This window comes from Opisthocomus hoazin, chromosome 12, assembly GCF_030867145.1.
Source record: "Opisthocomus hoazin isolate bOpiHoa1 chromosome 12, bOpiHoa1.hap1, whole genome shotgun sequence".
In the NCBI taxonomy this organism is placed as follows: domain Eukaryota; kingdom Metazoa; phylum Chordata; class Aves; order Opisthocomiformes; family Opisthocomidae; genus Opisthocomus; species Opisthocomus hoazin.
Window position 1 is genome coordinate 4,064,623 of NC_134425.1, and position 69,176 is coordinate 4,133,798.

Here is a 69,176-nt window from a genome sequence, read left to right on the forward strand (position 1 = left end):
GCGCTCCTGGCCGTCTCACCCCCTTGCAGCCCCTGCAGTGCTGCCCGGCTGTGGCAGTGTCTGCTGGGCACCCTGCAGCCCTGGCAAGACATCCCCGTGGTCCCTGACCTGCCATGGGGCACGAGCACGTGAGGAGAGGGGTGAGTCCAGCTCGCTGTGGGCTGCAGCAGTGCCAGCAGCCCCGGGATGGTGCCCAGGGTGTCAGCGGGGCTGTCGGGGGCTGCAGCCGTCCAGCTCTGCTCAGCTGGGTGGACTGGGCCGTGGCAGCCATGCCTGTCCTCTCTTTGGGCTGGCTGGGCTGCTCCATACGGGGCGTGGTGCTAAATCCTCGTCCCACACGTGGCTGGCAGGATGTCCCCTGCCCTCCCCTGGGCCCGCTGGTCACCCGCTGTTGGCACAGGCAGGGCTGTTGGGCAGGCATGCTGCCTAGCCCTGAGGGGACAGCTGGGGGGGCAGACGGCCAAGGGCGGGGGACTGGCGCAGCCTGGCCTGTGGCTGTTGTGCCCGGCAGCAGTACCTTGCCCTTCAACGTCCGGTACAGCTGCATCAGAAAGTCCAGGTCCCGGTACTTCTGCTCCACCCTACACTGCTGCTGCTGCTGCAGCTGGACCCGCAGCTGGCGGTTGATGCCCCTGCAGACGTCCAGGTCCCGCTGCAGTGCCTGTAGTGAGGCCAGCACCTGCGCTGGCTCCAGCTCCTGCTGCTGCATGTCCTGGTACGCTTGGGGCTCCCCGTGCCGTGGCTCCTGCACCGACGCTTGCGTTTGGCCCTGGAACACAGCACGAGCAGCCCCTGTCTGGCTCACTGCTGTGGCCAATCCATCTTGCAGCTCCTGCCAGGCCCTGGGGCTGGACGACAGCGCTGCCAGTCCAGGTTTTGGGCAGAGAGCAGCAATGGAGGGTGTTCCCAACTGGTGGGTGCAGACCTCCACCCCCCCGCCCCCCGGCAAGCTGCACCACGCCGTGTGTGTTCCAACAGTCCCGCCGGGCTCAGGAGCAGCCAAGCCCCGGACGCTGCCGGCAGCCGGCACTGCCAGCGTGAGCTGCGGCTGCTGTGGGACATGGTGGCAGTGAGACCAGTGCAGCCCCAGCAGGACGGGATGCCCCCGAGCCCTTGTGCTCTCCCCAGCCCTGGGGACGAGCTGTCTGCTGGCACTGGCGGGGTCTGGCCAGGCCCTCCTGTACCCGCCGGACCTCAGCCTGCGGCTACAAGCCCAGCGCCTGGGCTGGGAGCGGGGTTGGCACTGGGTTGGCACTGCTCACCTGGGGCTGCTGGGTCTCCATCCCCTGCTGACGCTGCTGGACGGAGCTGCTCAGCTCTGGTGCTCCTCCTCTGCCACGCTCGGTCCCTGCCACTTTATGACACTCTGCGCTGCCTGCAGCCCAGCCAGGCTGGTTCTGGGGACAATGGCCAGAACCAGAACGTGGTCACGGGGGACAATGGCCAGAACCAGAACCTGGTCACCGGGGAAACTCCTCCCGGATCAGGATGCCCCATGGCAAGCCCCATGCCAGGGCAGTGGTGCAGTCCCCATCCCCAGAGACATTCATAAAACGTGTAGATGTGGCACTTCGGGACATGGTTTAGCAGCCGTGGTGGTGTTGGGGTGGCGGTTAGACCTGATGATCTCACAGGTCTTTTCCAACCTTAACGATTCTATGATTCTGTGATCCCACGCCACTGGCACACCCAGCACCCGCGTATGCTGAGGCGTCCTCGTGCCATGTCTGCGCCTGGCCAGCCTCACACTGCCCTTTCACCCCTCTCTCTGTGTCCCTCTGTCACAGAATCACAGAATCACAGAACAGTAGGAGCTGGAAGGGAACTCTGTGGGTCATCCAGTCCAACCCTCCTGCTGAAGCAGGGTCACCTACAGCAGGCTGCACTGTCCCTGTGCTGTGCGTTGGCCCCAGGACACGCTGCAGGCCTGCAGCCTGAGGCGGGTGCCGCGGGACCCGCAGCGGTGCCACGCTCGGTGCCGCGGCCCTGGGCCAGCCCGGCACAGCTGCATCCCACGGCGCGGGCCTGCGGCTCCCCGGGCTGCCCCCAGCGCCGCACCGAGCTCTCACCCGAGCCGTTGGCCGCATCGACTGAGGCCGCTGCGCCGCGTTTCTCCCTGCCCAGAAGTGTAAAACTAACAGGAACAAGGTGTCGGAAAAGAAATTTCCATTACTCCACGCCCTTCTCTGTCCACGCGGCTGCCCAGCACAGATCAATAGTGTTTAGATAGCCGAGGAGATTTATTTTCCACTCTTAAAGCACCAGATCAAGAGTGGGAATAAAAAACGAAACCCCAAACAAACCCTCCGCCCGTGTGTGTGTGCTGTAGTAACTGTGACCAAACCCAAGTGGCGTGAGGGCAGCAACGGGGGTGGGTGGCTGCGCGGCGTGGCCCCTCTGCTCTGCGCCTCTGCGCACCATGCCCGGGGCATGGCTGGCGGGACCCCTGCAGGGACGCATCCTGGCACGGCCCGGGGGGGCTGAGCGGGCCCCGAAGCGTCCTGGGGCACGTGCAGCACCCACGGGTGAGGACAGGCCCCGGGGACGAGGCGAACATGGCCGGCAGCCCGGCTGCTGCGGGGCAGACGACAGCAACCCAGCGAAGCAGGCAGACGTGCAGCGCCGATCTGCTGGGAGCTGCTGGGAGTAAACGCTGCCTGGCCCCCTTCGCACAGACCCGGCGCCCGGCGAGCCACGGGCAGCTCTCGCTGGCGGAGGGGCTGTGGGTGGCCCCGCAGATGGTCGGGGCCCCCGCTCAGAGCCCACCAAAGCCGGCTGCCTCCGTGGCTGGGTGTGATTTCCTAGAGCCATCCTAAACGGCCAGTCTTCAGAAAGCAATGATCACGCTTTGCAAGTGAATGCATTGAGCTTGGCCTGGGGGCAAATGAGGAACAAGTTGAAAGCTTGTGGGTTAGAATTAAGGGACAGGCTCATAAGGGTGACATTACGGTGGGTGTGTACTACAGGCCACCTGACCAGGAGGAGGAGGTTGATGAGGCCTTCTACAGGCAGCTGCAAGCAGCCTCACAGTCACAGGCCCTGGTTCTCATGGGGGACTTCAACCACCCTGACATCAGCTGGGAAGACCATACAGCTAGGCAGGCGCAATCCAGGAGGTTCCTACAGAGCATCGATGATAACTTTCTGATGCAAGTGGTGGAGGAACCAACAAGGAAAGGCGCGCTGCTGGACCTTGTGTTAACAAACAAGGAGGGACTGGTGGAGGATGTGAAGGTTGAAGGTAGACTCGGCTGCAGTGACCATGAAATGGTCGAGTTCAAGATCCTGCGTGGAGGAAGCAGGGCGATAAGCAGGATCAAAACCCTAGACCTCAGGAGGGCTGACTTTGCCCTCTTCAAGGAGCTACTGGGAGGAATCCCGTGGGCCAGGGCTCTCGAAGGCAGGGGGGTCCATGAGTGCTGGTCGCTCTTTAAACAACACTTCTTCCATGCACAGGAGCAATGCATCCCCCTGAGAAAGAAATCTAGCAAAGGAGGCAGGAGACCTGCATGGTTAAACAAGGAGCTTCTAGCGGAGATCAGGCAGAAGAGAAAGGTCCATGGAATGTGGAAAGAGGGGCAGGCCACTTGGGAAGAGTACAGAAACGTGGTGAGAGCATGCAGGGATGTGACGAGGAAGGCCAAGGCTCACCTGGAATTGAAGCTGGCAAGGGATGTCAAAAACAACAAGAAGGGCTTCTTCAACTACATCAGCAGCAAAAGGAAGGCTAGGGACAACGTGGGGCCGCTGCTGAATGAGGCGGGTGTCCTGATGACGGAGGATGCGGAGAAGGCAGAGCTACTGAATGCCTTCTTTGCTTCAGTCTTCAGTGCTAAGACTGGCCCTCAGGAATCCCAGGCCCCGGAGGTAAGAGAAGAAGCCTACAAAGAGGACGACTTTCCCTTGGTCGAGGAGGACTGTGTGAGGGATCGCTTAAGTGATCTGGATGTCCACAAATCCATGGGCCCCGATGGAATGCACCCACGAGTGCTGAGGGAGCTGGCGGATGTCATTGCTGAGCCACTCTCCATCATCTTTGAGAGGTTCTGGAGGACAGGAGAGGTGCCCGAGGACTGGAGAAAGGCCAGTGTCACTCCAATCTTCAAAAAGGGCAAGAAGGAGGACCCAGGGAACTACAGGCCGGTCAGCCTCACCTCCATCCCGGGAAAGGTGATGGAGCAGCTTATCCTGGAGGCCATCATGAAGCAAGTGGAAGAAAAGAAGGTTATCAGGAGTAGTCAGCATGGATTCACCAAGGGGAAATCATGCCTGACCAATCTGATAGCTTTCTACAATGAAATGACTGGCTGGGTAGACGAAGGGAGAGCCGTGGATGTTGTCTACGTTGACTTCAGCAACGCTTTCGACACAGTCTCCCATGAGATCCTCCTAGGGAAGCTGAGGAAGTGTGGGCTGGATGAGTGGTTGGTGAAGTGGATAGAGAACTGGCTGAATGGCAGAACTCAGAGGGTTGTCATCAGCGGCGCTGAGTCTAGTTAGAGGCTGGTAACAAGTGGTGTCCCCCAGGGGTCAGTACTGGGCCCAGTCTTGTTCAACTTCTTCATCAACAACCTGGATGAAGAGTTAGAATGTACCCTCAGCAAGTTTGCTGATGACACCAAACTGGGAGGTGTGGTAGATACACCGGAAGGCTGTGCTGCCATTCAGCGTGACTTGGATAGGCTGGAAAGCTGGGCAGAGAGGAACCTGATGAGGTTCAACAAAGCCAAATGCAGGGTCCTGCACCTGGGGAGGAACAACCTCATGCACCAGTACAGGCTTGGGGTGGACCTGCTGGAGAGCAGCTGTGCGGAGAGGGACCTGGGCGTCCTGGTGGACGACAGGTTAACCATGAGCCAGCAGTGTGCCCTGGCTGCCAAGAAAGCCAATGGGTTCCTGGGGTGCATCAAGAAGAGTGTGGCCAGCAGGACGAGGGAGGTTCTCCTTCCCCTCTACACTGCCCTAGTGAGGCCTCATCTAGAGTACTGTGTCCAGTTCTGGGCTCCCCAGTTCAAGAAAGATGAAGAGCTACTGGAGAGAGTCCAGCGGAGGGCTACGAGGATGATGAGGGGACTGGAACATCTCCCCTACGAGGAGACGTTGAGGGAACTGGGCTTGTTCAGCCTGAAGAAGAGAAGGCTGCGAGGGGACCTTATAAATGCTTACAAATATCTGAAGGGTGGGTGTCAGGAGGATGGGGCCAAGCTCTTTCCAGTGGTGCCCAGTGACAGGACAAGGGGCCATGGGCACAAACTGAGGCACAGGAAGTTCCGTCTGAACATGAGGAAGAACTTCTTCCCTCTGAGGGTGACGGAGCACTGGAACAGGCTGCCCAGGGAGGCTGTGGAGTCTCCTTCTCTGGACATATTCAAGACCCGCCTGGACAAAGTCCTGTGCAGCCTGCTGTAGGTGACCCTGCTTCGGCGGGAGGGTTGGACTAGATGACCCACAGAGGTCCCTTCCAACCCCTACTATTCTGTGATTCTGTGAAACAGCAAAAACCCCCGGACCGGGCAGACTTTAAATCCTTGGTTTCTTGGCTTTCTTATCTCACCTTGTCTAGACGTGCCCGGTGCTCGTGTCCTGAGCTCCAACTCCACAATGCACCCGTGGGTTTTATTTGAAATTAAAAGGAGAACTCTCCAAGTATGAGAGCTGTTCGATAGCTCAGAAGTCTCCTCCTGCATTTTAGCCTGCCTTCTTCTGGCAGCCCCTTCTTCACGGGCCCCTCCACAGCATGGGGGGAATGCTGCCTTTTGCAGCCACTGTACGTCAGGTCAGTTAAATTCCAGTATTTCATGTGTATGCGAATAATATACACCCCCCCGGACTGGGTCAAGCCCACTGATGGAATGATTTTGGGATTTTTTCCGCCAGTACAGTATTTCTGCTGGAAACACCTTTTAAGACAAGGAACTTCCCACCAAATGCCAGCGCATCGATTTGTGCACACGCTTTCCCTCACCCCAGGCACCACCTCAGTCTCTCCGTGCGGGTTTCCTGGACTCCACGGTCTCTGTACCAGAGCCCAGTATCCTGCCATTACGCAAACGGAGAGGGAAAACCAGTTTGGAGCAAAACTCAGATGGGGTCACTTTCATATGCGCAAGCTCTTGGCGTGTGCAAAGAAGCACAGAGGATGGTGAACTCCGCCAGCAACTGCGGGGCACCTGTGCCAGAGCAGACAGTGGTATTTTCACCCAACAACTGGAAGAAAACAAAGAAATGACTGGTTAAATCACTAATGACAAACTTGTGCGTGCAGGGACGGGGGCACAGCGAAGGAGGCATCCCACCGCTGCAGATTCCGGACGCTGTTGTGCGCCAGGCGTGGGCAGAGGACATCAGGTCACTGCAAACTGTAAAATCCTGCTTTCCGGAGCAAAGCACCGACACTGCTCCAGCACTGCAGCGACCTGGCCTGGGAGCACGGGTGTCCTCTCCTGGCAGATCTACTAAAATCTACACCCCTGGGTGCAAGGAGCAGGGGGAGCGCCTGACACCACGACGCACCCCAGCCCGCTTTGGCCTCGAAGAAGGCAGTGCCCGTTGCTTCGAGGCTTGAAGATTTCCACCAGCGGCCAAGTCTTTGGAGAGTGCCCAGATCCCCTGGTCACTCTACTCCATGAGGTGCTCTACAGCGGACCGAGGAAGGCCATGGTGCTTGGCACTAATTTTGCTAGAGAACAGAAAGAATTTTATTTTCTTAAAAGTTGTCAGCCGAATCCTTGCTACGTTTTGCGCTGCTGCTTCTACCGGAGGCGAGTGCTGGGTGGAGGCAGGCATGCAGATTGATGGAGGGCTGGTACTGTCAGGTGGTTCCCCTGTAGAGCCCTGGACAAAGCACAGAATTACCCTGCCCTAGAGGATGAAGACGGTCTGTCCCAGCAGCTCTCCCAGCACCCGTGGCCTGGCTGGCGCCCAGCTGTCCCTGAGGGCTAGTTTAGGGAGAAGATGATGTTCAGCCCTGCCGCTGCCAGACCCACAGCCTCCTCCCTCGGTGGCCTGGGATCTGCAGCACACTGTCCCTGCCCTGTCCTCTCCACCTCTGCCCTGCCTCTGGGCCAGCATCTGTCGTTCCCTGGTGCTAGGGGGCCCGGCCGTGCTCCTGCCCTTGGGCTGTGGTGCTGCCTGTTCCTGTCCTGCACCTGGGCCCTGGCCCTGCTGAGCTCTTCCCTGAGGAAAGCCAGATCCACCTTGCAACCAACCAGCTCCTCTTCTCGCACAGCCAGAGCTCGCTCTCTGTCCCGCTGTAGCTGCTGCCAGTGCTGGTCTCGGCTGATCAGCTCCTGCAGCCTGTCCTGGATGGCCTGGACCTGCCAGTGGCACAGAGAGGCGATGGGAGAGAGAGCACCCGAGCACAGCTCCGGTGCGCTGTGGGAAGGCTGGGGACACGCTTACCCGCTGCTCGCTCTGCTCCTGGGACCCCTGCAGCTTCCTCAGCTCCCAGTAAATCTGCTGCCTCTGCTCCTCATAGGCTGCAACCTTCTCGTGCTGCTTGGCTTGCTCTTGCTGGGCTTGGGCCAGCTCTGCCTGCAGGGCTGCCATGTCCTGCGCCTGCATGCGAAGCTGTGGGGCAGGGAGGGTGGCTGGCTGAGCCGGGGGCAGGCTGGGGCTCTGGCAGCTGGGAAGGGCTCTCTGCAGCACTCTGCTGCTCTGGCAGTGAGGGCTGCGTGGTGGCTGGCTGCGTCTTGGGGCTGTCCCGTCCCTGCCCTCACCTGCTGCCGCGCCTCTGCCAGGTGCTTTCTGTTGGAGGCCATTTCTCGCTGCAGGTCTCGGATGGTCTTGTTGGCTCCGCTGAGCTGCTGCAGCCATCGCTGCTCCTGGGTCCGGCTGGCTCCCAGCTCCTCCTGCAGCTGAGCCAGGCTGTGCTGCAGGCCCTGGCTCCACTCCTGCCGTGCCCGCATCTGCAGAGAAGGAGATGCGTTAGTGGGGGCTGCATGGCTGTGCTGGTGCCGGTTCCTGGCAGAGCGCGGTCCGTGCCCTCTGTCCTGCTGCTGAGCCCAGCTCGCTGCCCGCTGCTGCAGCACAGGCTTTGCTGCAGGGCTCTGTTCTCTCTCTTGAGGGTGCTCATCCGCTCCTCCTTCGCCTGCTGCAGCGCTTGCTAGAGCTTTTCCTTCCCGTCTCGCTGGCAGCACAGCTCCTCTTGCAGCTCCCAGGGCGTGGTAGTCTGCTCCTGGCACTGGGCAGGCCCTGGGTTATCCATGGGGGGGGGCCAGGAAGGCTGGGACTGGGCTGATGGAGGTTTTGCCGGCTCCCTACCTGCTCACTCAGGGGTTGGAGCTGCTCTTGGCTCCTCTGCAGCTTCTCTTTGGCACGGGCCGCAGCGTGCATGTGTTCCAGCGCCTGCTCGAGGGTCAGCTGCTGTTTCCACTGCCAGTGGCTCAGCTCTGCCCGGAGCCATGCTATCAGCTCCCTGCGGGCAAGGGCACAGTCTGAGCCCCTGAGGGAGCGGGTGCAGGCACAGCTGTGGGACAGCCAGCCCCGCGCCCTGCCCACCTGCTCTCTGCCCGCTCAGCCTCGCCACTGGCTGCTGGCATCCGCGGTGCTCGCAGCTCGGCCGCCTCCTCGCAGCTGGCTTCGTGCTGCGTGCCCCTCCTCGAGCATAGGCACGGCTGCTCCTCTCTGCGCTGCGAGATGCTGGAGGCTGGCAGCTGCCATGCCGGTGCCCGGGCTGCTTCAGACAGTGGGGCCAGGCTGGCCGTGCCTCCCTCCACCCCGTCCCGGGGCTGCTGTGGGAAGCGGAGCAGGGCTCAGCCTGGCAGCGGGCTTTTGGGACACTTGCTCTTGGGGCTTCTGTGCCCCCCGTGGCTGCTTTCCCTCAGGCTCGGGCTGCTGCCTCTCCACCTTCCCAGAACTGCCCAGGGAAACGCTGTCTGCCCTCTAACTCTGCAGCCAGCGATGCCCCAAACGCACGGGGAGCGCCTTGCCCTTTCCCCGTTGTTGCCCCGGGACAGGCTGAGTGCTGCTGCAGCGCGTGGCCGTGCAGTAACTGATGGGGAGGCAGTGCCTGGTGCCTCCTGGGGTGCTTTCCTGCCTCATCCTCCCGCCGTGCCTGCACTGACCCTTACGGGTGTCAGATGCCTCCTTGCTACTTGCTGCTCTGCGCTGTTGGGCCAAGCCATGGGCTCCAGCTCTGGCTGGGCCAGGGCTCCCCGCTGGAGCCCCCGAGAGCGTGGAACCCCAGGGTGCTGGCTGCAGGCTCCAGCCCTCGCGCGTCCCAGCCCTGTGGCCCTTGGATGCCCCTCTCCTGGCCCACCCCACCTTCCCCAGCGCTGCTTCTCTTGGCCGCCCTCCCCAGCGGCGTGTCCTGTGCCTGGTACCGGTGCTGCTCAGCTGCCCGCTGCTGCCTGCGGTCATCCCTGCGTCTGCCACCGCCTGTGTCAGCCGCACGGCTCCCGCCTGGCCCCATGCACCGGTGCTGTGGCTGCTGGCACTGACCTGCTCGGGCAGCTCCGTGCGCTCCTCCTTCAGGGTGCTGTCCCTGCTGTCAGAGTGGCTGCGGGTGGCCACAAAGGAGGTGACCTCCGTCTGCACCGCCTCATCCTTCTGGTTCTGTGGGAAGGTAGGCAGCAGCCTGTGGTACCCAGCCGGGTGCAGGACCTGCTGGATCGCCCCGGCCCCTGCTGCGGAGGTGCTGGGGCCGGAGAAGCTGCTGGTCTGGGGCAAGCCGTGGGCAATGGGCTGCTGGGGGGAGCCTGCAGCAGAGGGCTGTGGCCTGCAGCGGGTGGGAGGCAGGACGGCTGCGCTCCTGGCCGTCTCACCCCCTTGCAGCCCCTGCAGTGCTGCCCGGCTGTGGCAGTGTCTGCTGGGCACCCTGCAGCCCTGGCAAGACATCCCCGTGGTCCCTGACCTGCCATGGGGCACGAGCACGTGAGGAGAGGGGTGAGTCCAGCTCGCTGTGGGCTGCAGCAGTGCCAGCAGCCCCGGGATGGTGCCCAGGGTGTCAGCGGGGCTGTCGGGGGCTGCAGCCGTCCAGCTCTGCTCAGCTGGGTGGACTGGGCCGTGGCAGCCATGCCTGTCCTCTCTTTGGGCTGGCTGGGCTGCTCCGTACGGGGCGTGGTGCTAAATCCTCGTCCCACACGTGGCTGGCAGGATGTCCCCTGCCCTCCCCTGGGCCCGCTGGTCACCCGCTGTTGGCACAGGCAGGGCTGTTGGGCAGGCATGCTGCCTAGCCCTGAGGGGACAGCTGGGGGGGCACACGGCCAAGGGCGGGGGACTGGCGCAGCCTGGCCTGTGGCTGTTGTGCCCGGCAGCAGTACCTTGCCCTTCAACGTCCGGTACAGCTGCATCAGAAAGTCCAGGTCCCGGTACTTCTGCTCCACCCTACACTGCTGCTGCTGCTGCAGCTGGACCCGCAGCTGGCGGTTGATGCCCCTGCAGACGTCCAGGTCCCGCTGCAGTGCCTGTAGTGAGGCCAGCACCTGCGCTGGCTCCAGCTCCTGCTGCTGCATGTCCTGGTACGCTTGGGGCTCCCCGTGCCGTGGCTCCTGCACCGACGCTTGCGTTTGGCCCTGGAACACAGCACGAGCAGCCCCTGTCTGGCTCACTGCTGTGGCCAATCCATCTTGCAGCTCCTGCCAGGCCCTGGGGCTGGACGACAGCGCTGCCAGTCCAGGTTTTGGGCAGAGAGCAGCAATGGAGGGTGTTCCCAACTGGTGGGTGCAGACCTCCACCCCCCCGCCCCCCGGCAAGCTGCACCACGCCGTGTGTGTTCCAACAGTCCCGCCGGGCTCAGGAGCAGCCAAGCCCCGGACGCTGCCGGCAGCCGGCACTGCCAGCGTGAGCTGCGGCTGCTGTGGGACATGGTGGCAGTGAGACCAGTGCAGCCCCAGCAGGACGGGATGCCCCCGAGCCCTTGTGCTCTCCCCAGCCCCGGGGACGAGCTGTCTGCTGGCACTGGCGGGGTCTGGCCAGGCCCTCCTGTACCCGCCGGACCTCAGCCTGCGGCTACAAGCCCAGCGCCTGGGCTGGGAGCGGGGTTGGCACTGGGTTGGCACTGCTCACCTGGGGCTGCTGGGTCTCCATCCCCTGCTGACGCTGCTGGACGGAGCTGCTCAGCTCTGGTGCTCCTCCTCTGCCACGCTCGGTCCCTGCCACGTTATGACACTCTGCCCTGCCTGCAGCCCAGCCAGGCTGGTTCTGGGGACAATGGCCAGAACCAGAACGTGGTCACGGGGGACAATGGCCAGAACCAGAACCTGGTCACCGGGGAAACTCCTCCCGGATCAGGATGCCCCATGGCAAGCCCCATGCCAGGGCAGTGGTGCAGTCCCCATCCCCAGAGACATTCATAAAACGTGTAGATGTGGCACTTCGGGACATGGTTTAGCAGCCGTGGTGGTGTTGGGGTGGCGGTTAGACCTGATGATCTCACAGGTCTTTTCCAACCTTAACGATTCTATGATTCTGTGATCCCACGCCACTGGCACACCCAGCACCCGCGTATGCTGAGGCGTCCTCGTGCCATGTCTGCGCCTGGCCAGCCTCACACTGCCCTTTCACCCCTCTCTCTGTGTCCCTCTGTCACAGAATCACAGAATCACAGAACAGTAGGAGCTGGAAGGGACCTCTGTGGGTCATCCAGTCCAACCCTCCTGCTGAAGCAGGGTCACCTACAGCAGGCTGCACTGTCCCTGTGCTGTGCGTTGGCCCCAGGACACGCTGCAGGCCTGCAGCCTGAGGCGGGTGCCGCGGGACCCGCAGCGGTGCCACGCTCGGTGCCGCGGCCCTGGGCCAGCCCGGCACAGCTGCATCCCACGGCGCGGGCCTGCGGCTCCCCGGGCTGCCCCCAGCGCCGCACCGAGCTCTCACCCGAGCCGTTGGCCGCATCGACTGAGGCCGCTGCGCCGCGTTTCTCCCTGCCCAGAAGTGTAAAACTAACAGGAACAAGGTGTCAGAAAAGAAATTTCCATTACTCCACGCCCTTCTCTGTCCACGCGGCTGCCCAGCACAGATCAATAGTGTTTAGATAGCCGAGGAGATTTATTTTCCACTCTTAAAGCACCAGATCAAGAGTGGGAATAAAAAACGAAACCCCAAACAAACCCTCCGCCCGTGTGTGTGTGCTGTAGTAACTGTGACCAAACCCAAGTGGCGTGAGGGCAGCAACGGGGGTGGGTGGCTGCGCGGCGTGGCCCCTCTGCTCTGCGCCTCTGCGCACCATGCCCGGGGCATGGCTGGCGGGACCCCTGCAGGGACGCATCCTGGCACGGCCCGGGGGGGATGAGCGGGCCCCGAAGCGTCCTGGGGCACGTGCAGCACCCACGGGTGAGGACAGGCCCCGGGGACGAGGCGAACATGGCCGGCAGCCCGGCTGCTGCGGGGCAGACGACAGCAACCCAGCGAAGCAGGCAGACGTGCAGCGCCGATCTGCTGGGAGCTGCTGGGAGTAAACGCTGCCTGGCCCCCTTCGCACAGACCCGGCGCCCGGCGAGCCACGGGCAGCTCTCGCTGGCGGAGGGGCTGTGGGTGGCCCCGCAGATGGTCGGGGCCCCCGCTCAGAGCCCACCAAAGCCGGCTGCCTCCGTGGCTGGGTGTGATTTCCTAGAGCCATCCTAAACGGCCAGTCTTCAGAAAGCAATGATCACGCTTTGCAAGTGAATGCATTGAGCTTGGCCTGGGGGCAAATGAGGAACAAGTTGAAAGCTTGTGGGTTAGAATTAAGGGACAGGCTCATAAGGGTGACATTACGGTGGGTGTGTACTACAGGCCACCTGACCAGGAGGAGGAGGTTGATGAGGCCTTCTACAGGCAGCTGCAAGCAGCCTCACAGTCACAGGCCCTGGTTCTCATGGGGGACTTCAACCACCCTGACATCAGCTGGGAAGACCATACAGCTAGGCAGGCGCAATCCAGGAGGTTCCTACAGAGCATCGATGATAACTTTCTGATGCAAGTGGTGGAGGAACCAACAAGGAAAGGCGCGCTGCTGGACCTTGTGTTAACAAACAAGGAGGGACTGGTGGAGGATGTGAAGGTTGAAGGTAGACTCGGCTGCAGTGACCATGAAATGGTCGAGTTCAAGATCCTGCGTGGAGGAAGCAGGGCGATAAGCAGGATCAAAACCCTAGACCTCAGGAGGGCTGACTTTGCCCTCTTCAAGGAGCTACTGGGAGGAATCCCGTGGGCCAGGGCTCTCGAAGGCAGGGGGGTCCATGAGTGCTGGTCGCTCTTTAAACAACACTTCTTCCATGCACAGGAGCAATGCATCCCCCTGAGAAAGAAATCTAGCAAAGGAGGCAGGAGACCTGCATGGTTAAACAAGGAGCTTCTAGCGGAGATCAGGCAGAAGAGAAAGGTCCATGGAATGTGGAAAGAGGGGCAGGCCACTTGGGAAGAGTACAGAAACGTGGTGAGAGCATGCAGGGATGTGACGAGGAAGGCCAAGGCTCACCTGGAATTGAAGCTGGCAAGGGATGTCAAAAACAACAAGAAGGGCTTCTTCAACTACATCAGCAGCAAAAGGAAGGCTAGGGACAACGTGGGGCCGCTGCTGAATGAGGCGGGTGTCCTGATGACGGAGGATGCGGAGAAGGCAGAGCTACTGAATGCCTTCTTTGCTTCAGTCTTCAGTGCTAAGACTGGCCCTCAGGAATCCCAGGCCCCGGAGGTAAGAGAAGAAGCCTACAAAGAGGACGACTTTCCCTTGGTCGAGGAGGACTGTGTGAGGGATCGCTTAAGTGATCTGGATGTCCACAAATCCATGGGCCCCGATGGAATGCACCCACGAGTGCTGAGGGAGCTGGCGGATGTCATTGCTGAGCCACTCTCCATCATCTTTGAGAGGTTCTGGAGGACAGGAGAGGTGCCCGAGGACTGGAGAAAGGCCAGTGTCACTCCAATCTTCAAAAAGGGCAAGAAGGAGGACCCAGGGAACTACAGGCCGGTCAGCCTCACCTCCATCCCGGGAAAGGTGATGGAGCAGCTTATCCTGGAGGCCATCATGAAGCAAGTGGAAGAAAAGAAGGTTATCAGGAGTAGTCAGCATGGATTCACCAAGGGGAAATCATGCCTGACCAATCTGATAGCTTTCTACAATGAAATGACTGGCTGGGTAGACGAAGGGAGAGCCGTGGATGTTGTCTACGTTGACTTCAGCAACGCTTTCGACACAGTCTCCCATGAGATCCTCCTAGGGAAGCTGAGGAAGTGTGGGCTGGATGAGTGGTTGGTGAAGTGGATAGAGAACTGGCTGAATGGCAGAACTCAGAGGGTTGTCATCAGCGGCGCTGAGTCTAGTTAGAGGCTGGTAACAAGTGGTGTCCCCCAGGGGTCAGTACTGGGCCCAGTCTTGTTCAACTTCTTCATCAACAACCTGGATGAAGAGTTAGAATGTACCCTCAGCAAGTTTGCTGATGACACCAAACTGGGAGGTGTGGTAGATACACCGGAAGGCTGTGCTGCCATTCAGCGTGACTTGGATAGGCTGGAAAGCTGGGCAGAGAGGAACCTGATGAGGTTCAACAAAGCCAAATGCAGGGTCCTGCACCTGGGGAGGAACAACCTCATGCACCAGTACAGGCTTGGGGTGGACCTGCTGGAGAGCAGCTGTGCGGAGAGGGACCTGGGCGTCCTGGTGGACGACAGGTTAACCATGAGCCAGCAGTGTGCCCTGGCTGCCAAGAAAGCCAATGGGTTCCTGGGGTGCATCAAGAAGAGTGTGGCCAGCAGGACGAGGGAGGTTCTCCTTCCCCTCTACACTGCCCTAGTGAGGCCTCATCTAGAGTACTGTGTCCAGTTCTGGGCTCCCCAGTTCAAGAAAGATGAAGAGCTACTGGAGAGAGTCCAGCGGAGGGCTACGAGGATGATGAGGGGACTGGAACATCTCCCCTACGAGGAGACGTTGAGGGAACTGGGCTTGTTCAGCCTGAAGAAGAGAAGGCTGCGAGGGGACCTTATAAATGCTTACAAATATCTGAAGGGTGGGTGTCAGGAGGATGGGGCCAAGCTCTTTCCAGTGGTGCCCAGTGACAGGACAAGGGGCCATGGGCACAAACTGAGGCACAGGAAGTTCCGTCTGAACATGAGGAAGAACTTCTTCCCTCTGAGGGTGACGGAGCACTGGAACAGGCTGCCCAGGGAGGCTGTGGAGTCTCCTTCTCTGGACATATTCAAGACCCGCCTGGACAAAGTCCTGTGCAGCCTGCTGTAGGTGACCCTGCTTCGGCGGGAGGGTTGGACTAGATGACCCACAGAGGTCCCTTCCAACCCCTACTATTCTGTGATTCTGTGAAACAGCAAAAACCCCCGGACCGGGCAGACTTTAAATCCTTGGTTTCTTGGCTTTCTTATCTCACCTTGTCTAGACGTGCCCGGTGCTCGTGTCCTGAGCTCCAACTCCACAATGCACCCGTGGGTTTTATTTGAAATTAAAAGGAGAACTCTCCAAGTATGAGAGCTGTTCGATAGCTCAGAAGTCTCCTCCTGCATTTTAGCCTGCCTTCTTCTGGCAGCCCCTTCTTCACGGGCCCCTCCACAGCATGGGGGGAATGCTGCCTTTTGCAGCCACTGTACGTCAGGTCAGTTAAATTCCAGTATTTCATGTGTATGCGAATAATATACACCCCCCCGGACTGGGTCAAGCCCACTGATGGAATGATTTTGGGATTTTTTCCGCCAGTGCAGTATTTCTGCTGGAAACACCTTTTAAGACAAGGAACTTCCCACCAAATGCCAGCGCATCGATTTGTGCACACGCTTTCCCTCACCCCAGGCACCACCTCAGTCTCTCCGTGCGGGTTTCCTGGACTCCACGGTCTCTGTACCAGAGCCCAGTATCCTGCCATTACGCAAACGGAGAGGGAAAACCAGTTTGGAGCAAAACTCAGATGGGGTCACTTTCATATGCGCAAGCTCTTGGCGTGTGCAAAGAAGCACAGAGGATGGTGAACTCCGCCAGCAACTGCGGGGCACCTGTGCCAGAGCAGACAGTGGTATTTTCACCCAACAACTGGAAGAAAACAAAGAAATGACTGGTTAAATCACTAATGACAAACTTGTGCGTGCAGGGACGGGGGCACAGCGAAGGAGGCATCCCACCGCTGCAGATTCCGGACGCTGTTGTGCGCCAGGCGTGGGCAGAGGACATCAGGTCACTGCAAACTGTAAAATCCTGCTTTCCGGAGCAAAGCACCGACACTGCTCCAGCACTGCAGCGACCTGGCCTGGGAGCACGGGTGTCCTCTCCTGGCAGATCTACTAAAATCTACACCCCTGGGTGCAAGGAGCAGGGGGAGCGCCTGACACCACGACGCACCCCAGCCCGCTTTGGCCTCGAAGAAGGCAGTGCCCGTTGCTTCGAGGCTTGAAGATTTCCACCAGCGGCCAAGTCTTTGGAGAGTGCCCAGATCCCCTGGTCACTCTACTCCATGAGGTGCTCTACAGCGGACCGAGGAAGGCCATGGTGCTTGGCACTAATTTTGCTAGAGAACAGAAAGAATTTTATTTTCTTAAAAGTTGTCAGCCGAATCCTTGCTACGTTTTGCGCTGCTGCTTCTACCGGAGGCGAGTGCTGGGTGGAGGCAGGCATGCAGATTGATGGAGGGCTGGTACTGTCAGGTGGTTCCCCTGTAGAGCCCTGGACAAAGCACAGAATTACCCTGCCCTAGAGGATGAAGACGGTCTGTCCCAGCAGCTCTCCCAGCACCCGTGGCCTGGCTGGCGCCCAGCTGTCCCTGAGGGCTAGTTTAGGGAGAAGATGATGTTCAGCCCTGCCGCTGCCAGACCCACAGCCTCCTCCCTCGGTGGCCTGGGATCTGCAGCACACTGTCCCTGCCCTGTCCTCTCCACCTCTGCCCTGCCTCTGGGCCAGCATCTGTCGTTCCCGGCCGTGCTCCTGCCCTTGGGCTGTGGTGCTGCCTGTTCCTGTCCTGCACCTGGGCCGTGGCCCTGCTGAGCTCTTCCCTGAGGAAAGCCAGATCCACCTTGCAACCAACCGGCTCCTCTTCTCGCACAGCCAGAGCTCGCTCTCTGTCCCGCTGTAGCTGCTGCCAGTGCTGGTCTCGGCTGATCAGCTCCTGCAGCCTGTCCTGGATGGCCTGGACCTGCCAGTGGCACAGAGAGGCGATGGGAGAGAGAGCACCCGAGCACAGCTCCGGTGCGCTGTGGGAAGGCTGGGGACACGCTTACCCGCTGCTCGCTCTGCTCCTGGGACCCCTGCAGCTTCCTCAGCTCCCAGTAAATCTGCTGCCTCTGCTCCTCATAGGCTGCAACCTTCTCGTGCTGCTTGGCTTGCTCTTGCTGGGCTTGGGCCAGCTCTGCCTGCAGGGCTGCCATGTCCTGCGCCTGCATGCGAAGCTGTGGGGCAGGGAGGGTGGCTGGCTGAGCCGGGGGCAGGCTGGGGCTCTGGCAGCTGGGAAGGGCTCTCTGCAGCACTCTGCTGCTCTGGCAGTGAGGGCTGCGTGGTGGCTGGCTGCGTCTTGGGGCTGTCCTGTCCCTGCCCTCACCTGCTGCCGCGCCTCTGCCAGGTGCTTTCTGTTGGAGGCCATTTCTCGCTGCAGGTCTCGGATGGTCTTGTTGGCTCCGCTGAGCTGCTGCAGCCATCGCTGCTCCTGGGTCCGGCTGGCTCCCAGCTCCTCCTGCAGCTGAGCCAGGCTGTGCTGCAGGCCCTGGCTCCACTCCTGCCGTGCCCGCATCTGCAGAGAAGGAGATGCGTTAGTGGGGGCTGCATGGCTGTGCTGGTGCCGGTTCCTGGCAGAGCGCGGTCCGTGCCCTCTGTCCTGCTGCTGAGCCCAGCTCGCTGCCCGCTGCTGCAGCACAGGCTTTGCTGCAGGGCTCTGTTCTCTCTCTTGAGGGTGCTCATCCGCTCCTCCTTCGCCTGCTGCAGCGCTTGCTAGAGCTTTTCCTTCCCGTCTCGCTGGCAGCACAGCTCCTCTTGCAGCTCCCAGGGCGTGGTAGTCTGCTCCTGGCACTGGGCAGGCCCTGGGTTATCCATGGGGGGGGGCCAGGAAGGCTGGGACTGGGCTGATGGAGGTTTTGCCGGCTCCCTACCTGCTCACTCAGGGGTTGGAGCTGCTCTTGGCTCCTCTGCAGCTTCTCTTTGGCACGGGCCGCAGCGTGCATGTGTTCCAGCGCCTGCTCGAGGGTCAGCTGCTGTTTCCACTGCCAGTGGCTCAGCTCTGCCCGGAGCCATGCTATCAGCTCCCTGCGGGCAAGGGCACAGTCTGAGCCCCTGAGGGAGCGGGTGCAGGCACAGCTGTGGGACAGCCAGCCCCGCGCCCTGCCCACCTGCTCTCTGCCCGCTCAGCCTCGCCGCTGGCTGCTGGCATCCGCGGTGCTCGCAGCTCGGCCGCCTCCTCGCAGCTGGCTTCGTGCTGCGTGCCCCTCCTCGAGCATAGGCACGGCTGCTCCTCTCTGCGCTGCGAGATGCTGGAGGCTGGCAGCTGCCATGCCGGTGCCCGGGCTGCTTCAGACAGTGGGGCCAGGCTGGCCGTGCCTCCCTCCACCCCGTCCCGGGGCTGCTGTGGGAAGCGGAGCAGGGCTCAGCCTGGCAGCGGGCTTTTGGGACACTTGCTCTTGGGGCTTCTGTGCCCCCCGTGGCTGCTTTCCCTCAGGCTCGGGCTGCTGCCTCTCCACCTTCCCAGAACTGCCCAGGGAAACGCTGTCTGCCCTCTAACTCTGCAGCCAGCGATGCCCCAAACGCACGGGGAGCGCCTTGCCCTTTCCCCGTTGTTGCCCCGGGACAGGCTGAGTGCTGCTGCAGCGCGTGGCCGTGCAGTAACTGATGGGGAGGCAGTGCCTGGTGCCTCCTGGGGTGCTTTCCTGCCTCATCCTCCCGCCGTGCCTGCACTGACCCTTACGGGTGTCAGATGCCTCCTTGCTACTTGCTGCTCTGCGCTGTTGGGCCAAGCCATGGGCTCCAGCTCTGGCTGGGCCAGGGCTCCCCGCTGGAGCCCCCGAGAGCGTGGAACCCCAGGGTGCTGGCTGCAGGCTCCAGCCCTCGCGCGTCCCAGCCCTGTGGCCCTTGGATGCCCCTCTCCTGGCCCACCCCACCTTCCCCAGCGCTGCTTCTCTTGGCCGCCCTCCCCAGCGGCGTGTCCTGTGCCTGGTACCGGTGCTGCTCAGCTGCCCGCTGCTGCCTGCGGTCATCCCTGCGTCTGCCACCGCCTGTGTCAGCCGCACGGCTCCCGCCTGGCCCCATGCACCGGTGCTGTGGCTGCTGGCACTGACCTGCTCGGGCAGCTCCGTGCGCTCCTCCTTCAGGGTGCTGTCCCTGCTGTCAGAGTGGCTGCGGGTGGCCACAAAGGAGGTGACCTCCGTCTGCACCGCCTCATCCTTCTGGTTCTGTGGGAAGGTGGGCAGCAGCCTGTGGTACCCAGCCGGGTGCAGGACCTGCTGGATCGCCCCGGCCCCTGCTGCGGAGGTGCTGGGGCCGGAGAAGCTGCTGGTCTGGGGCAAGCCGTGGGCAATGGGCTGCTGGGGGGAGCCTGCAGCAGAGGGCTGTGGCCTGCAGCGGGTGGGAGGCAGGACGGCTGCGCTCCTGGCCGTCTCACCCCCTTGCAGCCCCTGCAGTGCTGCCCGGCTGTGGCAGTGTCTGCTGGGCACCCTGCAGCCCTGGCAAGACATCCCCGTGGTCCCTGACCTGCCATGGGGCACGAGCACGTGAGGAGAGGGGTGAGTCCAGCTCGCTGTGGGCTGCAGCAGTGCCAGCAGCCCCGGGATGGTGCCCAGGGTGTCAGCGGGGCTGTCGGGGGCTGCAGCCGTCCAGCTCTGCTCAGCTGGGTGGACTGGGCCGTGGCAGCCATGCCTGTCCTCTCTTTGGGCTGGCTGGGCTGCTCCATACGGGGCGTGGTGCTAAATCCTCGTCCCACACGTGGCTGGCAGGATGTCCCCTGCCCTCCCCTGGGCCCGCTGGTCACCCGCTGTTGGCACAGGCAGGGCTGTTGGGCAGGCATGCTGCCTAACCCTGAGGGGACAGCTGGGGGGGCAGACGGCCAAGGGCGGGGGACTGGCGCAGCCTGGCCTGTGGCTGTTGTGCCCGGCAGCAGTACCTTGCCCTTCAACGTCCGGTACAGCTGCATCAGAAAGTCCAGGTCCCGGTACTTCTGCTCCACCCTACACTGCTGCTGCTGCTGCAGCTGGACCCGCAGCTGGCGGTTGATGCCCCTGCAGACGTCCAGGTCCCGCTGCAGTGCCTGTAGTGAGGCCAGCACCTGCGCTGGCTCCAGCTCCTGCTGCTGCATGTCCTGGTACGCTTGGGGCTCCCCGTGCCGTGGCTCCTGCACCGACGCTTGCGTTTGGCCCTGGAACACAGCACGAGCAGCCCCTGTCTGGCTCACTGCTGTGGCCAATCCATCTTGCAGCTCCTGCCAGGCCCTGGGGCTGGACGACAGCGCTGCCAGTCCAGGTTTTGGGCAGAGAGCAGCAATGGAGGGTGTTCCCAACTGGTGGGTGCAGACCTCCACCCCCCCGCCCCCCGGCAAGCTGCACCACGCCGTGTGTGTTCCAACAGTCCCGCCGGGCTCAGGAGCAGCCAAGCCCCGGACGCTGCCGGCAGCCGGCACTGCCAGCGTGAGCTGCGGCTGCTGTGGGACATGGTGGCAGTGAGACCAGTGCAGCCCCAGCAGGACGGGATGCCCCCGAGCCCTTGTGCTCTCCCCAGCCCTGGGGACGAGCTGTCTGCTGGCACTGGCGGGGTCTGGCCAGGCCCTCCTGTACCCGCCGGACCTCAGCCTGCGGCTACAAGCCCAGCGCCTGGGCTGGGAGCGGGGTTGGCACTGGGTTGGCACTGCTCACCTGGGGCTGCTGGGTCTCCATCCCCTGCTGACGCTGCTGGACGGAGCTGCTCAGCTCTGGTGCTCCTCCTCTGCCACGCTCGGTCCCTGCCACTTTATGACACTCTGCGCTGCCTGCAGCCCAGCCAGGCTGGTTCTGGGGACAATGGCCAGAACCAGAACGTGGTCACGGGGGACAATGGCCAGAACCAGAACCTGGTCACCGGGGAAACTCCTCCCGGATCAGGATGCCCCATGGCAAGCCCCATGCCAGGGCAGTGGTGCAGTCCCCATCCCCAGAGACATTCATAAAACGTGTAGATGTGGCACTTCGGGACATGGTTTAGCAGCCGTGGTGGTGTTGGGGTGGCGGTTAGACCTGATGATCTCACAGGTCTTTTCCAACCTTAACGATTCTATGATTCTGTGATCCCACGCCGCTGGCACACCCAGCACCCGCGTATGCTGAGGCGTCCTCGTGCCATGTCTGCGCCTGGCCAGCCTCACACTGCCCTTTCACCCCTCTCTCTGTGTCCCTCTGTCACAGAATCACAGAATCACAGAACAGTAGGAGCTGGAAGGGACCTCTGTGGGTCATCCAGTCCAACCCTCCTGCTGAAGCAGGGTCACCTACAGCAGGCTGCACTGTCCCTGTGCTGTGCGTTGGCCCCAGGACACGCTGCAGGCCTGCAGCCTGAGGCGGGTGCCGCGGGACCCGCAGCGGTGCCACGCTCGGTGCCGCGGCCCTGGGCCAGCCCGGCACAGCTGCATCCCACGGCGCGGGCCTGCGGCTCCCCGGGCTGCCCCCAGCGCCGCACCGAGCTCTCACCCGAGCCGTTGGCCGCATCGACTGAGGCCGCTGCGCCGCGTTTCTCCCTGCCCAGAAGTGTAAAACTAACAGGAACAAGGTGTCGGAAAAGAAATTTCCATTACTCCACGCCCTTCTCTGTCCACGCGGCTGCCCAGCACAGATCAATAGTGTTTAGACAGCCGAGGAGATTTATTTTCCACTCTTAAAGCACCAGATCAAGAGTGGGAATAAAAAACGAAACCCCAAACAAACCCTCCGCCCGTGTGTGTGTGCTGTAGTAACTGTGACCAAACCCAGGCGGCGTGAGGGCAGCAACGGGGATGGGTGGCTGCGCGGCGTGGCCCCTCTGCTCTGTGCCTCTGCCCACCATGCCCGGCGCACGGCTGGCGGGACCCCTGCAGGGACGCATCCTGGCACGGCCCGGGGGGGCTGAGCGGGCCCCGAAGCGTCCTGGGGCACGTGCAGCACCCACGGGTGAGGACAGGCCCCGGGGACGAGGCGAGCATGGCCGGCAGCCCAGCTGCTGCGGGGCAGATGACAGCAACCCAGCGAAGCAGGCAGACGTGCAGCGCCGATCTGCTGGGAGCTGCCGGGAGTAAACGCTGCCTGGCCCCCTTCGCACAGACCCGGCGCCCGGCGAGCCACGGGCAGCTCTCGCTGGCGGAGGGGCTGTGGGTGGCCCCGCAGATGGTCGGGGCCCCCGCTCAGAGCCCACCAAAGCCGGCTGCCTCCGTGGCTGGGTGTGATTTCCTAGAGCCATCCTAAATGGCCAGTCTTCAGAAAGCAATGATCACGCTTTGCACGTGGGAAACAGCAAAACCCCCCGGACCGGGCAGACTTTAAATCCTTGGTTTCTTGGCTTTCTTATCTCACCTTGTCTAGACGTGCCCGGTGCTCGTGTCCTGAGCTCCAACTCCACAATGCACCCGTGGGTTTTATTTGAAATTAAAAGGAGAACTCTCCAAGTATGAGAGCTGTTCAATAGCTCAGAAGTCTCCTCCTGCATTTTAGCCTGCCTTCTTCTGGCAGCCCCTTCTTCACGGGCCCCTCCACAGCATGGGGGGAATGCTGCCTTTTGCAGCCACTGTACGTCAGGTCAGTTAAATTCCAGTATTTCATGTGTATGCGAATAATATACACCCCCCCGGACTGGGTCAAGCCCACTGATGGAATGATTTTGGGATTTTTTCCGCCAGTGCAGTATTTCTGCTGGAAACACCTTTTAAGACAAGGAACTTCCCACCAAATGCCAGCGCATCGATTTGTGCACACGCTTTCCCTCACCCCAGGCACCACCTCAGTCTCTCCATGCGGGTTTCCTGGACTCCACGGTCTCTGTACCAGAGCCCAGTATCCTGCCATTACGCAAACGGAGAGGGAAAACCAGTTTGGAGCAAAACTCAGATGGGGTCACTTTCATATGCGCAAGCTCTTGGCGTGTGCAAAGAAGCACGGAGGATGGTGAACTCCGCCAGCAACTGCGGGGCACCTGTGCCAGAGTAGACAGTGGTATTTTCACCCAACAACTGGAAGAAAACAAAGAAATGACTGGTTAAATCACTAATGACAAACTTGTGCATGCAGGGACGGGGGCACAGCGAAGGAGGCATCCCACCGCTGCAGATTCCGGACGCTGTTGTGCGCCAGGCGTGGGCAGAGGACATCAGGTCACTGCAAACTGTAAAATCCTGCTTTCCGGAGCAAAGCACCGACACTGCTCCAGCACTGCAGCGACCCGGCCTGGGAGCACGGGTGTCCTCTCCTGGCAGATCTACTAAAATCTACACCCCTGGGTGCAAGGAGCAGGGGGAGCGCCTGACACCACGACGCACCCCAGCCCGCTTTGGCCTCGAAGAAGGCAGTGCCCGTTGCTTCGAGGCTTGAAGACTTCCACCAGAGGCCGAGTCTTCGGAGAGTGCCCAGCTCCCCTGGTCACTCTACTCCATGAGGTGCTCTACAGCGGACCCAGGAAGGCCATGGTGCTTGGCACTAATTTTGCTACAAAACAGAAAGAATTTTATTTGTTTAAAAGTTGTCAGCCGAATCCTTGCTACGTTTTGCGCTGCTGCTTGTCCTGGAGGCGAGTGCTGGGTGGAGGCAGGCGTGCAGATTGATGCAGGGCTGGTACTGTCAGGTTGTTCCCCTGTAGAGCCCGGGACAAAGCACAGAATTACCCTGCCCTAGAGGATGAAGACGGTCTGTCCCAGCAGCTCTCCCAGCACCCGTGGCCTGGCTGGCGCCCAGCTGTCCCTGAGGGCTAGTTTAGGGAGAAGATGATGTTCAGCCCTGCCGCTGCCAGACCCACAGCCTCCTCCCTCGGTGGCCTGGGATCTGCAGCACACTGTCCCTGCCCTGTCCTCTCCACCTCTGCCCTGCCTCTGGGCCAGCATCTGTCGTTCCCTGGTGCTAGGGGGCCCGGCCGTGCTCCTGCCCTTGGGCTGTGGTGCTGCCTGTTCCTGTCCTGCACCTGGGCCGTGGCCCTGCTGAGCTCTTCCCTGAGGAAAGCCAGATCCACCTTGCAACCAACCGGCTCCTCTTCTCGCACAGCCAGAGCTCGCTCTCTGTCCCGCTGTAGCTGCTGCCAGTGCTGGTCTCGGCTGATCAGCTCCTGCAGCCTGTCCTGGATGGCCTGGACCTGCCAGTGGCACAGAGAGGCGATGGGAGAGAGAGCACCCGAGCACAGCTCCGGTGCGCTGTGGGAAGGCTGGGGACACGCTTACCCGCTGCTCGCTCTGCTCCTGGGACCCCTGCAGCTTCCTCAGCTCCCAGTAAATCTGCTGCCTCTGCTCCTCATAGGCTGCAACCTTCTCGTGCTGCTTGGCTTGCTCTTGCTGGGCTTGGGCCAGCTCTGCCTGCAGGGCTGCCATGTCCTGCGCCTGCATGCGAAGCTGTGGGGCAGGGAGGGTGGCTGGCTGAGCCGGGGGCAGGCTGGGGCTCTGGCAGCTGGGAAGGGCTCTCTGCAGCACTCTGCTGCTCTGGCAGTGAGGGCTGCGTGGTGGCTGGCTGCGTCTTGGGGCTGTCCTGTCCCTGCCCTCACCTGCTGCCGCGCCTCTGCCAGGTGCTTTCTGTTGGAGGCCATTTCTCGCTGCAGGTCTCGGATGGTCTTGTTGGCTCCGCTGAGCTGCTGCAGCCATCGCTGCTCCTGGGTCCGGCTGGCTCCCAGCTCCTCCTGCAGCTGAGCCAGGCTGTGCTGCAGGCCCTGGCTCCACTCCTGCCGTGCCCGCATCTGCAGAGAAGGAGATGCGTTAGTGGGGGCTGCATGGCTGTGCTGGTGCCGGTTCCTGGCAGAGCGCGGTCCGTGCCCTCTGTCCTGCTGCTGAGCCCAGCTCGCTGCCCGCTGCTGCAGCACAGGCTTTGCTGCAGGGCTCTGTTCTCTCTCTTGAGGGTGCTCATCCGCTCCTCCTTCGCCTGCTGCAGCGCTTGCTAGAGCTTTTCCTTCCCGTCTCGCTGGCAGCACAGCTCCTCTTGCAGCTCCCAGGGCGTGGTAGTCTGCTCCTGGCACTGGGCAGGCCCTGGGTTATCCATGGGGGGGGGCCAGGAAGGCTGGGACTGGGCTGATGGAGGTTTTGCCGGCTCCCTACCTGCTCACTCAGGGGTTGGAGCTGCTCTTGGCTCCTCTGCAGCTTCTCTTTGGCACGGGCCGCAGCGTGCATGTGTTCCAGCGCCTGCTCGAGGGTCAGCTGCTGTTTCCACTGCCAGTGGCTCAGCTCTGCCCGGAGCCATGCTATCAGCTCCCTGCGGGCAAGGGCACAGTCTGAGCCCCTGAGGGAGCGGGTGCAGGCACAGCTGTGGGACAGCCAGCCCCGCGCCCTGCCCACCTGCTCTCTGCCCGCTCAGCCTCGCCGCTGGCTGCTGGCATCCGCGGTGCTCGCAGCTCGGCCGCCTCCTCGCAGCTGGCTTCGTGCTGCGTGCCCCTCCTCGAGCATAGGCACGGCTGCTCCTCTCTGCGCTGCGAGATGCTGGAGGCTGGCAGCTGCCATGCCGGTGCCCGGGCTGCTTCAGACAGTGGGGCCAGGCTGGCCGTGCCTCCCTCCACCCCGTCCCGGGGCTGCTGTGGGAAGCGGAGCAGGGCTCAGCCTGGCAGCGGGCTTTTGGGACACTTGCTCTTGGGGCTTCTGTGCCCCCCGTGGCTGCTTTCCCTCAGGCTCGGGCTGCTGCCTCTCCACCTTCCCAGAACTGCCCAGGGAAACGCTGTCTGCCCTCTAACTCTGCAGCCAGCGATGCCCCAAACGCACGGGGAGCGCCTTGCCCTTTCCCCGTTGTTGCCCCGGGACAGGCTGAGTGCTGCTGCAGCGCGTGGCCGTGCAGTAACTGATGGGGAGGCAGTGCCTGGTGCCTCCTGGGGTGCTTTCCTGCCTCATCCTCCCGCCGTGCCTGCACTGACCCTTACGGGTGTCAGATGCCTCCTTGCTACTTGCTGCTCTGCGCTGTTGGGCCAAGCCATGGGCTCCAGCTCTGGCTGGGCCAGGGCTCCCCGCTGGAGCCCCCGAGAGCGTGGAACCCCAGGGTGCTGGCTGCAGGCTCCAGCCCTCGCGCGTCCCAGCCCTGTGGCCCTTGGATGCCCCTCTCCTGGCCCACCCCACCTTCCCCAGCGCTGCTTCTCTTGGCCGCCCTCCCCAGCGGCGTGTCCTGTGCCTGGTACCGGTGCTGCTCAGCTGCCCGCTGCTGCCTGCGGTCATCCCTGCGTCTGCCACCGCCTGTGTCAGCCGCACGGCTCCCGCCTGGCCCCATGCACCGGTGCTGTGGCTGCTGGCACTGACCTGCTCGGGCAGCTCCGTGCGCTCCTCCTTCAGGGTGCTGTCCCTGCTGTCAGAGTGGCTGCGGGTGGCCACAAAGGAGGTGACCTCCGTCTGCACCGCCTCATCCTTCTGGTTCTGTGGGAAGGTGGGCAGCAGCCTGTGGTACCCAGCCGGGTGCAGGACCTGCTGGATCGCCCCGGCCCCTGCTGCGGAGGTGCTGGGGCCGGAGAAGCTGCTGGTCTGGGGCAAGCCGTGGGCAATGGGCTGCTGGGGGGAGCCTGCAGCAGAGGGCTGTGGCCTGCAGCGGGTGGGAGGCAGGACGGCTGCGCTCCTGGCCGTCTCACCCCCTTGCAGCCCCTGCAGTGCTGCCCGGCTGTGGCAGTGTCTGCTGGGCACCCTGCAGCCCTGGCAAGACATCCCCGTGGTCCCTGACCTGCCATGGGGCACGAGCACGTGAGGAGAGGGGTGAGTCCAGCTCGCTGTGGGCTGCAGCAGTGCCAGCAGCCCCGGGATGGTGCCCAGGGTGTCAGCGGGGCTGTCGGGGGCTGCAGCCGTCCAGCTCTGCTCAGCTGGGTGGACTGGGCCGTGGCAGCCATGCCTGTCCTCTCTTTGGGCTGGCTGGGCTGCTCCGTACGGGGCGTGGTGCTAAATCCTCGTCCCACACGTGGCTGGCAGGATGTCCCCTGCCCTCCCCTGGGCCCGCTGGTCACCCGCTGTTGGCACAGGCAGGGCTGTTGGGCAGGCATGCTGCCTAACCCTGAGGGGACAGCTGGGGGGGCAGACGGCCAAGGGCGGGGGACTGGCGCAGCCTGGCCTGTGGCTGTTGTGCCCGGCAGCAGTACCTTGCCCTTCAACGTCCGGTACAGCTGCATCAGAAAGTCCAGGTCCCGGTACTTCTGCTCCACCCTACACTGCTGCTGCTGCTGCAGCTGGACCCGCAGCTGGCGGTTGATGCCCCTGCAGACGTCCAGGTCCCGCTGCAGTGCCTGTAGCGAGGCCAGCACCTGCGCTGGCTCCAGCTCCTGCTGCTGCATGTCCTGGTACGCTTGGGGCTCCCCGTGCCGTGGCTCCTGCACCGACGCTTGCGTTTGGCCCTGGAACACAGCACGAGCAGCCCCTGTCTGGCTCACTGCTGTGGCCAATCCATCTTGCAGCTCCTGCCAGGCCCTGGGGCTGGACGACAGCGCTGCCAGTCCAGGTTTTGGGCAGAGAGCAGCAATGGAGGGTGTTCCCAACTGGTGGGTGCAGACCTCCACCCCCCCGCCCCCCGGCAAGCTGCACCACGCCGTGTGTGTTCCAACAGTCCCGCCGGGCTCAGGAGCAGCCAAGCCCCGGACGCTGCCGGCAGCCGGCACTGCCAGCGTGAGCTGCGGCTGCTGTGGGACATGGTGGCAGTGAGACCAGTGCAGCCCCAGCAGGACGGGATGCCCCCGAGCCCTTGTGCTCTCCCCAGCCCTGGGGACGAGCTGTCTGCTGGCACTGGCGGGGTCTGGCCAGGCCCTCCTGTACCCGCCGGACCTCAGCCTGCGGCTACAAGCCCAGCGCCTGGGCTGGGAGCAGGGTTGGCACTGGGTTGGCACTGCTCACCTGGGGCTGCTGGGTCTCCATCCCCTGCTGACGCTGCTGGACGGAGCTGCTCAGCTCTGGTGCTCCTCCTCTGCCACGCTCGGTCCCTGCCACTTTATGACACTCTGCGCTGCCTGCAGCCCAGCCAGGCTGGTTCTGGGGACAATGGCCAGAACCAGAACGTGGTCACGGGGGACAATGGCCAGAACCAGAACCTGGTCACCGGGGAAACTCCTCCCGGATCAGGATGCCCCATGGCAAGCCCCATGCCAGGGCAGTGGTGCAGTCCCCATCCCCAGAGACATTCATAAAACGTGTAGATGTGGCACTTCGGGACATGGTTTAGCAGCCGTGGTGGTGTTGGGGTGGCGGTTAGACCTGATGATCTCACAGGTCTTTTCCAACCTTAACGATTCTATGATTCTGTGATCCCACGCCGCTGGCACACCCAGCACCCGCGTATGCTGAGGCGTCCTCGTGCCATGTCTGCGCCTGGCCAGCCTCACACTGCCCTTTCACCCCTCTCTCTGTGTCCCTCTGTCACAGAATCACAGAATCACAGAACAGTAGGAGCTGGAAGGGACCTCTGTGGGTCATCCAGTCCAACCCTCCTGCTGAAGCAGGGTCACCTACAGCAGGCTGCACTGTCCCTGTGCTGTGCGTTGGCCCCAGGACACGCTGCAGGCCTGCAGCCTGAGGCGGGTGCCACGGGACCCGCAGCGGTGCCACGCTCGGTGCCGCGGCCCTGGGCCAGCCCGGCACAGCTGCATCCCACGGCGCGGGCCTGCGGCTCCCCGGGCTGCCCCCAGCGCCGCACCGAGCTCTCACCCGAGCCGTTGGCCGCATCGACTGAGGCCGCTGCGCCGCGTTTCTCCCTGCCCAGAAGTGTAAAACTAACAGGAACAAGGTGTCGGAAAAGAAATTTCCATTACTCCACGCCCTTCTCTGTCCACGCGGCTGCCCAGCACAGATCAATAGTGTTTAGACAGCCGAGGAGATTTATTTTCCACTCTTAAAGCACCAGATCAAGAGTGGGAATAAAAAACGAAACCCCAAACAAACCCTCCGCCCGTGTGTGTGTGCTGTAGTAACTGTGACCAAACCCAGGCGGCGTGAGGGCAGCAACGGGGATGGGTGGCTGCGCGGCGTGGCCCCTCTGCTCTGTGCCTCTGCCCACCATGCCCGGCGCACGGCTGGCGGGACCCCTGCAGGGACGCATCCTGGCACGGCCCGGGGGGGCTGAGCGGGCCCCGAAGCGTCCTGGGGCACGTGCAGCACCCACGGGTGAGGACAGGCCCCGGGGACGAGGCGAGCATGGCCGGCAGCCCAGCTGCTGCGGGGCAGATGACAGCAACCCAGCGAAGCAGGCAGACGTGCAGCGCCGATCTGCTGGGAGCTGCCGGGAGTAAACGCTGCCTGGCCCCCTTCGCACAGACCCGGCGCCCGGCGAGCCACGGGCAGCTCTCGCTGGCGGAGGGGCTGTGGGTGGCCCCGCAGATGGTCGGGGCCCCCGCTCAGAGCCCACCAAAGCCGGCTGCCTCCGTGGCTGGGTGTGATTTCCTAGAGCCATCCTAAATGGCCAGTCTTCAGAAAGCAATGATCACGCTTTGCACGTGGGAAACAGCAAAACCCCCCGGACCGGGCAGACTTTAAATCCTTGGTTTCTTGGCTTTCTTATCTCACCTTGTCTAGACGTGCCCGGTGCTCGTGTCCTGAGCTCCAACTCCACAATGCACCCGTGGGTTTTATTTGAAATTAAAAGGAGAACTCTCCAAGTATGAGAGCTGTTCAATAGCTCAGAAGTCTCCTCCTGCATTTTAGCCTGCCTTCTTCTGGCAGCCCCTTCTTCACGGGCCCCTCCACAGCATGGGGGGAATGCTGCCTTTTGCAGCCACTGTACGTCAGGTCAGTTAAATTCCAGTATTTCATGTGTATGCGAATAATATACACCCCCCCGGACTGGGTCAAGCCCACTGATGGAATGATTTTGGGATTTTTTCCGCCAGTGCAGTATTTCTGCTGGAAACACCTTTTAAGACAAGGAACTTCCCACCAAATGCCAGCGCATCGATTTGTGCACACGCTTTCCCTCACCCCAGGCACCACCTCAGTCTCTCCATGCGGGTTTCCTGGACTCCACGGTCTCTGTACCAGAGCCCAGTATCCTGCCATTACGCAAACGGAGAGGGAAAACCAGTTTGGAGCAAAACTCAGATGGGGTCACTTTCATATGCGCAAGCTCTTGGCGTGTGCAAAGAAGCACGGAGGATGGTGAACTCCGCCAGCAACTGCGGGGCACCTGTGCCAGAGTAGACAGTGGTATTTTCACCCAACAACTGGAAGAAAACAAAGAAATGACTGGTTAAATCACTAATGACAAACTTGTGCATGCAGGGACGGGGGCACAGCGAAGGAGGCATCCCACCGCTGCAGATTCCGGACGCTGTTGTGCGCCAGGCGTGGGCAGAGGACATCAGGTCACTGCAAACTGTAAAATCCTGCTTTCCGGAGCAAAGCACCGACACTGCTCCAGCACTGCAGCGACCCGGCCTGGGAGCACGGGTGTCCTCTCCTGGCAGATCTACTAAAATCTACACCCCTGGGTGCAAGGAGCAGGGGGAGCGCCTGACACCACGACGCACCCCAGCCCGCTTTGGCCTCGAAGAAGGCAGTGCCCGTTGCTTCGAGGCTTGAAGACTTCCACCAGAGGCCGAGTCTTCGGAGAGTGCCCAGCTCCCCTGGTCACTCTACTCCATGAGGTGCTCTATAGCGGACCCAGGAAGGCCATGGTGCTTGGCACTAATTTTGCTACAAAACAGAAAGAATTTTATTTGTTTAAAAGTTGTCAGCCGAATCCTTGCTACGTTTTGCGCTGCTGCTTGTCCTGGAGGCGAGTGCTGGGTGGAGGCAGGCGTGCAGATTGATGCAGGGCTGGTACTGTCAGGTTGTTCCCCTGTAGAGCCCGGGACAAAGCACAGAATTACCCTGCCCTAGAGGATGAAGACGGTCTGTCCCAGCAGCTCTCCCAGCACCCGTGGCCTGGCTGGCGCCCAGCTGTCCCTGAGGGCTAGTTTAGGGAGAAGATGATGTTCAGCCCTGCCGCTGCCAGACCCACAGCCTCCTCCCTCGGTGGCCTGGGATCTGCAGCACACTGTCCCTGCCCTGTCCTCTCCACCTCTGCCCTGCCTCTGGGCCAGCATCTGTCGTTCCCTGGTGCTAGGGGGCCCGGCCGTGCTCCTGCCCTTGGGCTGTGGTGCTGCCTGTTCCTGTCCTGCACCTGGGCCGTGGCCCTGCTGAGCTCTTCCCTGAGGAAAGCCAGATCCACCTTGCAACCAACCGGCTCCTCTTCTCGCACAGCCAGAGCTCGCTCTCTGTCCTGCTGTAGCTGCTGCCAGTGCTGGTCTCGGCTGATCAGCTCCTGCAGCCTGTCCTGGATGGCCTGGACCTGCCAGTGGCACAGAGAGGCGATGGGAGAGAGAGCACCCGAGCACAGCTCCGGTGCGCTGTGGGAAGGCTGGGGACACGCTTACCCGCTGCTCGCTCTGCTCCTGGGACCCCTGCAGCTTCCTCAGCTCCCAGTAAATCTGCTGCCTCTGCTCCTCATAGGCTGCAACCTTCTCCTGCTGCTTGGCTTGCTCTTGCTGGGCTTGGGCCAGCTCTGCCTGCAGGGCTGCCATGTCCTGCGCCTGCATGCGAAGCTGTGGGGCAGGGAGGGTGGCTGGCTGAGCCGGGGGCAGGCTGGGGCTCTGGCAGCTGGGAAGGGCTCTCTGCAGCGCTCTGCTGCTCTGGCACTGAGGGCTGCGTGGTGGCTGGCTGCGTCTTGGGGCTGTCCCGTCCCTGCCCTCACCTGCTGCCGCGCCTCTGCCAGGTGCTTTCTGTTGGAGGCCATTTCTCGCTGCAGGTCTCGGATGGTCTTGTTGGCTCCGCTGAGCTGCTGCAGCCATCGCTGCTCCCGGGCCCGGCTGGCTCCCAGCTCCTCCTGCAGCTGAGCCAGGCTGTGCTGCAGGCCCTGGCTCCACTCCTGCCGTGCCCGCATCTGCAGAGAAGGAGATGCGTTAGCAGGGGCTGCATGGCTGTGCTGGTGCCGGTTCCTGGCAGAGCGCGGTCCGTGCCCTCTGTCCTGCTGCTGAGCCCAGCTCGCTGCCCGCTGCTGCAGCACAGGCTTTGCTGCAGGGCTCTGTTCTCTCTCTTGAGGGTGCTCATCCGCTCCTCCTTCGCCTGCTGCAGCGCTTGCTAGAGCTTTTCCTTCCCGTCTCGCTGGCAGCACAGCTCCTCTTGCAGCTCCCAGGGCGTGGTAGTCTGCTCCTGGCACTGGGCAGGCCCTGGGTTATCCATGGGGGGGGGCCAGGAAGGCTGGGACTGGGCTGATGGAGGTTTTGCCGGCTCCCTACCTGCTCACTCAGGGGTTGGAGCTGCTCTTGGCTCCTCTGCAGCTTCTCTTTGGCACGGGCCGCAGCGTGCATGTGTTCCAGCGCCTGCTCGAGGGTCAGCTGCTGTTTCCACTGCCAGTGGCTCAGCTCTGCCCGGAGCCATGCTATCAGCTCCCTGCGGGCAAGGGCACAGTCTGAGCCCCTGAGGGAGCGGGTGCAGGCACAGCTGTGGGACAGCCAGCCCCGCGCCCTGCCCACCTGCTCTCTGCCCGCTCAGCCTCGCCGCTGGCTGCTGGCATCCGCGGTGCTCGCAGCTCGGCCGCCTCCTCGCAGCTGGCTTCGTGCTGCGTGCCCCTCCTCGAGCATAGGCACGGCTGCTCCTCTCTGCGCTGCGAGATGCTGGAGGCTGGCAGCTGCCATGCCGGTGCCCGGGCTGCTTCAGACAGTGGGGCCAGGCTGGCCGTGCCTCCCTCCACCCCGTCCCGGGGCTGCTGTGGGAAGCGGAGCAGGGCTCAGCCTGGCAGCGGGCTTTTGGGACACTTGCTCTTGGGGCTTCTGTGCCCCCCGTGGCTGCTTTCCCTCAGGCTCGGGCTGCTGCCTCTCCACCTTCCCAGAACTGCCCAGGGAAACGCTGTCTGCCCTCTAACTCTGCAGCCAGCGATGCCCCAAACGCACGGGGAGCGCCTTGCCCTTTCCCCGTTGTTGCCCCGGGACAGGCTGAGTGCTGCTGCAGCGCGTGGCCGTGCAGTAACTGATGGGGAGGCAGTGCCTGGTGCCTCCTGGGGTGCTTTCCTGCCTCATCCTCCCGCCGTGCCTGCACTGACCCTTACGGGTGTCAGATGCCTCCTTGCTACTTGCTGCTCTGCGCTGTTGGGCCAAGCCATGGGCTCCAGCTCTGGCTGGGCCAGGGCTCCCCGCTGGAGCCCCCGAGAGCGTGGAACCCCAGGGTGCTGGCTGCAGGCTCCAGCCCTCGCGCGTCCCAGCCCTGTGGCCCTTGGATGCCCCTCTCCTGGCCCACCCCACCTTCCCCAGCGCTGCTTCTCTTGGCCGCCCTCCCCAGCGGCGTGTCCTGTGCCTGGTACCGGTGCTGCTCAGCTGCCCGCTGCTGCCTGCGGTCATCCCTGCGTCTGCCACCGCCTGTGTCAGCCGCACGGCTCCCGCCTGGCCCCATGCACCGGTGCTGTGGCTGCTGGCACTGACCTGCTCGGGCAGCTCCGTGCGCTCCTCCTTCAGGGTGCTGTCCCTGCTGTCAGAGTGGCTGCGGGTGGCCACAAAGGAGGTGACCTCCGTCTGCACCGCCTCATCCTTCTGGTTCTGTGGGAAGGTGGGCAGCAGCCTGTGGTACCCAGCCGGGTGCAGGACCTGCTGGATCGCCCCGGCCCCTGCTGCGGAGGTGCTGGGGCCGGAGAAGCTGCTGGTCTGGGGCAAGCCGTGGGCAATGGGCTGCTGGGGGGAGCCTGCAGCAGAGGGCTGTGGCCTGCAGCGGGTGGGAGGCAGGACGGCTGCGCTCCTGGCCGTCTCACCCCCTTGCAGCCCCTGCAGTGCTGCCCGGCTGTGGCAGTGTCTGCTGGGCACCCTGCAGCCCTGGCAAGACATCCCCGTGGTCCCTGACCTGCCATGGGGCACGAGCACGTGAGGAGAGGGGTGAGTCCAGCTCGCTGTGGGCTGCAGCAGTGCCAGCAGCCCCGGGATGGTGCCCAGGGTGTCAGCGGGGCTGTCGGGGGCTGCAGCCGTCCAGCTCTGCTCAGCTGGGTGGACTGGGCCGTGGCAGCCATGCCTGTCCTCTCTTTGGGCTGGCTGGGCTGCTCCGTACGGGGCGTGGTGCTAAATCCTCGTCCCACACGTGGCTGGCAGGATGTCCCCTGCCCTCCCCTGGGCCCGCTGGTCACCCGCTGTTGGCACAGGCAGGGCTGTTGGGCAGGCATGCTGCCTAACCCTGAGGGGACAGCTGGGGGGGCAGACGGCCAAGGGCGGGGGACTGGCGCAGCCTGGCCTGTGGCTGTTGTGCCCGGCAGCAGTACCTTGCCCTTCAACGTCCGGTACAGCTGCATCAGAAAGTCCAGGTCCCGGTACTTCTGCTCCACCCTACACTGCTGCTGCTGCTGCAGCTGGACCCGCAGCTGGCGGTTGATGCCCCTGCAGACGTCCAGGTCCCGCTGCAGTGCCTGTAGCGAGGCCAGCACCTGCGCTGGCTCCAGCTCCTGCTGCTGCATGTCCTGGTACGCTTGGGGCTCCCCGTGCCGTGGCTCCTGCACCGACGCTTGCGTTTGGCCCTGGAACACAGCACGAGCAGCCCCTGTCTGGCTCACTGCTGTGGCCAATCCATCTTGCAGCTCCTGCCAGGCCCTGGGGCTGGACGACAGCGCTGCCAGTCCAGGTTTTGGGCAGAGAGCAGCAATGGAGGGTGTTCCCAACTGGTGGGTGCAGACCTCCACCCCCCCGCCCCCCGGCAAGCTGCACCACGCCGTGTGTGTTCCAACAGTCCCGCCGGGCTCAGGAGCAGCCAAGCCCCGGACGCTGCCGGCAGCCGGCACTGCCAGCGTGAGCTGCGGCTGCTGTGGGACATGGTGGCAGTGAGACCAGTGCAGCCCCAGCAGGACGGGATGCCCCCGAGCCCTTGTGCTCTCCCCAGCCCTGGGGACGAGCTGTCGGCTGGCACTGGCGGGGTCTGGCCAGGCCCTCCTGTACCCGCCGGACCTCAGCCTGCGGCTACAAGCCCAGCGCCTGGGCTGGGAGCGGGGTTGGCACTGGGTTGGCACTGCTCACCTGGGGCTGCTGGGTCTCCATCCCCTGCTGACGCTGCTGGACGGAGCTGCTCAGCTCTGGTGCTCCTCCTCTGCCACGCTCGGTCCCTGCCACTTTATGACACTCTGCGCTGCCTGCAGCCCAGCCAGGCTGGTTCTGGGGACAATGGCCAGAACCAGAACGTGGTCACGGGGGACAATGGCCAGAACCAGAACCTGGTCACCGGGGAAACTCCTCCCGGATCAGGATGCCCCATGGCAAGCCCCATGCCAGGGCAGTGGTGCAGTCCCCATCCCCAGAGACATTCATAAAACGTGTAGATGTGGCACTTCGGGACATGGTTTAGCAGCCGTGGTGGTGTTGGGGTGGCGGTTAGACCTGATGATCTCACAGGTCTTTTCCAACCTTAACGATTCTATGATTCTGTGATCCCACGCCGCTGGCACACCCAGCACCCGCGTATGCTGAGGCGTCCTCGTGCCATGTCTGCGCCTGGCCAGCCTCACACTGCCCTTTCACCCCTCTCTCTGTGTCCCTCTGTCACAGAATCACAGAATCACAGAACAGTAGGAGCTGGAAGGGACCTCTGTGGGTCATCCAGTCCAACCCTCCTGCTGAAGCAGGGTCACCTACAGCAGGCTGCACTGTCCCTGTGCTGTGCGTTGGCCCCAGGACACGCTGCAGGCCTGCAGCCTGAGGCGGGTGCCACGGGACCCGCAGCGGTGCCACGCTCGGTGCCGCGGCCCTGGGCCAGCCCGGCACAGCTGCATCCCACGGCGCGGGCCTGCGGCTCCCCGGGCTGCCCCCAGCGCCGCACCGAGCTCTCACCCGAGCCGTTGGCCACATCGACTGAGGCCGCTGCGCCGCGTTTCTCCCTGCCCAGAAGTGTAAAACTAACAGGAACAAGGTGTCGGAAAAGAAATTTCCATTACTCCACGCCCTTCTCTGTCCACGCGGCTGCCCAGCACAGATCAATAGTGTTTAGACAGCCGAGGAGATTTATTTTCCACTCTTAAAGCACCAGATCAAGAGTGGGAATAAAAAACGAAACCCCAAACAAACCCTCCGCCCGTGTGTGTGTGCTGTAGTAACTGTGACCAAACCCAGGCGGCGTGAGGGCAGCAACGGGGATGGGTGGCTGCGCGGCGTGGCCCCTCTGCTCTGTGCCTCTGCCCACCATGCCCGGCGCACGGCTGGCGGGACCCCTGCAGGGACGCATCCTGGCACGGCCCGGGGGGGCTGAGCGGGCCCCGAAGCGTCCTGGGGCACGTGCAGCACCCACGGGTGAGGACAGGCCCCGGGGACGAGGCGAGCATGGCCGGCAGCCCAGCTGCTGCGGGGCAGATGACAGCAACCCAGCGAAGCAGGCAGACGTGCAGCGCCGATCTGCTGGGAGCTGCCGGGAGTAAACGCTGCCTGGCCCCCTTCGCACAGACCCGGCGCCCGGCGAGCCACGGGCAGCTCTCGCTGGCGGAGGGGCTGTGGGTGGCCCCGCAGATGGTCGGGGCCCCCGCTCAGAGCCCACCAAAGCCGGCTGCCTCCGTGGCTGGGTGTGATTTCCTAGAGCCATCCTAAATGGCCAGTCTTCAGAAAGCAATGATCACGCTTTGCACGTGGGAAACAGCAAAACCCCCCGGACCGGGCAGACTTTAAATCCTTGGTTTCTTGGCTTTCTTATCTCACCTTGTCTAGACGTGCCCGGTGCTCGTGTCCTGAGCTCCAACTCCACAATGCACCCGTGGGTTTTATTTGAAATTAAAAGGAGAACTCTCCAAGTATGAGAGCTGTTCAATAGCTCAGAAGTCTCCTCCTGCATTTTAGCCTGCCTTCTTCTGGCAGCCCCTTCTTCACGGGCCCCTCCACAGCATGGGGGGAATGCTGCCTTTTGCAGCCACTGTACGTCAGGTCAGTTAAATTCCAGTATTTCATGTGTATGCGAATAATATACACCCCCCCGGACTGGGTCAAGCCCACTGATGGAATGATTTTGGGATTTTTTCCGCCAGTGCAGTATTTCTGCTGGAAACACCTTTTAAGACAAGGAACTTCCCACCAAATGCCAGCGCATCGATTTGTGCACACGCTTTCCCTCACCCCAGGCACCACCTCAGTCTCTCCATGCGGGTTTCCTGGACTCCACGGTCTCTGTACCAGAGCCCAGTATCCTGCCATTACGCAAACGGAGAGGGAAAACCAGTTTGGAGCAAAACTCAGATGGGGTCACTTTCATATGCGCAAGCTCTTGGCGTGTGCAAAGAAGCACGGAGGATGGTGAACTCCGCCAGCAACTGCGGGGCACCTGTGCCAGAGTAGACAGTGGTATTTTCACCCAACAACTGGAAGAAAACAAAGAAATGACTGGTTAAATCACTAATGACAAACTTGTGCATGCAGGGACGGGGGCACAGCGAAGGAGGCATCCCACCGCTGCAGATTCCGGACGCTGTTGTGCGCCAGGCGTGGGCAGAGGACATCAGGTCACTGCAAACTGTAAAATCCTGCTTTCCGGAGCAAAGCACCGACACTGCTCCAGCACTGCAGCGACCCGGCCTGGGAGCACGGGTGTCCTCTCCTGGCAGATCTACTAAAATCTACACCCCTGGGTGCAAGGAGCAGGGGGAGCGCCTGACACCACGACGCACCCCAGCCCGCTTTGGCCTCTAAGAAGGCAGTGCCCGTTGCTTCGAGGCTTGAAGACTTCCACCAGAGGCCGAGTCTTCGGAGAGTGCCCAGCTCCCCTGGTCACTCTACTCCATGAGGTGCTCTATAGCGGACCCAGGAAGGCCATGGTGCTTGGCACTAATTTTGCTACAAAACAGAAAGAATTTTATTTGTTTAAAAGTTGTCAGCCGAATCCTTGCTACGTTTTGCGCTGCTGCTTGTCCTGGAGGCGAGTGCTGGGTGGAGGCAGGCGTGCAGATTGATGCAGGGCTGGTACTGTCAGGTTGTTCCCCTGTAGAGCCCGGGACAAAGCACAGAATTACCCTGCCCTAGAGGATGAAGACGGTCTGTCCCAGCAGCTCTCCCAGCACCCGTGGCCTGGCTGGCGCCCAGCTGTCCCTGAGGGCTAGTTTAGGGAGAAGATGATGTTCAGCCCTGCCGCTGCCAGACCCACAGCCTCCTCCCTCGGTGGCCTGGGATCTGCAGCACACTGTCCCTGCCCTGTCCTCTCCACCTCTGCCCTGCCTCTGGGCCAGCATCTGTCGTTCCCTGGTGCTAGGGGGCCCGGCCGTGCTCCTGCCCTTGGGCTGTGGTGCTGCCTGTTCCTGTCCTGCACCTGGGCCGTGGCCCTGCTGAGCTCTTCCCTGAGGAAAGCCAGATCCACCTTGCAACCAACCGGCTCCTCTTCTCGCACAGCCAGAGCTCGCTCTCTGTCCTGCTGTAGCTGCTGCCAGTGCTGGTCTCGGCTGATCAGCTCCTGCAGCCTGTCCTGGATGGCCTGGACCTGCCAGTGGCACAGAGAGGCGATGGGAGAGAGAGCACCCGAGCACAGCTCCGGTGCGCTGTGGGAAGGCTGGGGACACGCTTACCCGCTGCTCGCTCTGCTCCTGGGACCCCTGCAGCTTCCTCAGCTCCCAGTAAATCTGCTGCCTCTGCTCCTCATAGGCTGCAACCTTCTCCTGCTGCTTGGCTTGCTCTTGCTGGGCTTGGGCCAGCTCTGCCTGCAGGGCTGCCATGTCCTGCGCCTGCATGCGAAGCTGTGGGGCAGGGAGGGTGGCTGGCTGAGCCGGGGGCAGGCTGGGGCTCTGGCAGCTGGGAAGGGCTCTCTGCAGCGCTCTGCTGCTCTGGCACTGAGGGCTGCGTGGTGGCTGGCTGCGTCTTGGGGCTGTCCCGTCCCTGCCCTCACCTGCTGCCGCGCCTCTGCCAGGTGCTTTCTGTTGGAGGCCATTTCTCGCTGCAGGTCTCGGATGGTCTTGTTGGCTCCGCTGAGCTGCTGCAGCCATCGCTGCTCCCGGGCCCGGCTGGCTCCCAGCTCCTCCTGCAGCTGAGCCAGGCTGTGCTGCAGGCCCTGGCTCCACTCCTGCCGTGCCCGCATCTGCAGAGAAGGAGATGCGTTAGCAGGGGCTGCATGGCTGTGCTGGTGCCGGTTCCTGGCAGAGCGCGGTCCGTGCCCTCTGTCCTGCTGCTGAGCCCAGCTCGCTGCCCGCTGCTGCAGCACAGGCTTTGCTGCAGGGCTCTGTTCTCTCTCTTGAGGGTGCTCATCCGCTCCTCCTTCGCCTGCTGCAGCGCTTGCTAGAGCTTTTCCTTCCCGTCTCGCTGGCAGCACAGCTCCTCTTGCAGCTCCCAGGGCGTGGTAGTCTGCTCCTGGCACTGGGCAGGCCCTGGGTTATCCATGGGGGGGGGCCAGGAAGGCTGGGACTGGGCTGATGGAGGTTTTGCCGGCTCCCTACCTGCTCACTCAGGGGTTGGAGCTGCTCTTGGCTCCTCTGCAGCTTCTCTTTGGCACGGGCCGCAGCGTGCATGTGTTCCAGCGCCTGCTCGAGGGTCAGCTGCTGTTTCCACTGCCAGTGGCTCAGCTCTGCCCGGAGCCATGCTATCAGCTCCCTGCGGGCAAGGGCACAGTCTGAGCCCCTGAGGGAGCGGGCGCAGGCACAGCCCTGGGACAGCCAGCCCCGCGCCCTGCCCACCTGCTCTCTGCCCGCTCAGCCTCGCCGCTGGCTGCTGGCATCCGCGGTGCTCGCAGCTCGGCCGCCTCCTCGCAGCTGGCTTCGTGCTGCGTGCCCCTCCTCGAGCATAGGCACGGCTGCTCCTCTCTGCGCTGCGAGATGCTGGAGGCTGGCAGCTGCCATGCCGGTGCCCGGGCTGCTTCAGACAGTGGGGCCAGGCTGGCCGTGCCTCCCTCCACCCCGTCCCGGGGCTGCTGTGGGAAGCGGAGCAGGGCTCAGCCTGGCAGCGGGTTTTTGGGACACTTGCTCTTGGGGCTTCTGTGCCCCCCGTGGCTGCTTTCCCTCAGGCTCGGGCTGCTGCCTCTCCACCTTCCCAGAACTGCCCAGGGAAACGCTGTCTGCCCTCTAACTCTGCAGCCAGCGATGCCCCAAACGCACGGGGAGCGCCTTGCCCTTTCCCCGTTGTTGCCCCGGGACGGGCTGAGTGCTGCTGCAGCGCGTGGCCGTGCAGTAACTGATGGGGAGGCAGTGCCTGGTGCCTCCTGGGGTGCTTTCCTGCCTCATCCTCCCGCCGTGCCTGCACTGACCCTTACGGGTGTCAGATGCCTCCTTGCTACTTGCTGCTCTGCGCTGTTGGGCCAAGCCATGGGCTCCAGCTCTGGCTGGGCCAGGGCTCCCCGCTGGAGCCCCCGAGAGCGTGGAACCCCAGGGTGCTGGCTGCAGGCTCCAGCCCTCGCGCGTCCCAGCCCTGTGGCCCTTGGATGCCCCTCTCCTGGCCCACCCCACCTTCCCCAGCGCTGCTTCTCTTGGCCGCCCTCCCCAGCGGCGTGTCCTGTGCCTGGTACCGGTGCTGCTCAGCTGCCCGCTGCTGCCTGCGGTCATCCCTGCGTCTGCCACCGCCTGTGTCAGCCGCACGGCTCCCGCCTGGCCCCATGCACCGGTGCTGTGGCTGCTGGCACTGACCTGCTCGGGCAGCTCCGTGCGCTCCTCCTTCAGGGTGCTGTCCCTGCTGTCAGAGTGGCTGCGGGTGGCCACAAAGGAGGTGACCTCCGTCTGCACCGCCTCATCCTTCTGGTTCTGTGGGAAGGTGGGCAGCAGCCTGTGGTACCCAGCCGGGTGCAGGACCTGCTGGATCGCCCCGGCCCCTGCTGCGGAGGTGCTGGGGCCGGAGAAGCTGCTGGTCTGGGGCAAGCCGTGGGCAATGGGCTGCTGGGGGGAGCCTGCAGCAGAGGGCTGTGGCCTGCAGCGGGTGGGAGGCAGGACGGCTGCGCTCCTGGCCGTCTCACCCCCTTGCAGCCCCTGCAGTGCTGCCCGGCTGTGGCAGTGTCTGCTGGGCACCCTGCAGCCCTGGCAAGACATCCCCGTGGTCCCTGACCTGCCATGGGGCACGAGCACGTGAGGAGAGGGGTGAGTCCAGCTCGCTGTGGGCTGCAGCAGTGCCAGCAGCCCCGGGATGGTGCCCAGGGTGTCAGCGGGGCTGTCGGGGGCTGCAGCCGTCCAGCTCTGCTCAGCTGGGTGGACTGGGCCGTGCCAGCCATGCCTGTCCTCTCTTTGGGCTGGCTGGGCTGCTCCATACGGGGCGTGGTGCTAAATCCTCGTCCCACACGTGGCTGGCAGGATGTCCCCTGCCCTCCCCTGGGCCCGCTGGTCACCCGCTGTTGGCACAGGCAGGGCTGTTGGGCAGGCATGCTGCCTAACCCTGAGGGGACAGCTGGGGGGGCAGACGGCCAAGGGCGGGGGACTGGCGCAGCCTGGCCTGTGGCTGTTGTGCCCGGCAGCAGTACCTTGCCCTTCAACGTCCGGTACAGCTGCATCAGAAAGTCCAGGTCCCGGTACTTCTGCTCCACCCTACACTGCTGCTGCTGCTGCAGCTGGACCCGCAGCTGGCGGTTGATGCCCCTGCAGACGTCCAGGTCCCGCTGCGCTGGCTCCAGCTCCTGCTGCTGCATGTCCTGGTACGCTTGGGGCTCCCCGTGCCGTGGCTCCTGCACCGACGCTTGCGTTTGGCCCTGGAACACAGCACGAGCAGCCCCTGTCTGGCTCACTGCTGTGGCCAATCCATCTTGCAGCTCCTGCCAGGCCCTGGGGCTGGACGACAGCGCTGCCAGTCCAGGTTTTGGGCAGAGAGCAGCAATGGAGGGTGTTCCCAACTGGTGGGTGCAGACCTCCACCCCCCCGCCCCCCGGCAAGCTGCACCACGCCGTGTGTGTTCCAACAGTCCCGCCGGGCTCAGGAGCAGCCAAGCCCCGGACGCTGCCGGCAGCCGGCACTGCCAGCGTGAGCTGCGGCTGCTGTGGGACATGGTGGCAGTGAGACGAGTGCAGCCCCAGCAGGACGGGATGCCCCCGAGCCCTTGTGCTCTCCCCAGCCCCGGGGACGAGCTGTCTGCTGGCACTGGCGGGGTCTGGCCAGGCCCTCCTGTACCCGCCGGACCTCAGCCTGCGGCTACAAGCCCAGCGCCTGGGCTGGGAGCGGGGTTGGCACTGGGTTGGCACTGCTCACCTGGGGCTGCTGGGTCTCCATCCCCTGCTGACGCTGCTGGACGGAGCTGCTCAGCTCTGGTGCTCCTCCTCTGCCACGCTCGGTCCCTGCCACTTTATGACACTCTGCGCTGCCTGCAGCCCAGCCAGGCTGGTTCTGGGGACAATGGCCAGAACCAGAACGTGGTCACGGGGGACAATGGCCAGAACCAGAACCTGGTCACCGGGGAAACTCCTCCCGGATCAGGATGCCCCATGGCAAGCCCCATGCCAGGGCAGTGGTGCAGTCCCCATCCCCAGAGACATTCATAAAACGTGTAGATGTGGCACTTCGGGACATGGTTTAGCAGCCGTGGTGGTGTTGGGGTGGCGGTTAGACCTGATGATCTCACAGGTCTTTTCCAACCTTAACGATTCTATGATTCTGTGATCCCACGCCACTGGCACACCCAGCACCCGCGTATGCTGAGGCGTCCTCGTGCCATGTCTGCGCCTGGCCAGCCTCACACTGCCCTTTCACCCCTCTCTCTGTGTCCCTCTGTCACAGAATCACAGAATCACAGAACAGTAGGAGCTGGAAGGGACCTCTGTGGGTCATCCAGTCCAACCCTCCTGCTGAAGCAGGGTCACCTACAGCAGGCTGCACTGTCCCTGTGCTGTGCGTTGGCCCCAGGACACGCTGCAGGCCTGCAGCCTGAGGCGGGTGCCGCGGGACCCGCAGCGGTGCCACGCTCGGTGCCGCGGCCCTGGGCCAGCCCGGCACAGCTGCATCCCACGGCGCGGGCCTGCGGCTCCCCGGGCTGCCCCCAGCGCCGCACCGAGCTCTCACCCGAGCCGTTGGCCGCATCGACTGAGGCCGCTGCGCCGCGTTTCTCCCTGCCCAGAAGTGTAAAACTAACAGGAACAAGGTGTCAGAAAAGAAATTTCCATTACTCCACGCCCTTCTCTGTCCACGCGGCTGCCCAGCACAGATCAATAGTGTTTAGATAGCCGAGGAGATTTATTTTCCACTCTTAAAGCACCAGATCAAGAGTGGGAATAAAAAACGAAACCCCAAACAAACCCTCCGCCCGTGTGTGTGTGCTGTAGTAACTGTGACCAAACCCAAGTGGCGTGAGGGCAGCAACGGGGGTGGGTGGCTGCGCGGCGTGGCCCCTCTGCTCTGCGCCTCTGCGCACCATGCCCGGGGCATGGCTGGCGGGACCCCTGCAGGGACGCATCCTGGCACGGCCCGGGGGGGATGAGCGGGCCCCGAAGCGTCCTGGGGCACGTGCAGCACCCACGGGTGAGGACAGGCCCCGGGGACGAGGCGAACATGGCCGGCAGCCCGGCTGCTGCGGGGCAGACGACAGCAACCCAGCGAAGCAGGCAGACGTGCAGCGCCGATCTGCTGGGAGCTGCTGGGAGTAAACGCTGCCTGGCCCCCTTCGCACAGACCCGGCGCCCGGCGAGCCACGGGCAGCTCTCGCTGGCGGAGGGGCTGTGGGTGGCCCCGCAGATGGTCGGGGCCCCCGCTCAGAGCCCACCAAAGCCGGCTGCCTCCGTGGCTGGGTGTGATTTCCTAGAGCCATCCTAAACGGCCAGTCTTCAGAAAGCAATGATCACGCTTTGCAAGTGAATGCATTGAGCTTGGCCTGGGGGCAAATGAGGAACAAGTTGAAAGCTTGTGGGTTAGAATTAAGGGACAGGCTCATAAGGGTGACATTACGGTGGGTGTGTACTACAGGCCACCTGACCAGGAGGAGGAGGTTGATGAGGCCTTCTACAGGCAGCTGCAAGCAGCCTCACAGTCACAGGCCCTGGTTCTCATGGGGGACTTCAACCACCCTGACATCAGCTGGGAAGACCATACAGCTAGGCAGGCGCAATCCAGGAGGTTCCTACAGAGCATCGATGATAACTTTCTGATGCAAGTGGTGGAGGAACCAACAAGGAAAGGCGCGCTGCTGGACCTTGTGTTAACAAACAAGGAGGGACTGGTGGAGGATGTGAAGGTTGAAGGTAGACTCGGCTGCAGTGACCATGAAATGGTCGAGTTCAAGATCCTGCGTGGAGGAAGCAGGGCGATAAGCAGGATCAAAACCCTAGACCTCAGGAGGGCTGACTTTGCCCTCTTCAAGGAGCTACTGGGAGGAATCCCGTGGGCCAGGGCTCTCGAAGGCAGGGGGGTCCATGAGTGCTGGTCGCTCTTTAAACAACACTTCTTCCATGCACAGGAGCAATGCATCCCCCTGAGAAAGAAATCTAGCAAAGGAGGCAGGAGACCTGCATGGTTAAACAAGGAGCTTCTAGCGGAGATCAGGCAGAAGAGAAAGGTCCATGGAATGTGGAAAGAGGGGCAGGCCACTTGGGAAGAGTACAGAAACGTGGTGAGAGCATGCAGGGATGTGACGAGGAAGGCCAAGGCTCACCTGGAATTGAAGCTGGCAAGGGATGTCAAAAACAACAAGAAGGGCTTCTTCAACTACATCAGCAGCAAAAGGAAGGCTAGGGACAACGTGGGGCCGCTGCTGAATGAGGCGGGTGTCCTGATGACGGAGGATGCGGAGAAGGCAGAGCTACTGAATGCCTTCTTTGCTTCAGTCTTCAGTGCTAAGACTGGCCCTCAGGAATCCCAGGCCCCGGAGGTAAGAGAAGAAGCCTACAAAGAGGACGACTTTCCCTTGGTCGAGGAGGACTGTGTGAGGGATCGCTTAAGTGATCTGGATGTCCACAAATCCATGGGCCCCGATGGAATGCACCCACGAGTGCTGAGGGAGCTGGCGGATGTCATTGCTGAGCCACTCTCCATCATCTTTGAGAGGTTCTGGAGGACAGGAGAGGTGCCCGAGGACTGGAGAAAGGCCAGTGTCACTCCAATCTTCAAAAAGGGCAAGAAGGAGGACCCAGGGAACTACAGGCCGGTCAGCCTCACCTCCATCCCGGGAAAGGTGATGGAGCAGCTTATCCTGGAGGCCATCATGAAGCAAGTGGAAGAAAAGAAGGTTATCAGGAGTAGTCAGCATGGATTCACCAAGGGGAAATCATGCCTGACCAATCTGATAGCTTTCTACAATGAAATGACTGGCTGGGTAGACGAAGGGAGAGCCGTGGATGTTGTCTACGTTGACTTCAGCAACGCTTTCGACACAGTCTCCCATGAGATCCTCCTAGGGAAGCTGAGGAAGTGTGGGCTGGATGAGTGGTTGGTGAAGTGGATAGAGAACTGGCTGAATGGCAGAACTCAGAGGGTTGTCATCAGCGGCGCTGAGTCTAGTTAGAGGCTGGTAACAAGTGGTGTCCCCCAGGGGTCAGTACTGGGCCCAGTCTTGTTCAACTTCTTCATCAACAACCTGGATGAAGAGTTAGAATGTACCCTCAGCAAGTTTGCTGATGACACCAAACTGGGAGGTGTGGTAGATACACCGGAAGGCTGTGCTGCCATTCAGCGTGACTTGGATAGGCTGGAAAGCTGGGCAGAGAGGAACCTGATGAGGTTCAACAAAGCCAAATGCAGGGTCCTGCACCTGGGGAGGAACAACCTCATGCACCAGTACAGGCTTGGGGTGGACCTGCTGGAGAGCAGCTGTGCGGAGAGGGACCTGGGCGTCCTGGTGGACGACAGGTTAACCATGAGCCAGCAGTGTGCCCTGGCTGCCAAGAAAGCCAATGGGTTCCTGGGGTGCATCAAGAAGAGTGTGGCCAGCAGGACGAGGGAGGTTCTCCTTCCCCTCTACACTGCCCTAGTGAGGCCTCATCTAGAGTACTGTGTCCAGTTCTGGGCTCCCCAGTTCAAGAAAGATGAAGAGCTACTGGAGAGAGTCCAGCGGAGGGCTACGAGGATGATGAGGGGACTGGAACATCTCCCCTACGAGGAGACGTTGAGGGAACTGGGCTTGTTCAGCCTGAAGAAGAGAAGGCTGCGAGGGGACCTTATAAATGCTTACAAATATCTGAAGGGTGGGTGTCAGGAGGATGGGGCCAAGCTCTTTCCAGTGGTGCCCAGTGACAGGACAAGGGGCCATGGGCACAAACTGAGGCACAGGAAGTTCCGTCTGAACATGAGGAAGAACTTCTTCCCTCTGAGGGTGACGGAGCACTGGAACAGGCTGCCCAGGGAGGCTGTGGAGTCTCCTTCTCTGGACATATTCAAGACCCGCCTGGACAAAGTCCTGTGCAGCCTGCTGTAGGTGACCCTGCTTCGGCGGGAGGGTTGGACTAGATGACCCACAGAGGTCCCTTCCAACCCCTACTATTCTGTGATTCTGTGAAACAGCAAAAACCCCCGGACCGGGCAGACTTTAAATCCTTGGTTTCTTGGCTTTCTTATCTCACCTTGTCTAGACGTGCCCGGTGCTCGTGTCCTGAGCTCCAACTCCACAATGCACCCGTGGGTTTTATTTGAAATTAAAAGGAGAACTCTCCAAGTATGAGAGCTGTTCGATAGCTCAGAAGTCTCCTCCTGCATTTTAGCCTGCCTTCTTCTGGCAGCCCCTTCTTCACGGGCCCCTCCACAGCATGGGGGGAATGCTGCCTTTTGCAGCCACTGTACGTCAGGTCAGTTAAATTCCAGTATTTCATGTGTATGCGAATAATATACACCCCCCCGGACTGGGTCAAGCCCACTGATGGAATGATTTTGGGATTTTTTCCGCCAGTGCAGTATTTCTGCTGGAAACACCTTTTAAGACAAGGAACTTCCCACCAAATGCCAGCGCATCGATTTGTGCACACGCTTTCCCTCACCCCAGGCACCACCTCAGTCTCTCCGTGCGGGTTTCCTGGACTCCACGGTCTCTGTACCAGAGCCCAGTATCCTGCCATTACGCAAACGGAGAGGGAAAACCAGTTTGGAGCAAAACTCAGATGGGGTCACTTTCATATGCGCAAGCTCTTGGCGTGTGCAAAGAAGCACAGAGGATGGTGAACTCCGCCAGCAACTGCGGGGCACCTGTGCCAGAGCAGACAGTGGTATTTTCACCCAACAACTGGAAGAAAACAAAGAAATGACTGGTTAAATCACTAATGACAAACTTGTGCGTGCAGGGACGGGGGCACAGCGAAGGAGGCATCCCACCGCTGCAGATTCCGGACGCTGTTGTGCGCCAGGCGTGGGCAGAGGACATCAGGTCACTGCAAACTGTAAAATCCTGCTTTCCGGAGCAAAGCACCGACACTGCTCCAGCACTGCAGCGACCTGGCCTGGGAGCACGGGTGTCCTCTCCTGGCAGATCTACTAAAATCTACACCCCTGGGTGCAAGGAGCAGGGGGAGCGCCTGACACCACGACGCACCCCAGCCCGCTTTGGCCTCTAAGAAGGCAGTGCCCGTTGCTTCGAGGCTTGAAGATTTCCACCAGCGGCCAAGTCTTTGGAGAGTGCCCAGATCCCCTGGTCACTCTACTCCATGAGGTGCTCTACAGCGGACCGAGGAAGGCCATGGTGCTTGGCACTAATTTTGCTAGAGAACAGAAAGAATTTTATTTTCTTAAAAGTTGTCAGCCGAATCCTTGCTACGTTTTGCGCTGCTGCTTCTACCGGAGGTGAGTGCTGGGTGGAGGCAGGCATGCAGATTGATGGAGGGCTGGTACTGTCAGGTGGTTCCCCTGTAGAGCCCTGGACAAAGCACAGAATTACCCTGCCCTAGAGGATGAAGACGGTCTGTCCCAGCAGCTCTCCCAGCACCCGTGGCCTGGCTGGCGCCCAGCTGTCCCTGAGGGCTAGTTTAGGGAGAAGATGATGTTCAGCCCTGCCGCTGCCAGACCCACAGCCTCCTCCCTCGGTGGCCTGGGATCTGCAGCACACTGTCCCTGCCCTGTCCTCTCCACCTCTGCCCTGCCTCTGGGCCAGCATCTGTCGTTCCCTGGTGCTAGGGGGCCCGGCCGTGCTCCTGCCCTTGGGCTGTGGTGCTGCCTGTTCCTGTCCTGCACCTGGGCCCTGGCCCTGCTGAGCTCTTCCCTGAGGAAAGCCAGATCCACCTTGCAACCAACCAGCTCCTCTTCTCGCACAGCCAGAGCTCGCTCTCTGTCCCGCTGTAGCTGCTGCCAGTGCTGGTCTCGGCTGATCAGCTCCTGCAGCCTGTCCTGGATGGCCTGGACCTGCCAGTGGCACAGAGAGGCGATGGGAGAGAGAGCACCCGAGCACAGCTCCGGTGCGCTGTGGGAAGGCTGGGGACACGCTTACCCGCTGCTCGCTCTGCTCCTGGGACCCCTGCAGCTTCCTCAGCTCCCAGTAAATCTGCTGCCTCTGCTCCTCATAGGCTGCAACCTTCTCGTGCTGCTTGGCTTGCTCTTGCTGGGCTTGGGCCAGCTCTGCCTGCAGGGCTGCCATGTCCTGCGCCTGCATGCGAAGCTGTGGGGCAGGGAGGGTGGCTGGCTGAGCCGGGGGCAGGCTGGGGCTCTGGCAGCTGGGAAGGGCTCTCTGCAGCACTCTGCTGCTCTGGCAGTGAGGGCTGCGTGGTGGCTGGCTGCGTCTTGGGGCTGTCCTGTCCCTGCCCTCACCTGCTGCCGCGCCTCTGCCAGGTGCTTTCTGTTGGAGGCCATTTCTCGCTGCAGGTCTCGGATGGTCTTGTTGGCTCCGCTGAGCTGCTGCAGCCATCGCTGCTCCTGGGTCCGGCTGGCTCCCAGCTCCTCCTGCAGCTGAGCCAGGCTGTGCTGCAGGCCCTGGCTCCACTCCTGCCGTGCCCGCATCTGCAGAGAAGGAGATGCGTTAGTGGGGGCTGCATGGCTGTGCTGGTGCCGGTTCCTGGCAGAGCGCGGTCCGTGCCCTCTGTCCTGCTGCTGAGCCCAGCTCGCTGCCCGCTGCTGCAGCACAGGCTTTGCTGCAGGGCTCTGTTCTCTCTCTTGAGGGTGCTCATCCGCTCCTCCTTCGCCTGCTGCAGCGCTTGCTAGAGCTTTTCCTTCCCGTCTCGCTGGCAGCACAGCTCCTCTTGCAGCTCCCAGGGCGTGGTAGTCTGCTCCTGGCACTGGGCAGGCCCTGGGTTATCCATGGGGGGGGGCCAGGAAGGCTGGGACTGGGCTGATGGAGGTTTTGCCGGCTCCCTACCTGCTCACTCAGGGGTTGGAGCTGCTCTTGGCTCCTCTGCAGCTTCTCTTTGGCACGGGCCGCAGCGTGCATGTGTTCCAGCGCCTGCTCGAGGGTCAGCTGCTGTTTCCACTGCCAGTGGCTCAGCTCTGCCCGGAGCCATGCTATCAGCTCCCTGCGGGCAAGGGCACAGTCTGAGCCCCTGAGGGAGCGGGTGCAGGCACAGCTGTGGGACAGCCAGCCCCGCGCCCTGCCCACCTGCTCTCTGCCCGCTCAGCCTCGCCACTGGCTGCTGGCATCCGCGGTGCTCGCAGCTCGGCCGCCTCCTCGCAGCTGGCTTCGTGCTGCGTGCCCCTCCTCGAGCATAGGCACGGCTGCTCCTCTCTGCGCTGCGAGATGCTGGAGGCTGGCAGCTGCCATGCCGGTGCCCGGGCTGCTTCAGACAGTGGGGCCAGGCTGGCCGTGCCTCCCTCCACCCCGTCCCGGGGCTGCTGTGGGAAGCGGAGCAGGGCTCAGCCTGGCAGCGGGCTTTTGGGACACTTGCTCTTGGGGCTTCTGTGCCCCCCCGTGGCTGCTTTCCCTCAGGCTCGGGCTGCTGCCTCTCCACCTTCCCAGAACTGCCCAGGGAAACGCTGTCTGCCCTCTAACTCTGCAGCCAGCGATGCCCCAAACGCACGGGGAGCGCCTTGCCCTTTCCCCGTTGTTGCCCCGGGACAGGCTGAGTGCTGCTGCAGCGCGTGGCCGTGCAGTAACTGATGGGGAGGCAGTGCCTGGTGCCTCCTGGGGTGCTTTCCTGCCTCATCCTCCCGCCGTGCCTGCACTGACCCTTACGGGTGTCAGATGCCTCCTTGCTACTTGCTGCTCTGCGCTGTTGGGCCAAGCCATGGGCTCCAGCTCTGGCTGGGCCAGGGCTCCCCGCTGGAGCCCCCAAGAGCGTGGAACCCCAGGGTGCTGGCTGCAGGCTCCAGCCCTCGCGCGTCCCAGCCCTGTGGCCCTTGGATGCCCCTCTCCTGGCCCACCCCACCTTCCCCAGCGCTGCTTCTCTTGGCCGCCCTCCCCAGCGGCGTGTCCTGTGCCTGGTACCGGTGCTGCTCAGCTGCCCGCTGCTGCCTGCGGTCATCCCTGCGTCTGCCACCGCCTGTGTCAGCCGCACGGCTCCCGCCTGGCCCCATGCACCGGTGCTGTGGCTGCTGGCACTGACCTGCTCGGGCAGCTCCGTGCGCTCCTCCTTCAGGGTGCTGTCCCTGCTGTCAGAGTGGCTGCGGGTGGCCACAAAGGAGGTGACCTCCGTCTGCACCGCCTCATCCTTCTGGTTCTGTGGGAAGGTAGGCAGCAGCCTGTGGTACCCAGCCGGGTGCAGGACCTGCTGGATCGCCCCGGCCCCTGCTGCGGAGGTGCTGGGGCCGGAGAAGCTGCTGGTCTGGGGCAAGCCGTGGGCAATGGGCTGCTGGGGGGAGCCTGCAGCAGAGGGCTGTGGCCTGCAGCGGGTGGGAGGCAGGACGGCTGCGCTCCTGGCCGTCTCACCCCCTTGCAGCCCCTGCAGTGCTGCCCGGCTGTGGCAGTGTCTGCTGGGCACCCTGCAGCCCTGGCAAGACATCCCCGTGGTCCCTGACCTGCCATGGGGCACGAGCACGTGAGGAGAGGGGTGAGTCCAGCTCGCTGTGGGCTGCAGCAGTGCCAGCAGCCCCGGGATGGTGCCCAGGGTGTCAGCGGGGCTGTCGGGGGCTGCAGCCGTCCAGCTCTGCTCAGCTGGGTGGACTGGGCCGTGGCAGCCATGCCTGTCCTCTCTTTGGGCTGGCTGGGCTGCTCCGTACGGGGCGTGGTGCTAAATCCTCGTCCCACACGTGGCTGGCAGGATGTCCCCTGCCCTCCCCTGGGCCCGCTGGTCACCCGCTGTTGGCACAGGCAGGGCTGTTGGGCAGGCATGCTGCCTAGCCCTGAGGGGACAGCTGGGGGGGCACACGGCCAAGGGCGGGGGACTGGCGCAGCCTGGCCTGTGGCTGTTGTGCCCGGCAGCAGTACCTTGCCCTTCAACGTCCGGTACAGCTGCATCAGAAAGTCCAGGTCCCGGTACTTCTGCTCCACCCTACACTGCTGCTGCTGCTGCAGCTGGACCCGCAGCTGGCGGTTGATGCCCCTGCAGACGTCCAGGTCCCGCTGCAGTGCCTGTAGTGAGGCCAGCACCTGCGCTGGCTCCAGCTCCTGCTGCTGCATGTCCTGGTACGCTTGGGGCTCCCCGTGCCGTGGCTCCTGCACCGACGCTTGCGTTTGGCCCTGGAACACAGCACGAGCAGCCCCTGTCTGGCTCACTGCTGTGGCCAATCCATCTTGCAGCTCCTGCCAGGCCCTGGGGCTGGACGACAGCGCTGCCAGTCCAGGTTTTGGGCAGAGAGCAGCAATGGAGGGTGTTCCCAACTGGTGGGTGCAGACCTCCACCCCCCCGCCCCCCGGCAAGCTGCACCACGCCGTGTGTGTTCCAACAGTCCCGCCGGGCTCAGGAGCAGCCAAGCCCCGGACGCTGCCGGCAGCCGGCACTGCCAGCGTGAGCTGCGGCTGCTGTGGGACATGGTGGCAGTGAGACGAGTGCAGCCCCAGCAGGACGGGATGCCCCCGAGCCCTTGTGCTCTCCCCAGCCCCGGGGACGAGCTGTCTGCTGGCACTGGCGGGGTCTGGCCAGGCCCTCCTGTACCCGCCGGACCTCAGCCTGCGGCTACAAGCCCAGCGCCTGGGCTGGGAGCGGGGTTGGCACTGGGTTGGCACTGCTCACCTGGGGCTGCTGGGTCTCCATCCCCTGCTGACGCTGCTGGACGGAGCTGCTCAGCTCTGGTGCTCCTCCTCTGCCACGCTCGGTCCCTGCCACTTTATGACACTCTGCGCTGCCTGCAGCCCAGCCAGGCTGGTTCTGGGGACAATGGCCAGAACCAGAACGTGGTCACGGGGGACAATGGCCAGAACCAGAACCTGGTCACCGGGGAAACTCCTCCCGGATCAGGATGCCCCATGGCAAGCCCCATGCCAGGGCAGTGGTGCAGTCCCCATCCCCAGAGACATTCATAAAACGTGTAGATGTGGCACTTCGGGACATGGTTTAGCAGCCGTGGTGGTGTTGGGGTGGCGGTTAGACCTGATGATCTCACAGGTCTTTTCCAACCTTAACGATTCTATGATTCTGTGATCCCACGCCACTGGCACACCCAGCACCCGCGTATGCTGAGGCGTCCTCGTGCCATGTCTGCGCCTGGCCAGCCTCACACTGCCCTTTCACCCCTCTCTCTGTGTCCCTCTGTCACAGAATCACAGAATCACAGAACAGTAGGAGCTGGAAGGGACCTCTGTGGGTCATCCAGTCCAACCCTCCTGCTGAAGCAGGGTCACCTACAGCAGGCTGCACTGTCCCTGTGCTGTGCGTTGGCCCCAGGACACGCTGCAGGCCTGCAGCCTGAGGCGGGTGCCGCGGGACCCGCAGCGGTGCCACGCTCGGTGCCGCGGCCCTGGGCCAGCCCGGCACAGCTGCATCCCACGGCGCGGGCCTGCGGCTCCCCGGGCTGCCCCCAGCGCCGCACCGAGCTCTCACCCGAGCCGTTGGCCGCATCGACTGAGGCCGCTGCGCCGCGTTTCTCCCTGCCCAGAAGTGTAAAACTAACAGGAACAAGGTGTCAGAAAAGAAATTTCCATTACTCCACGCCCTTCTCTGTCCACGCGGCTGCCCAGCACAGATCAATAGTGTTTAGATAGCCGAGGAGATTTATTTTCCACTCTTAAAGCACCAGATCAAGAGTGGGAATAAAAAACGAAACCCCAAACAAACCCTCCGCCCGTGTGTGTGTGCTGTAGTAACTGTGACCAAACCCAAGTGGCGTGAGGGCAGCAACGGGGGTGGGTGGCTGCGCGGCGTGGCCCCTCTGCTCTGCGCCTCTGCGCACCATGCCCGGGGCATGGCTGGCGGGACCCCTGCAGGGACGCATCCTGGCACGGCCCGGGGGGGATGAGCGGGCCCCGAAGCGTCCTGGGGCACGTGCAGCACCCACGGGTGAGGACAGGCCCCGGGGACGAGGCGAACATGGCCGGCAGCCCGGCTGCTGCGGGGCAGACGACAGCAACCCAGCGAAGCAGGCAGACGTGCAGCGCCGATCTGCTGGGAGCTGCTGGGAGTAAACGCTGCCTGGCCCCCTTCGCACAGACCCGGCGCCCGGCGAGCCACGGGCAGCTCTCGCTGGCGGAGGGGCTGTGGGTGGCCCCGCAGATGGTCGGGGCCCCCGCTCAGAGCCCACCAAAGCCGGCTGCCTCCGTGGCTGGGTGTGATTTCCTAGAGCCATCCTAAACGGCCAGTCTTCAGAAAGCAATGATCACGCTTTGCAAGTGAATGCATTGAGCTTGGCCTGGGGGCAAATGAGGAACAAGTTGAAAGCTTGTGGGTTAGAATTAAGGGACAGGCTCATAAGGGTGACATTACGGTGGGTGTGTACTACAGGCCACCTGACCAGGAGGAGGAGGTTGATGAGGCCTTCTACAGGCAGCTGCAAGCAGCCTCACAGTCACAGGCCCTGGTTCTCATGGGGGACTTCAACCACCCTGACATCAGCTGGGAAGACCATACAGCTAGGCAGGCGCAATCCAGGAGGTTCCTACAGAGCATCGATGATAACTTTCTGATGCAAGTGGTGGAGGAACCAACAAGGAAAGGCGCGCTGCTGGACCTTGTGTTAACAAACAAGGAGGGACTGGTGGAGGATGTGAAGGTTGAAGGTAGACTCGGCTGCAGTGACCATGAAATGGTCGAGTTCAAGATCCTGCGTGGAGGAAGCAGGGCGATAAGCAGGATCAAAACCCTAGACCTCAGGAGGGCTGACTTTGCCCTCTTCAAGGAGCTACTGGGAGGAATCCCGTGGGCCAGGGCTCTCGAAGGCAGGGGGGTCCATGAGTGCTGGTCGCTCTTTAAACAACACTTCTTCCATGCACAGGAGCAATGCATCCCCCTGAGAAAGAAATCTAGCAAAGGAGGCAGGAGACCTGCATGGTTAAACAAGGAGCTTCTAGCGGAGATCAGGCAGAAGAGAAAGGTCCATGGAATGTGGAAAGAGGGGCAGGCCACTTGGGAAGAGTACAGAAACGTGGTGAGAGCATGCAGGGATGTGACGAGGAAGGCCAAGGCTCACCTGGAATTGAAGCTGGCAAGGGATGTCAAAAACAACAAGAAGGGCTTCTTCAACTACATCAGCAGCAAAAGGAAGGCTAGGGACAACGTGGGGCCGCTGCTGAATGAGGCGGGTGTCCTGATGACGGAGGATGCGGAGAAGGCAGAGCTACTGAATGCCTTCTTTGCTTCAGTCTTCAGTGCTAAGACTGGCCCTCAGGAATCCCAGGCCCCGGAGGTAAGAGAAGAAGCCTACAAAGAGGACGACTTTCCCTTGGTCGAGGAGGACTGTGTGAGGGATCGCTTAAGTGATCTGGATGTCCACAAATCCATGGGCCCCGATGGAATGCACCCACGAGTGCTGAGGGAGCTGGCGGATGTCATTGCTGAGCCACTCTCCATCATCTTTGAGAGGTTCTGGAGGACAGGAGAGGTGCCCGAGGACTGGAGAAAGGCCAGTGTCACTCCAATCTTCAAAAAGGGCAAGAAGGAGGACCCAGGGAACTACAGGCCGGTCAGCCTCACCTCCATCCCGGGAAAGGTGATGGAGCAGCTTATCCTGGAGGCCATCATGAAGCAAGTGGAAGAAAAGAAGGTTATCAGGAGTAGTCAGCATGGATTCACCAAGGGGAAATCATGCCTGACCAATCTGATAGCTTTCTACAATGAAATGACTGGCTGGGTAGACGAAGGGAGAGCCGTGGATGTTGTCTACGTTGACTTCAGCAACGCTTTCGACACAGTCTCCCATGAGATCCTCCTAGGGAAGCTGAGGAAGTGTGGGCTGGATGAGTGGTTGGTGAAGTGGATAGAGAACTGGCTGAATGGCAGAACTCAGAGGGTTGTCATCAGCGGCGCTGAGTCTAGTTAGAGGCTGGTAACAAGTGGTGTCCCCCAGGGGTCAGTACTGGGCCCAGTCTTGTTCAACTTCTTCATCAACAACCTGGATGAAGAGTTAGAATGTACCCTCAGCAAGTTTGCTGATGACACCAAACTGGGAGGTGTGGTAGATACACCGGAAGGCTGTGCTGCCATTCAGCGTGACTTGGATAGGCTGGAAAGCTGGGCAGAGAGGAACCTGATGAGGTTCAACAAAGCCAAATGCAGGGTCCTGCACCTGGGGAGGAACAACCTCATGCACCAGTACAGGCTTGGGGTGGACCTGCTGGAGAGCAGCTGTGCGGAGAGGGACCTGGGCGTCCTGGTGGACGACAGGTTAACCATGAGCCAGCAGTGTGCCCTGGCTGCCAAGAAAGCCAATGGGTTCCTGGGGTGCATCAAGAAGAGTGTGGCCAGCAGGACGAGGGAGGTTCTCCTTCCCCTCTACACTGCCCTAGTGAGGCCTCATCTAGAGTACTGTGTCCAGTTCTGGGCTCCCCAGTTCAAGAAAGATGAAGAGCTACTGGAGAGAGTCCAGCGGAGGGCTACGAGGATGATGAGGGGACTGGAACATCTCCCCTACGAGGAGACGTTGAGGGAACTGGGCTTGTTCAGCCTGAAGAAGAGAAGGCTGCGAGGGGACCTTATAAATGCTTACAAATATCTGAAGGGTGGGTGTCAGGAGGATGGGGCCAAGCTCTTTCCAGTGGTGCCCAGTGACAGGACAAGGGGCCATGGGCACAAACTGAGGCACAGGAAGTTCCGTCTGAACATGAGGAAGAACTTCTTCCCTCTGAGGGTGACGGAGCACTGGAACAGGCTGCCCAGGGAGGCTGTGGAGTCTCCTTCTCTGGACATATTCAAGACCCGCCTGGACAAAGTCCTGTGCAGCCTGCTGTAGGTGACCCTGCTTCGGCGGGAGGGTTGGACTAGATGACCCACAGAGGTCCCTTCCAACCCCTACTATTCTGTGATTCTGTGAAACAGCAAAAACCCCCGGACCGGGCAGACTTTAAATCCTTGGTTTCTTGGCTTTCTTATCTCACCTTGTCTAGACGTGCCCGGTGCTCGTGTCCTGAGCTCCAACTCCACAATGCACCCGTGGGTTTTATTTGAAATTAAAAGGAGAACTCTCCAAGTATGAGAGCTGTTCGATAGCTCAGAAGTCTCCTCCTGCATTTTAGCCTGCCTTCTTCTGGCAGCCCCTTCTTCACGGGCCCCTCCACAGCATGGGGGGAATGCTGCCTTTTGCAGCCACTGTACGTCAGGTCAGTTAAATTCCAGTATTTCATGTGTATGCGAATAATATACACCCCCCCGGACTGGGTCAAGCCCACTGATGGAATGATTTTGGGATTTTTTCCGCCAGTGCAGTATTTCTGCTGGAAACACCTTTTAAGACAAGGAACTTCCCACCAAATGCCAGCGCATCGATTTGTGCACACGCTTTCCCTCACCCCAGGCACCACCTCAGTCTCTCCGTGCGGGTTTCCTGGACTCCACGGTCTCTGTACCAGAGCCCAGTATCCTGCCATTACGCAAACGGAGAGGGAAAACCAGTTTGGAGCAAAACTCAGATGGGGTCACTTTCATATGCGCAAGCTCTTGGCGTGTGCAAAGAAGCACAGAGGATGGTGAACTCCGCCAGCAACTGCGGGGCACCTGTGCCAGAGCAGACAGTGGTATTTTCACCCAACAACTGGAAGAAAACAAAGAAATGACTGGTTAAATCACTAATGACAAACTTGTGCGTGCAGGGACGGGGGCACAGCGAAGGAGGCATCCCACCGCTGCAGATTCCGGACGCTGTTGTGCGCCAGGCGTGGGCAGAGGACATCAGGTCACTGCAAACTGTAAAATCCTGCTTTCCGGAGCAAAGCACCGACACTGCTCCAGCACTGCAGCGACCTGGCCTGGGAGCACGGGTGTCCTCTCCTGGCAGATCTACTAAAATCTACACCCCTGGGTGCAAGGAGCAGGGGGAGCGCCTGACACCACGACGCACCCCAGCCCGCTTTGGCCTCTAAGAAGGCAGTGCCCGTTGCTTCGAGGCTTGAAGATTTCCACCAGCGGCCAAGTCTTTGGAGAGTGCCCAGATCCCCTGGTCACTCTACTCCATGAGGTGCTCTACAGCGGACCGAGGAAGGCCATGGTGCTTGGCACTAATTTTGCTAGAGAACAGAAAGAATTTTATTTTCTTAAAAGTTGTCAGCCGAATCCTTGCTACGTTTTGCGCTGCTGCTTCTACCGGAGGCGAGTGCTGGGTGGAGGCAGGCATGCAGATTGATGGAGGGCTGGTACTGTCAGGTGGTTCCCCTGTAGAGCCCTGGACAAAGCACAGAATTACCCTGCCCTAGAGGATGAAGACGGTCTGTCCCAGCAGCTCTCCCAGCACCCGTGGCCTGGCTGGCGCCCAGCTGTCCCTGAGGGCTAGTTTAGGGAGAAGATGATGTTCAGCCCTGCCGCTGCCAGACCCACAGCCTCCTCCCTCGGTGGCCTGGGATCTGCAGCACACTGTCCCTGCCCTGTCCTCTCCACCTCTGCCCTGCCTCTGGGCCAGCATCTGTCGTTCCCTGGTGCTAGGGGGCCCGGCCGTGCTCCTGCCCTTGGGCTGTGGTGCTGCCTGTTCCTGTCCTGCACCTGGGCCGTGGCCCTGCTGAGCTCTTCCCTGAGGAAAGCCAGATCCACCTTGCAACCAACCGGCTCCTCTTCTCGCACAGCCAGAGCTCGCTCTCTGTCCCGCTGTAGCTGCTGCCAGTGCTGGTCTCGGCTGATCAGCTCCTGCAGCCTGTCCTGGATGGCCTGGACCTGCCAGTGGCACAGAGAGGCGATGGGAGAGAGAGCACCCGAGCACAGCTCCGGTGCGCTGTGGGAAGGCTGGGGACACGCTTACCCGCTGCTCGCTCTGCTCCTGGGACCCCTGCAGCTTCCTCAGCTCCCAGTAAATCTGCTGCCTCTGCTCCTCATAGGCTGCAACCTTCTCCTGCTGCTTGGCTTGCTCTTGCTGGGCTTGGGCCAGCTCTGCCTGCAGGGCTGCCATGTCCTGCGCCTGCATGCGAAGCTGTGGGGCAGGGAGGGTGGCTGGCTGAGCCGGGGGCAGGCTGGGGCTCTGGCAGCTGGGAAGGGCTCTCTGCAGCGCTCTGCTGCTCTGGCAGTGAGGGCTGCGTGGTGGCTGGCTGTGTCTTGGGGCTGTCCAATCCCTGCCCTCACCTGCTGCCGCGCCTCTGCCAGGTGCTTTCTGTTGGAGGCCATTTCTCGCTGCAGGTCTCGGATGGTCTTGTTGGCTCCGCTGAGCTGCTGCAGCCATCGCTGCTCCTGGGTCCGGCTGGCTCCCAGCTCCTCCTGCAGCTGAGCCAGGCTGTGCTGCAGGCCCTGGCTCCACTCCTGCCGTGCCCGCATCTGCAGAGAAGGAGATGCGTTAGTGGGGGCTGCATGGCTGTGCTGGTGCCGGTTCCTGGCAGAGCGCGGTCCGTGCCCTCTGTCCTGCTGCTGAGCCCAGCTCGCTGCCCGCTGCTGCAGCACAGGCTTTGCTGCAGGGCTCTGTTCTCTCTCTTGAGGGTGCTCATCCGCTCCTCCTTCGCCTGCTGCAGCGCTTGCTAGAGCTTTTCCTTCCCGTCTCGCTGGCAGCACAGCTCCTCTTGCAGCTCCCAGGGCGTGGTAGTCTGCTCCTGGCACTGGGCAGGCCCTGGGTTATCCATGGGGGGGGGCCAGGAAGGCTGGGACTGGGCTGATGGAGGTTTTGCCGGCTCCCTACCTGCTCACTCAGGGGTTGGAGCTGCTCTTGGCTCCTCTGCAGCTTCTCTTTGGCACGGGCCGCAGCGTGCATGTGTTCCAGCGCCTGCTCGAGGGTCAGCTGCTGTTTCCACTGCCAGTGGCTCAGCTCTGCCCGGAGCCATGCTATCAGCTCCCTGCGGGCAAGGGCACAGTCTGAGCCCCTGAGGGAGCGGGTGCAGGCACAGCTGTGGGACAGCCAGCCCCGCGCCCTGCCCACCTGCTCTCTGCCCGCTCAGCCTCGCCACTGGCTGCTGGCATCCGCGGTGCTCGCAGCTCGGCCGCCTCCTCGCAGCTGGCTTCGTGCTGCGTGCCCCTCCTCGAGCATAGGCACGGCTGCTCCTCTCTGCGCTGCGAGATGCTGGAGGCTGGCAGCTGCCATGCCGGTGCCCGGGCTGCTTCAGACAGTGGGGCCAGGCTGGCCGTGCCTCCCTCCACCCCGTCCCGGGGCTGCTGTGGGAAGCGGAGCAGGGCTCAGCCTGGCAGCGGGCTTTTGGGACACTTGCTCTTGGGGCTTCTGTGCCCCCCGTGGCTGCTTTCCCTCAGGCTCGGGCTGCTGCCTCTCCACCTTCCCAGAACTGCCCAGGGAAACGCTGTCTGCCCTCTAACTCTGCAGCCAGCGATGCCCCAAACGCACGGGGAGCGCCTTGCCCTTTCCCCGTTGTTGCCCCGGGACAGGCTGAGTGCTGCTGCAGCGCGTGGCCGTGCAGTAACTGATGGGGAGGCAGTGCCTGGTGCCTCCTGGGGTGCTTTCCTGCCTCATCCTCCCGCCGTGCCTGCACTGACCCTTACGGGTGTCAGATGCCTCCTTGCTACTTGCTGCTCTGCGCTGTTGGGCCAAGCCATGGGCTCCAGCTCTGGCTGGGCCAGGGCTCCCCGCTGGAGCCCCCGAGAGCGTGGAACCCCAGGGTGCTGGCTGCAGGCTCCAGCCCTCGCGCGTCCCAGCCCTGTGGCCCTTGGATGCCCCTCTCCTGGCCCACCCCACCTTCCCCAGCGCTGCTTCTCTTGGCCGCCCTCCCCAGCGGCGTGTCCTGTGCCTGGTACCGGTGCTGCTCAGCTGCCCGCTGCTGCCTGCGGTCATCCCTGCGTCTGCCACCGCCTGTGTCAGCCGCACGGCTCCCGCCTGGCCCCATGCACCGGTGCTGTGGCTGCTGGCACTGACCTGCTCGGGCAGCTCCGTGCGCTCCTCCTTCAGGGTGCTGTCCCTGCTGTCAGAGTGGCTGCGGGTGGCCACAAAGGAGGTGACCTCCGTCTGCACCGCCTCATCCTTCTGGTTCTGTGGGAAGGTGGGCAGCAGCCTGTGGTACCCAGCCGGGTGCAGGACCTGCTGGATCGCCCCGGCCCCTGCTGCGGAGGTGCTGGGGCCGGAGAAGCTGCTGGTCTGGGGCAAGCCGTGGGCAATGGGCTGCTGGGGGGAGCCTGCAGCAGAGGGCTGTGGCCTGCAGCGGGTGGGAGGCAGGACGGCTGCGCTCCTGGCCGTCTCACCCCCTTGCAGCCCCTGCAGTGCTGCCCGGCTGTGGCAGTGTCTGCTGGGCACCCTGCAGCCCTGGCAAGACATCCCCGTGGTCCCTGACCTGCCATGGGGCACGAGCACGTGAGGAGAGGGGTGAGTCCAGCTCGCTGTGGGCTGCAGCAGTGCCAGCAGCCCCGGGATGGTGCCCAGGGTGTCAGCGGGGCTGTCGGGGGCTGCAGCCGTCCAGCTCTGCTCAGCTGGGTGGACTGGGCCGTGGCAGCCATGCCTGTCCTCTCTTTGGGCTGGCTGGGCTGCTCCATACGGGGCGTGGTGCTAAATCCTCGTCCCACACGTGGCTGGCAGGATGTCCCCTGCCCTCCCCTGGGCCCGCTGGTCACCCGCTGTTGGCACAGGCAGGGCTGTTGGGCAGGCATGCTGCCTAACCCTGAGGGGACAGCTGGGGGGGCAGACGGCCAAGGGCGGGGGACTGGCGCAGCCTGGCCTGTGGCTGTTGTGCCCGGCAGCAGTACCTTGCCCTTCAACGTCCGGTACAGCTGCATCAGAAAGTCCAGGTCCCGGTACTTCTGCTCCACCCTACACTGCTGCTGCTGCTGCAGCTGGACCCGCAGCTGGCGGTTGATGCCCCTGCAGACATCCAGGTCCCGCTGCAGTGCCTGTAGTGAGGCCAGCACCTGCGCTGGCTCCAGCTCCTGCTGCTGCATGTCCTGGTACGCTTGGGGCTCCCCGTGCCGTGGCTCCTGCACCGACGCTTGCGTTTGGCCCTGGAACACAGCACGAGCAGCCCCTGTCTGGCTCACTGCTGTGGCCAATCCATCTTGCAGCTCCTGCCAGGCCCTGGGGCTGGACGACAGCGCTGCCAGTCCAGGTTTTGGGCAGAGAGCAGCAATGGAGGGTGTTCCCAACTGGTGGGTGCAGACCTCCACCCCCCCGCCCCCCGGCAAGCTGCACCACGCCGTGTGTGTTCCAACAGTCCCGCCGGGCTCAGGAGCAGCCAAGCCCCGGACGCTGCCGGCAGCCGGCACTGCCAGCGTGAGCTGCGGCTGCTGTGGGACATGGTGGCAGTGAGACCAGTGCAGCCCCAGCAGGACAGGATGCCCCCGAGCCCTTGTGCTCTCCCCAGCCCTGGGGACGAGCTGTCTGCTGGCACTGGCGGGGTCTGGCCAGGCCCTCCTGTACCCGCCGGACCTCAGCCTGCGGCTACAAGCCCAGCGCCTGGGCTGGGAGCGGGGTTGGCACTGGGTTGGCACTGCTCACCTGGGGCTGCTGGGTCTCCATCCCCTGCTGACGCTGCTGGACGGAGCTGCTCAGCTCTGGTGCTCCTCCTCTGCCACGCTCGGTCCCTGCCACTTTATGACACTCTGCGCTGCCTGCAGCCCAGCCAGGCTGGTTCTGGGGACAATGGCCAGAACCAGAACGTGGTCACGGGGGACAATGGCCAGAACCAGAACCTGGTCACCGGGGAAACTCCTCCCGGATCAGGATGCCCCATGGCAAGCCCCATGCCAGGGCAGTGGTGCAGTCCCCATCCCCAGAGACATTCATAAAACGTGTAGATGTGGCACTTCGGGACATGGTTTAGCAGCCGTGGTGGTGTTGGGGTGGCGGTTAGACCTGATGATCTCACAGGTCTTTTCCAACCTTAACGATTCTATGATTCTGTGATCCCACGCCGCTGGCACACCCAGCACCCGCGTATGCTGAGGCGTCCTCGTGCCATGTCTGCGCCTGGCCAGCCTCACACTGCCCTTTCACCCCTCTCTCTGTGTCCCTCTGTCACAGAATCACAGAATCACAGAACAGTAGGAGCTGGAAGGGACCTCTGTGGGTCATCCAGTCCAACCCTCCTGCTGAAGCAGGGTCACCTACAGCAGGCTGCACTGTCCCTGTGCTGTGCGTTGGCCCCAGGACACGCTGCAGGCCTGCAGCCTGAGGCGGGTGCCGCGGGACCCGCAGCGGTGCCACGCTCGGTGCCGCGGCCCTGGGCCAGCCCGGCACAGCTGCATCCCACGGCGCGGGCCTGCGGCTCCCCGGGCTGCCCCCAGCGCCGCACCGAGCTCTCACCCGAGCCGTTGGCCGCATCGACTGAGGCTGCTGCGCCGCGTTTCTCCCTGCCCAGAAGTGTAAAACTAACAGGAACAAGGTGTCAGAAAAGAAATTTCCATTACTCCACGCCCTTCTCTGTCCACGCGGCTGCCCAGCACAGATCAATAGTGTTTAGATAGCCGAGGAGATTTATTTTCCACTCTTAAAGCACCAGATCAAGAGTGGGAATAAAAAACGAAACCCCAAACAAACCCTCCGCCCGTGTGTGTGTGCTGTAGTAACTGTGACCAAACCCAAGTGGCGTGAGGGCAGCAACGGGGGTGGGTGGCTGCGCGGCGTGGCCCCTCTGCTCTGCGCCTCTGCGCACCATGCCCGGGGCATGGCTGGTGGGACCCCTGCAGGGACGCATCCTGGCACGGCCCGGGGGGGATGAGCGGGCCCCGAAGCGTCCTGGGGCACGTGCAGCACCCACGGGTGAGGACAGGCCCCGGGGACGAGGCGAACATGGCCGGCAGCCCGGCTGCTGCGGGGCAGACGACAGCAACCCAGCGAAGCAGGCAGACGTGCAGCGCCGATCTGCTGGGAGCTGCTGGGAGTAAACGCTGCCTGGCCCCCTTCGCACAGACCCGGCGCCCGGCGAGCCACGGGCAGCTCTCGCTGGCGGAGGGGCTGTGGGTGGCCCCGCAGATGGTCGGGGCTCCCGCTCAGAGCCCACCAAAGCCGGCTGCCTCCGTGGCTGGGTGTGATTTCCTAGAGCCATCCTAAACGGCCAGTCTTCAGAAAGCAATGATCACGCTTTGCAAGTGAATGCATTGAGCTTGGCCTGGGGGCAAATGAGGAACAAGTTGAAAGCTTGTGGGTTAGAATTAAGGGACAGGCTCATAAGGGTGACATTACGGTGGGTGTGTACTACAGGCCACCTGACCAGGAGGAGGAGGTTGATGAGGCCTTCTACAGGCAGCTGCAAGCAGCCTCACAGTCACAGGCCCTGGTTCTCATGGGGGACTTCAACCACCCTGACATCAGCTGGGAAGACCATACAGCTAGGCAGGCGCAATCCAGGAGGTTCCTACAGAGCATCGATGATAACTTTCTGATGCAAGTGGTGGAGGAACCAACAAGGAAAGGCGCGCTGCTGGACCTTGTGTTAACAAACAAGGAGGGACTGGTGGAGGATGTGAAGGTTGAAGGTAGACTCGGCTGCAGTGACCATGAAATGGTCGAGTTCAAGATCCTGCGTGGAGGAAGCAGGGCGATAAGCAGGATCAAAACCCTAGACCTCAGGAGGGCTGACTTTGCCCTCTTCAAGGAGCTACTGGGAGGAATCCCGTGGGCCAGGGCTCTCGAAGGCAGGGGGGTCCATGAGTGCTGGTCGCTCTTTAAACAACACTTCTTCCATGCACAGGAGCAATGCATCCCCCTGAGAAAGAAATCTAGCAAAGGAGGCAGGAGACCTGCATGGTTAAACAAGGAGCTTCTAGCAGAGATCAGGCAGAAGAGAAAGGTCCATGGAATGTGGAAAGAGGGGCAGGCCACTTGGGAAGAGTACAGAAACGTGGTGAGAGCATGCAGGGATGCGACGAGGAAGGCCAAGGCTCACCTGGAATTGAAGCTGGCAAGGGATGTCAAAAACAACAAGAAGGGCTTCTTCAACTACATCAGCAGCAAAAGGAAGGCTAGGGACAACGTGGGGCCGCTGCTGAATGAGGCGGGTGTCCTGATGACGGAGGATGCGGAGAAGGCAGAGCTACTGAATGCCTTCTTTGCTTCAGTCTTCAGTGCTAAGACTGGCCCTCAGGAATCCCAGGCCCCGGAGGTAAGAGAAGAAGCCTACAAAGAGGACGACTTTCCCTTGGTCGAGGAGGACTGTGTGAGGGATCGCTTAAGTGATCTGGATGTCCACAAATCCATGGGCCCCGATGGAATGCACCCACGAGTGCTGAGGGAGCTGGCGGATGTCATTGCTGAGCCACTCTCCATCATCTTTGAGAGGTTCTGGAGGACAGGAGAGGTGCCCGAGGACTGGAGAAAGGCCAGTGTCACTCCAATCTTCAAAAAGGGCAAGAAGGAGGACCCAGGGAACTACAGGCCGGTCAGCCTCACCTCCATCCCGGGAAAGGTGATGGAGCAGCTTATCCTGGAGGCCATCATGAAGCAAGTGGAAGAAAAGAAGGTTATCAGGAGTAGTCAGCATGGATTCACCAAGGGGAAATCATGCCTGACCAATCTGATAGCTTTCTACAATGAAATGACTGGCTGGGTAGACGAAGGGAGAGCCGTGGATGTTGTCTACGTTGACTTCAGCAACGCTTTCGACACAGTCTCCCATGAGATCCTCCTAGGGAAGCTGAGGAAGTGTGGGCTGGATGAGTGGTTGGTGAAGTGGATAGAGAACTGGCTGAATGGCAGAACTCAGAGGGTTGTCATCAGCGGCGCTGAGTCTAGTTAGAGGCTGGTAACAAGTGGTGTCCCCCAGGGGTCAGTACTGGGCCCAGTCTTGTTCAACTTCTTCATCAACAACCTGGATGAAGAGTTAGAATGTACCCTCAGCAAGTTTGCTGATGACACCAAACTGGGAGGTGTGGTAGATACACCGGAAGGCTGTGCTGCCATTCAGCGTGACTTGGATAGGCTGGAAAGCTGGGCAGAGAGGAACCTGATGAGGTTCAACAAAGCCAAATGCAGGGTCCTGCACCTGGGGAGGAACAACCTCATGCACCAGTACAGGCTTGGGGTGGACCTGCTGGAGAGCAGCTGTGCGGAGAGGGACCTGGGCGTCCTGGTGGACGACAGGTTAACCATGAGCCAGCAGTGTGCCCTGGCTGCCAAGAAAGCCAATGGGTTCCTGGGGTGCATCAAGAAGAGTGTGGCCAGCAGGACGAGGGAGGTTCTCCTTCCCCTCTACACTGCCCTAGTGAGGCCTCATCTAGAGTACTGTGTCCAGTTCTGGGCTCCCCAGTTCAAGAAAGATGAAGAGCTACTGGAGAGAGTCCAGCGGAGGGCTACGAGGATGATGAGGGGACTGGAACATCTCCCCTACGAGGAGACGTTGAGGGAACTGGGCTTGTTCAGCCTGAAGAAGAGAAGGCTGCGAGGGGACCTTATAAATGCTTACAAATATCTGAAGGGTGGGTGTCAGGAGGATGGGGCCAAGCTCTTTCCAGTGGTGCCCAGTGACAGGACAAGGGGCCATGGGCACAAACTGAGGCACAGGAAGTTCCGTCTGAACATGAGGAAGAACTTCTTCCCTCTGAGGGTGACGGAGCACTGGAACAGGCTGCCCAGGGAGGCTGTGGAGTCTCCTTCTCTGGACATATTCAAGACCCGCCTGGACAAAGTCCTGTGCAGCCTGCTGTAGGTGACCCTGCTTCGGCGGGAGGGTTGGACTAGATGACCCACAGAGGTCCCTTCCAACCCCTACTATTCTGTGATTCTGTGAAACAGCAAAAACCCCCGGACCGGGCAGACTTTAAATCCTTGGTTTCTTGGCTTTCTTATCTCACCTTGTCTAGACGTGCCCGGTGCTCGTGTCCTGAGCTCCAACTCCACAATGCACCCGTGGGTTTTATTTGAAATTAAAAGGAGAACTCTCCAAGTATGAGAGCTGTTCGATAGCTCAGAAGTCTCCTCCTGCATTTTAGCCTGCCTTCTTCTGGCAGCCCCTTCTTCACGGGCCCCTCCACAGCATGGGGGGAATGCTGCCTTTTGCAGCCACTGTACGTCAGGTCAGTTAAATTCCAGTATTTCATGTGTATGCGAATAATATACACCCCCCCGGACTGGGTCAAGCCCACTGATGGAATGATTTTGGGATTTTTTCCGCCAGTGCAGTATTTCTGCTGGAAACACCTTTTAAGACAAGGAACTTCCCACCAAATGCCAGCGCATCGATTTGTGCACACGCTTTCCCTCACCCCAGGCACCACCTCAGTCTCTCCGTGCGGGTTTCCTGGACTCCACGGTCTCTGTACCAGAGCCCAGTATCCTGCCATTACGCAAACGGAGAGGGAAAACCAGTTTGGAGCAAAACTCAGATGGGGTCACTTTCATATGCGCAAGCTCTTGGCGTGTGCAAAGAAGCACAGAGGATGGTGAACTCCGCCAGCAACTGCGGGGCACCTGTGCCAGAGCAGACAGTGGTATTTTCACCCAACAACTGGAAGAAAACAAAGAAATGACTGGTTAAATCACTAATGACAAACTTGTGCGTGCAGGGACGGGGGCACAGCGAAGGAGGCATCCCACCGCTGCAGATTCCGGACGCTGTTGTGCGCCAGGCGTGGGCAGAGGACATCAGGTCACTGCAAACTGTAAAATCCTGCTTTCCGGAGCAAAGCACCGACACTGCTCCAGCACTGCAGCGACCCGGCCTGGGAGCACGGGTGTCCTCTCCTGGCAGATCTACTAAAATCTACACCCCTGGGTGCAAGGAGCAGGGGGAGCGCCTGACACCACGACGCACCCCAGCCCGCTTTGGCCTCTAAGAAGGCAGTGCCCGTTGCTTCGAGGCTTGAAGATTTCCACCAGCGGCCAAGTCTTTGGAGAGTGCCCAGATCCCCTGGTCACTCTACTCCATGAGGTGCTCTACAGCGGACCGAGGAAGGCCATGGTGCTTGGCACTAATTTTGCTAGAGAACAGAAAGAATTTTATTTTCTTAAAAGTTGTCAGCCGAATCCTTGCTACGTTTTGCGCTGCTGCTTCTACCGGAGGCGAGTGCTGGGTGGAGGCAGGCATGCAGATTGATGGAGGGCTGGTACTGTCAGGTTGTTCCCCTGTAGAGCCCTGGACAAAGCACAGAATTACCCTGCCCTAGAGGATGAAGACGGTCTGTCCCAGCAGCTCTCCCAGCACCCGTGGCCTGGCTGGCGCCCAGCTGTCCCTGAGGGCTAGTTTAGGGAGAAGATGATGTTCAGCCCTGCCGCTGCCAGACCCACAGCCTCCTCCCTCGGTGGCCTGGGATCTGCAGCACACTGTCCCTGCCCTGTCCTCTCCACCTCTGCCCTGCCTCTGGGCCAGCATCTGTCGTTCCCTGGTGCTAGGGGGCCCGGCCGTGCTCCTTCCCTTGGGCTGTGGTGCTGCCTGTTCCTGTCCTGCACCTGGGCCGTGGCCCTGCTGAGCTCTTCCCTGAGGAAAGCCAGATCCACCTTGCAACCAACCAGCTCCTCTTCTCGCACAGCCAGAGCTCGCTCTCTGTCCCGCTGTAGCTGCTGCCAGTGCTGGTCTCGGCTGATCAGCTCCTGCAGCCTGTCCTGGATGGCCTGGACCTGCCAGTGGCACAGAGAGGCGATGGGAGAGAGAGCACCCGAGCACAGCTCCGGTGCGCTGTGGGAAGGCTGGGGACATGCTTACCCGCTGCTCGCTCTGCTCCTGGGACCCCTGCAGCTTCCTCAGCTCCCAGTAAATCTGCTGCCTCTGCTCCTCGTAGGCTGCAACCTTCTCCTGCTGCTTGGCTTGCTCTTGCTGGGCTTGGACCAGCTCTGCCTGCAGGGCTGCCATGTCCTGCGCCTGCATGCGAAGCTGTGGGGCAGGGAGGGTGGCTGGCTGAGCCGGGGGCAGGCTGGGGCTCTGGCAGCTGGGAAGGGCTCTCTGCAGCGCTCTGCTGCTCTGGCACTGAGGGCTGCGTGGTGGCTGGCTGCGTCTTGGGGCTGTCCCATCCCTGCCCTCACCTGCTGCCGCACCTCTGCCAGGTGCTTTCTGTTGGAGGCCATTTCTCGCTGCAGGTCTCGGATGGTCTTGTTGACTCCGCTGAGCTGCTGCCGCCATCGCTGCTCCCGGGCCCGGCTGGCTCCCAGCTCCTCCTGCAGCTGAGCCAGGCTGTGCTGCAGGCCCTGGCTCCACTCCTGCCGTGCCCGCATCTGCAGAGAAGGAGATGCGTTAGCGGGGGCTGCATGGCTGTGCTGGTGCCGGTTCCTGGCAGAGCGCGGTCCGTGCCCTCTGTCCTGCTGCTGAGCCCAGCTCGCTGCCCGCTCCTGCAGCACAGGCTTTGCTGCAGGGCTCTGTTCTCTCTCTTGAGGGTGCTCATCCGCTCCTCCTTCGCCTGCTGCAGCGCTTGCTAGAGCTTTTCCTTCCCGTCTCGCTGGCAGCACAGCTCCTCTTGCAGCTCCCAGGGCGTGGTAGCCTGCTCCTGGTGCTGGGCAGGCCCTGGGTTATCCATGGGGGGGGCCAGGACGGCTGGGACTGGGCTGATGGAGGTTTTGCCGGCTCCCTACCTGCTCACTCAGGGGTTGGAGCTGCTCTTGGCTCCTCTGCAGCTTCTCTTTGGCACGGGCCGCAGCGTGCATGTGTTCCAGCGCCTGCTCGAGGGTCAGCTGCTGTTTCCACTGCCAGTGGCTCAGCTCTGCCCGGAGCCATGCTATCAGCTCCCTGCGGGCAAGGGCACAGTCTGAGCCCCTGAGGGAGCGGGCGCAGGCACAGCCCTGGGACAGCCAGCCCCGCGCCCTGCCCACCTGCTCTCTGCCCGCTCAGCCTCGCCGCTGGCTGCTGGCGTCCGCGGTGCTCGCAGCTCGGCCGCCTCCTCGCAGCTGGCTTCGTGCTGCGTGCCCCTCCTCGAGCATAGGCACGGCTGCTCCTCTCTGCACTGCGAGATGCTGGAGGCTGGCAGCCGCCAAGCCGGTGCCCGGGCTGCTTCAGACAGTGGGGCCAGGCTGGCCGTGCCTCCCTCCACCCCGTCCCGGGGCTGCTGTGGGAAGCGGAGCAGGGCTCAGCCTGGCAGCGGGCTTTTGGGACACTTGCTCTTGGGGCTTCTGTGCCCCCCGTGGCTGCTTTCCCTCAGGCTCGGGGTGCTGCCTCTCCACCTTCCCAGAACTGCCCAGGGAAACGCTGTCTGCCCTCTAACTCCGCA